The 67115-nt window shown below is 39.2% G+C and overlaps 1 protein-coding gene across 1 annotated transcript; it reads right to left on the reverse strand.

Moving 5' to 3' along the window:
* Window positions 1–1538: 1538 nt before the first annotated feature.
* Window positions 1539–42104, reverse strand: RPS6KA6 (ribosomal protein S6 kinase A6). The gene is made up of 22 exons (XM_082488431.1): window positions 41899–42104; window positions 32212–32271; window positions 28539–28655; window positions 24790–24871; window positions 23861–23941; window positions 23293–23372; window positions 20365–20471; window positions 20062–20099; window positions 18152–18294; window positions 17257–17327; window positions 15876–15964; window positions 15375–15439; window positions 13362–13464; window positions 11964–12088; window positions 11551–11673; window positions 10899–10988; window positions 10112–10270; window positions 9505–9666; window positions 9028–9104; window positions 7254–7371; window positions 5166–5306; window positions 1539–4288 (listed from the first exon to the last, which is right to left on the reverse strand). The coding sequence occupies exons 1-22, from the start codon at window positions 41977–41979 to the stop codon at window positions 4163–4165; spliced, it is 2238 nt and encodes a 745-aa protein (XP_082344557.1). The 5' UTR covers window positions 41980–42104; the 3' UTR covers window positions 1539–4162.
* Between the last annotated feature and the right edge of the window lie 25011 nt (window positions 42105–67115).

Genomic DNA, 67115 nt, shown 5'->3' on the forward strand with positions numbered 1-67115 from the left:
CCCACAAATATTTGCAAACTTCTAATTCTGGGTAAGACTGAAAAACTTAAGTGCTACAGAAGTACATAAAACCCCATGTCTACATCGATGTTTAGCCTAATTTCACGGATCTGATACAAAGCAGGATAATTACTATAGTATCGTGTAATTCATTTAACTCAATTCTTACAAGCTATCTCAACTTTTTAATTGTAACATTTGAGGGCAGGGCACCAAGTACCAGATGCAGCAATCTGTCACTGCACATGACCAGTTTATAACTATATTGCCAGGAACTTAGAATTGTTGAAGTTTGCTAGATGTAACTTTAACTATTGGACATATTAAGATTAGCTTTGGAAAATGAATTAAAACATGGAAGACGGAATTCAAGTGCAATATGACTGACGTGGGTGAGGTTTTGGATGCCTTCTCTGAATGCAAGGAGAACATTTAAACCATACTACAACACAGGCCTCAGCTGGACAGTACGCTTAGACCACCTACACCTCGGGCTCTTCACACGGTCAAAGAGAATGTATGAGTTTTAAGCATAATGGGAAAAAAAAAACCCAACCACACAACACGCTAACAACAGCACTGAGACCACACAAGCCACAAACCAGTGGCTTAAATGAATCCATGCATGGTAATGCTCTCTGGTATGGGCACTTTCCATTATGCACCACTGGCTGATATTGATGCGTAGTTTTTGGATATGTAACAGGAATACAATAGAGTTCCTTGCTTTTTACCAAAAGGATAACTCAAGATCGAAATGGTGATATCAAAGGGGTGAAAGAACAGCAAACCGTGAGGAGCCTGCTCCAGCTACAGCTGATGCCTGTGGGAACCTACTCTCCTTAGGAAGAATCTATCAGGCTCTATGTGCACTTGATAACTAGGACTTATTTATAATTGCCTTCACCAAACATCAGAGTAGGAGCTATTTTGCTGGCAGTAACAGAAGCCATATCCAAAATATGTATCATTTAAGATATTGATTAGTTATCTGGAAATTCCTCTAACAATATAGTATGTATGCCTATTTTTTTGTAATTATAAGCCTTTGTAAAAAATTTCATTTTTACTTTTTGTTTAAAAAGGAAATCAGTAAGATCATAACTAGTTGTAATCTTGAACTATGCAGAGATGATATGAAAGTGAAACAATTCACACTAACCTTTCACTCCAGCCAAGAGCACATTCAAACCAAGCGTACTTCCACTTCAAACATTTAACTGGTTACTCATGAGCAGACCATGCTACTTTTATGTAATTGCTTAACTGAAGAAAACCCAAATTTGAAAAAAAGGATGAGAAGTATGCAAGAAATTATAAAAGTATCAAAGATGATCATTAGCTACTATATAGTAAAAGTAAACTGCAAGTGAACTCTTTTGTATCCCTGCATATCCAAAATGTTTCAAAGACTGATATGCTGAAATATTCATCGCAAGTGAACTTTCCCCCCAAATTAATGATTAAAATTGGCACACCAGGGTACGCTGGCCAGCCTGTCAGATATAACAAAGGGGTTTGTCCATATGTTTTCCTTGTGATAATACAACTTTGTAATGTTCTGGTCACTGAAGCCTTGCTTTCAGCCCAGGAGTACCACTTGCACTAGAGGCTAGTGACGATATAAAACCAGCAGCGTTACCTTTATAGAAGGCGTTTTACATTATTTGCTAAGAACCAGAATATCCATCTTGTTTGTGTACTTATTTCTCTTACCACCTTTGTGCTGCACACCAAGAAGAACTTAAGTACCTTCAGCTGCTTACAACTGCTTTTGTGCAAAATGCTTTTAAGGTGCCTATAATGGGGTGCTTCTAAGCAAGCTAAAACAAAATACCAATATAAACACCGTTAAATGATTCATGAATAAAGCCATTTAAGACCAGCTGCTGCCTTACGGGAAAGCTGAAGACAATTCAAGTTTGACATTTTAGTTGTGTTCCACACCTTGCATTACCCTCTATCTCCAACACAGTTCTTACTAGTCTGTTTCAACCCACATTACACCTTGACCTTAGCTAAGGTGGCTTTATTTCCACCGCTTTGGGTTTTTCTTCTTCTTAGAGTGAGTTCAAATTCTTCTGGAAGTCATGTGTAAATTTAAAAAAATTAAATAAAAAATAAAATTACTGTCTTCAGTAATGAAAAGAAGGATGAACCAGCTTTTTAAGGGGCAGATTTTATACCAAACCATAAGCTTTCCAGGAAGCAGTTGTGTTCTTTGATAAGCATTCAAGCATTTCAAACGGGCACCTCAAAACTAGGCACAAATTGCCCCTAAAGCTTCCAACATCTATCAAACACTCAAGAAATTTAGTATGGGGTATGTTCTGTGTGATACAAATAGCACACCTATGTTTGCTATATTAATTAAGTCTCAAATCTACATATATTCATATCTAACTATTTGGCCAGATAATTTCCATCTTCCCCCACCACAACAGAAGAAAGCAGCTTATCTAATAGTACTTCCAACGCCACCAAGTACTTCGCAGGCATAAGCAAAAACCAGCCAGCACCCTCTGCCTTTTAAGATCTGGGTTACTACTGCCACTCTTGGCAGGTGGGCCAGAATTCTCCTGAAAGCTTTTTTTCCTGTCTCAAAATGCCGAGTTCCGCCCTCACTGGTGTCTTGTAATTGGCTACCAAATGTACCTGGAACAGGAAATTCAATGATGGCAAATCAGTCTGAACAACATTTGATTTTTGGTCACTTGGATTCTCTAACCGTTCAGTCTGACTGTTGGTCACTAATATACTTAATATACAAAATGGATATCATCCTACTATGACAGTGCAATTGCACAGTAATGTCTACAACTTTTCAAAATACTTTTAAGCTCATCATCTCTGAATGCATTAGTTCCCAGTCTACTAGTGGTTAGCACTGGTTTTGAGTCAGAAAACCCCAAGATAATTCCGGCCCTGAAATTAACTTCCTCTCCATCGCAGCAGTTAGAAACAGCTGAAGTCCTAACACGAAGACAGAGAGGGCAAGTGGATATTGTCAGTAACTTGTCCGTAACCGAAGTTTCTTGGTCAGAATTCCCTTATCTGGGCACACTGCAAGGCTTATTTATTTTCCCAAGCTACCCCTACAGTTAGGCAAATAGAGTTTTGCATTTATGTTCTGTAATATTTGTACATGCGGCAAGAGATTCAGATAGAAGCAACGTTCTATAAAAATCAAATAAATAAAATATAAACTCCACTTGCCAAGTTTGTTATCATAAAGTGTCAGTTTGTCTTATATGCCAAACAAACTTCATATTGGGTATATTCAGTGGAAACGACTGCCGAGGAAACATAGCCATTGTACAAATGAATAGACAATATAAATAACAAAAATTGAATTGCATGATGTTGTCTTAAAGTGGTACCAATGTTATTTAGATCCTTAATTTTGACTGCTTATACACATACTTACTTTCTCCAGCTCGGTGCAGGACATGATACCATTTGTGGCAACAACTAGAAATATTCATTTTCCTGTAAGAGGCCATTTGTTAATCAGCATTTCTTTTGGGTCACAAGTGATCAAATAAAGTTTATGGGTAAAGTGCAGAATCTTACACATCCCTTTTGTTTGTATTTTCACATAAACTTATCAGTTACTGGCACCATGCAAACATAGACCTTCCAAATTAGCACTAATGCATTTAACGCCGGCACGATACATTAGTCAGCTTTTCATAATAGTAATGAGCAAGTTAAATGAATTAAGTTGAATGAATTAAGTGCCCAATTACAAAATTAAGAATTTGTCCTTCACAACAGGGTCTAAAGGTGTGCAGAAAAGAAAACTTACACTGACACTTTATGTACAACTTGGTCATTGGCAACGGTCCCCTAAACCATTTTTTAAATGAACCCAGCAAAACTATACAGAATGTGAAATAATATTTGCAACAGATCTCTTAAAGGACAGTGTAGAGAAATTCATTGTGTTGTACCTGATGTTTAAATTAACTTAACAGATACGGCCTGTAAAACAACACAGTATGAACCTGTGGATTTTTTTTTCTTTTTAAAAAAAGGACTTTTACAGAATTCAAGTAGTGTAGCAGGAAACCATAGATGCCTTTTGATCGCAGGTCAGGCAAAATAGAGCCACTTATTGGATTTTCCCCTTGCTTCTGTTTGCTAAGGTGTCCCAGTGGATCTATAAGTCTGTTGATGTTAGCTTTTTCATGCTCCGTCGCTGAGCTAAACTTGAGGCTGCAACAGGCTCTAACACTGGCTGAAATGTCTTGTGATTCAGTGCAGAATATGTAGCAGCCATGGCTCCCTAGAGAACAATGAAACATATAAAAGGCTGTAAAGGTCATTTTTATCAGAAAGTAGAGCAATTGAATATTAAGTTCTTAACTAACTATAAAGAAAACAGGATTTATGGCAGGTCATGCACGTTCTCTGAAGTTTGTTTTGAAAACAACATTTATTGCTGAATCCTGCAGGTTTCTAAGCATGGGTGTCTGACATTTCTTTTTCTTTCACATACCTTAGATGCAGGAGTAACCCTTTAATGTGGGTCAGAATCAGTATCTTCCAAGTACCATTTGCATCAATTTATCAAATACAGCCACATAAGTGGCTATTCAGGTCCTGACTTATGAAGACAACACAATTAAGACTGGCTATCACAGGTCCTTGTTTTTTGAATCCTACAATACTAATGAAGTCAACTTAAAAGCTGTCTGCATACAGTAGAATGTTTTTGTGTCACAAGTCAGAAAGAGATACAGAACAAACAGATAAAATACCAACAGAAGAAGCGTAACGTAGTTTATTAATTTATGTTAGGAAGCACAGTATGAGCCAGTCACAGAAACAAATCTCAAAAGAATTCTTGAATAAGAATGCTAGGAGACCTGTGGAAGGCTCAGTCTCAGAAAACTGTTTTATCAGGTTTCTATATGGCCTTAATCTTTAAGAAGGAAACACCCAGAAAAATGTCTTCCTTTACACATAGGTTAAAGGAATTAGTTTACCAATATTTGTCTTATGTAACTTTCATATGTACATTCTAGGAAAAACAAGAGACCTGATTTCTTTTCTAAAGAAAAAAAAAAAAAAAAAAAGAGTTCTGCCTGTAGCTCTAAAAGTGACCCAATTCACTGCATGTCCACCAGCTCAAGCAACACTCAGCCTTCAGGTTGTTTTACCTTTACTAGATGTGGTGCATCTTGCCTGTTTAGTTGATAATGCGGCAACTGGTCCCTACAGGCTATCCACGAATGTTTTAATACTTGCTCTGCTGTATACCGCTGATGTGGATCTACATGAAGCATATGCGATAACAAGTCCTAGATAAAAATGAAACCCACACATATTATTCAGTTAAAATAATCTTATATAGACTTTAAAGCATTAATTATGGAAGCAATGAAAAAAGTACCCTATGTGGCAGGGATTAACACAATTGAAACACACACACAAAAACCAGCAGATAAATTGGATCATTCTGTGCCTTGACACCATGGAAGTCTGAAAACAATGTGTTGTACTATTTAATCAGTTTAACAGAGCAAGCCTTTATTGTAAAGAAACTTACTGCTGTTTGTGTGTTTCATATTTCAGTTTGTTTATTATTTACATAATCTTTAAAAGACTAGAAATCCTATTAAAATTTATCAGACATTTTATGGAAGAAAGCTATTATTTGCAAATGTCTCATTCATACTATACATTTGGGGTCTGCTGAGTACCTATTACAATTGAATTCACGTATAGTGATATACCATCAAAGAATTTTTCCTTCAAGAAGCTATATAATGAGTAAAGCCAACAGAAATGGACACTTGTTTTTGCCTGTTTAGAAGCATTAGCAATAAGCTACTAATTACAACGTTGGTCAAAAGAAGAGCTGGGTGGGAAGGGCGCAAAACAGAGACAGGAATAGCTTGAAAGAAAACAAAATATGAACAAGCTGACAGAATGTTCCCTTTGTTTTAGGTACAAAATGTTAAGCATTCTTAAATATACAGAAGTGAATTACTTGTGCTAAGACAGCATCAGCCAACAAGTATTCTGAATCACTCCTACTGAAATGAACAAATAGTGCAGTTCCAAATGATCAGGAAAAGATTTAATATTAATGCCAAGCTTTATAAAAGGTAACAGTGGTGACTAAGATACCTACAGACCAGGCCAACACCAAACCCAGAAAACACATACAGTAATCCATGAGAGATGCAGTCTTTAAATAAAAGGACAGCTGCATAATCAAGCTGATCAAAATTTTTGGCAAAGTATCCAGATATATTTGGTGGTTCAAGTACTAGTTTAATTGCTGAAAGTACTAACAAAGATAAAAGACCTGATAATTTCAGCATTGAACATTTAAGAAATTCCACCACACAAAAGAAGTTAACCTATTTATGCAAGACTAGTTAACCACTAGCACTAACAGATAATTGCAAAAAGTCATCCTTCCATTTAAGGAAGGAATCACATAAAACACATAGTTTTGGTCCAATAAAAACAAGGAATAAAAAAATACTGATGATTAGAAAAGCCTACACGGGGACCTACCTTATTTAAAATCTTTATCAGTGACCTGCAGGGAGCAAGAGAGCGCACTCTTGCTAAGGCTGCACTGGGGCACCAAAGTGGAGGCATGGGGAAAGAGCTAATGAGTTCAAGGGGAGGGCAGCCATCCAAAGGGACCTAAGCAGGATGGAGCAATGGGCTAACCGGAGCCATACAAAATTCAGCAAGAACAAATGCGAAGTCCTGCACTTGGAAAGGAAGAAATTGTCACTAAGGTACAGGGTAGGGACTGACTGGCTGGGGATGAGCTTTGCTAAGAAGGATGGAGACATTTTCATAGACAGCAAACAACCTGAACTGCCAGTGTGACCTGGCATCCAAGAAGACTGACATTCCCGTAGTCAGCATGGTCAAAGGAATTGAGACAGAACACAAAGTAAAACAAGAGATGTTCTTGCTTGGAATTAGGAGAAGCTTTTTCCTCATTACAGCAGTCAAGCAGCAGAAAAGGCTGCCTGGGCAAGCTGTTCAGTCTCCACCCTTGGAGGTTTCTAAAGTCAGACTGAATAAAGCCCTGAGCTACCTGGTCAGACCTTATAGCTGACCCTGCTTTGAGCAGGAGGTAGGACTAGGTGACCTTCACTGCAATAAAGTTTGAGGGTAATAATGCTAGTCTACAGCGTTAGACTAGTCTACTTTATAAAGTTCAGTAAATGTTCATTTCAATTCTACAAAAATATAATAACAAAACACATTTACACCTTTGCTGCATCTGAAACAGTGTCCCAGTTGCCTCCACTTAAAGAGAATTTCCCACTGCCTATCCGTACCAGGATCTCCTCTGGAGTATCATTAGGACCATTGGCAAATGGAGTATAGCTGTGGAAAGAAAAAACAAAACGACACCTTGTTATAGGTAAGAAGCTGCAAAAAATTGGGAAAATCTTGTGAGTCTTTGAGTAGATATCCCACTGCCGACAGAAACACACTATATACTCTTACATACTACTTACATCAGCATTTCATGTTTGAAACTATATTATTTTATTTTCCCCATGATTGTGGTTAATCAACTAGAATAAACAGGAACCGCAGACTAAAAAGATGTCTGAATTTAATATCTCAATAATGCATTCTAATCAGTGCAGACTTTCAAGTTAAATAGAAGTGATTCATAAACACAAATTATGCTAGATTACCAGAGCATGTAAAGTAACCCAAACCTGGACAGTACTCTAGCAGAATGGCCCAATAATGCTGGAGTAACATCGTGTTTAGGGTACGTGCATTTAATTACAGAGAATGAGCACAACATACACGTATTATCATTTGGGAAAAAGCTACAAGAAAATTTTCATGATAGTTCCTTACTCATTAAATGACAAAATCATTGGGTTTGGAGGCTTGTAACAGTTTACAGGGTTTCCTGTAAATTTGGCTTACTTTCTACAAATCCTACTGCAATGAACTCAAAAGATCTAAATTTGCAAATCTGAAAAAATCAATCTGAATCACTTCAGCGCACCTTCTAGCCACATCAAGTGTTCTGGTATCTCCTATGGTCATTGGCTAGTATGAAGTTAGTTTTAACTACAAAACCCAAATCTTAACTCAGATTAAGTAGTTACGCCATAATACCCCTTAGATTTCAAATTAGCTTGCAAACAAGAATAATTTAGTTTCATGCATCCTATCTTAGTACTCTGAAAGCTCTAGATAGAAGAAAGATCAACCAGCATCATCAACAGAGGTTTAAGAACCTAGTTAGTTCTATCTTTCAGTTGATGAGCTTGAGAGGAACAAAATGGAAAGACAGGAATTAATGCTGGACCATTCCTCCCTCATACTTTTGACCTGCCATACCTTTTGTTCAGACAATGTTTCTTAAGTGTGCAGGCAGTATACTGCCCAATATCTGCATACTTGCACTTAAACCATACAGCAATCTGAGTGCTGGTGGTGATTTTACATGTAGAGGTACAAATTTATCACGAACAGTTTCCAATAGATAGTATTTATCTATAAGACAAAAAAAATCTGATATTTTTCTGTTAGGGCAGAATTCAGAAAACATTTTGTCATTCGGCCATGAAGTGCTTCATCGTGCTTAATGAAATTTCAGAGGTTTAGAAAACTTAAGAGATTACAAAGCCAGTGTGTTCTACAAAAGGGCCAGGAGTCAAGCCTGCGGCAGGAAATACAAGAAGGTGGACTACAAAGGTACTAGGATTGCGAGGACAAGAGGCAGAAGGAGAAGACAGAAAACTGCCACATACTTTCACAGACTAAATTCTCTCCTGGAAACCGGGGAGAGTCTTTGGCATCCCCCAGTCATGCACTATAGAAGAGAGAAGCCTTGAACCTATCCATAAGATAAGCCTAGTTTATGCACGCATTTACTTATAGCTTCCTGTTCCACTTCAGTGTCTTTGCCACTCGTCATTCAAATCAGTGAGGCAATATCTTACAATTTTAACGAAAGCATGCAGCGTGCTGGAATTTTAGGTAAACAAAAAGCTAAGAAGTATTTCTCACCCTGCCAACATTGTGTAAAGAAGAACACCCAAGCTCCATATGTCACAAGCAGCATCATATCCCTGTCTCATGAGAACCTATAAAACAAAGAGTGTTAAAGACTTCATGTATTAAAAAAACACCCCAAATCAAAACCACTACACAGCCTATGGAAGGGTAAGTCAATCCCCAGATAATTTCAGAGGTTTGATTATTTATTTTTCAATACGCAAGTTACAGTAACTATCAACAATCTTTCTTGTTCCTAGAACACCACCTCTTAAGATTCTCAAAAGGCTTACATCTTATTTTTGTGAGTGGATTCTACTATTTTTAAAGCAGGTTATAATAAACATATGCACCAGTGTTTATAAAGTATGTATAATTATATTTATGGAAAACTAGCAGAATTATTCTTTTTTTTAAGCACTGCTAAAAAGTTTAAGTACTTGATGCATCAAAAACAGCATAGAGAAAACACATGGCAGCTTAAGATACCTCTGGTGCCACAAAGTTTGCGGTGTAGCACGGAGTTAGAAGTAGACCATTTTCTCCTCGAAGTTGTTTTGCAAATCCGAAATCACAAATCCTGATAGAATCAGCATTATTTGAATCATCCGTATATAAAATATTACTAGGTTTAAGGTCTCGATGCACTACCTGTAAACAGAAAAATTTTAAAATCTATCATTTAGAAGTTGCATGCACTTTTGTTTGTATATAATTTGCAATTTATAAAAACTATTCTTTAGATTATTATACTTATTAACAGTTCTACAATTATGTAACTTTCAAGTAACAAAAAAATCTAGTTCAAGTAGCATCATATGAGCCAGTAGGCTTTTTTCATGCAACTGGAACTAACAACCATTTGCCAACAAGCATAAGAACAAATATCTGCTGTTTCATAAACTGTAAAAGTAGAGTCAAAAGGGCCTGCCAGAATAACAGGATGACTTGTTTATATTATTCACTTTTGTCATAAAATACTCAGAAATCTTCTTCTCTCCAGCCATAAAAATAAGCTAACCAAAGCACATAACAAAAGGCATTTGTTAATTCTACGAAATGTGAAGGAAGCTACGTTATAGAAGAAATCACTCACTCCTTGGCAGTGCAGGTAGTCCACAGTCTTGGCTATAGTGTATAACACAGCACTAGCCTCTCGTTCTGAGAAGAACTTCTGCCTGAGAATTCGATCAAGCAGCTCTCCTCCTTTCATCAGTTCAGTGACAAGGTATATGAATCTACCATCATCGTATACCTGATGAGAAGTTAACAGTGCATATGTATATAAAAAAACCCACGTATATATTAAAAAAGGTCATCTATAATTATACCTCCTGATAAATGTGAAAAGTACAGACTAGATTGTTCACCTATTCACACATGAATGTAAAGCACAAATAGCAGGGACTGAAAAATTTAATTCTGCAAAGCATGAAGTATAAGAAAGCTTATGTGTCATTCTGTGAGACACTGAGGTAATCAAATTAAATTTTTCAGTCTAGGAACTTCCGTTGTAAGAGGAGAGTAGCCCTACCACTCCCCATTGCTCTTGCCCTCCATTGACAATTTTTAGCTGCTGGCACTTTGCATATGCAGGACAACATGCAACTGCTTTTTCAGATCACCAACACATCAGCTACTAATTTAAAATAAAAGGAAATATGACATTTCTAACCTTTACATCATTTCTCACTTCAAGATCACTAAACAGCATTTTGAAAAAAAATAATATCAGGACAATGTTACATTTTGAAACACTCAACACTTTGCTATATGTACTGCTCTATTTTACTAAGAAATGTAATAAACTCCAATAATCTCCCTACATCTATATTTATTGACTACCGTGTAATAAGAGGTAGTGGAGAAAAAGAGGTACATACATCCTTTAAAGTAATAATATTTGGATGTTGTCCATAACGCATGAGAATCTCAATTTCTTCTGAGGGATCCCTCTTACTTTTATCAATTATCTGCAAAATATAGCAACAGGAAAAACAACATCTATTTAATAAAGATTTTTTTGTATTTATAGTCTCACTTCAACAACAGAATAAGGAGTTTTCTAGAGTTCATTACTTCTTACTAATCACAACTAATTCATCTTCATCTTCCAGCTCCACATCCCACTGTTTACTCATTTCTTGCTCTATCCTTGCTACCAGTTAAAACTGTATCATTAATGCAGTCTATTCTGCTCCAATGGACAAGGAAATGCAATGGACTGTCTGAAGCATCACTACTTCCCTGCAGCCCAGTTCCACCCTTGTGGCTCTTATTTCAGGTGTGCTCATCATCATACAGTATTTTCAAGCTTCAAGACCGTAATTGCACAGCCAGTTCTTCAAGGCCACGCTTTATCCACAAAAAGAGCAGCTACAGAAGCCAATACACAATTTAAACAAATGAAGAAAACATTTTTCATTTCTCACAGCACGTAAACAGCTACAGTAATTGGAAAACTCATGCATTTAAGTTTACAAATCTACTACACAATAATTTCAGAACTGTCACAGTGACATTTATTCAAAGTACCTTTACAGCAAACTCCATATTTGTAGCTATGTGTATACATCGCTTGCAAACAGAGTAGGAACCAACACCAATATCTTCCTTCAGTTCGTACACATCAGTAAACTGTGCGCTGTTTCCATGAAGCTGCTTTAAAACAGATACACATACAAGCCGTCATCTAAAGCAACAAGATTCTCCTTGACATAATATTGTTTCCAACATCAAAAGGTTCTTCTGCTTGCCCGTGTTCTCTTTTGCGCTGTCTCCAGAAATACAGCAACTCACTTTTAAAATTTAAGAATATCCCATGGAAGCATTTTAGTAACGCACATTTTATAGTAGTCTCCCCAGCCAAAAAAAGAACAGACTGTAAACACTAAATACTGGTCAATCTTTGGCATGTCAAAAAAGTTTCCCCAAAAATAAGATGTTACCTGTACTATTGGCAGTATATTGGTGAGTGGTGATATTTTATGATCTTCTACAGTAGTAGTTGCAACGAAACTAAATCCTTTGAAGAGCTGATGTGCATTGGCGCTAGGCGGGACTCCCGGAGAATCTAGTGGCATACACATTTGATTAGCATGGCTAAATCCTAGCACAGCTAATTTTTCATATTCAGGAGATATGTGGGAAGAAACATTTTGAGGGAAGAAAAGCAAACACGGGCAACGCTAGGTGTTGAATAAGACTTCTAGTCACTTATCTGTTTTCAATAACATACAAAGCAAGTATTCCTGGGTATTAGCTAAAACTCCAAAACACTGCAGTAACTAACGTACAAATACATGTTTTTAGGAAGAACTTTATTGGACAACACTACTCCTGAGAAAGAAATAAAGATCATAGTCTTATGTTCAAGGACTGCACCACAAAGCAGAGTGCCCACAGTTTTTAATGCTTCGGTGGTATATGTGCTGCTGGCACAGCAGAAGTGAGGCGATACAAGCATATTCAGTTAGTAATACTACTGAATAATTGGAACCAAAATTTTCCTCAGATTATATTATGTGCACCTCTGAATTCACTGTTTGAAGTTTCACAATAAGTACAGCTTGATAATTCTGTGTAGCCTATTAGAACTATAGACAACCTCCAGACAAACATGACAAGTGGTTTTAAAAGTTGGATGCAGCAGTAAAGAAAAAAATTCACAAAAGAAAAACCTGAAGTTAAACTTGAAGTGTAGTAAGCGATAAATGTGTTTGCACTTAACTGTCTTTGTTTCCAAGTTCAGTTACTTGGAAATTTTCATACCGCAATAATGTAAGGGTGATTTTAAAGATAAATTTTCATAAGCTTCCTGAAACTATTTGAGATGTCTTTACAACTGACCTAGTAGTACAGATCCCCAGTCCACTCCATATTTTCCCCACCCTTCTCTACCTTTGAATCACTGTTTTCTCAAAAGTAAAGTCAAATCCAGCACGGGGAGTGAGGGGAACACCTCAATTAAAAAATTATTGTAACACTAGTTTTAGAATTTAGTACTAATAATGATAATAATCACTGCTGGAATCAAATTTAGTTTACTTTTAGTATTAAACACCCCCCCCCTTCCCCCCAAGCATGTCTGACTTTAATCCATAACTAGAAAACATAATTCAGCTGTTATTTTTTTGTTGTTGTGAGTGAATCAAAGTTTAGCAGAATATTTCAAAGAACAGAAGCCCACTGAGGACAACATACTCCTTCAAAGTACTGGAACCCTGTTGCACGCTTTCCTTTTAATTTTGTTATTGCCTTTTTCTCTTTGTAAGCTTCTTGTTGTAACATTAATTTGACCCCTCTCGTCCCATGAGCCTCACCAATTTATAACCATGCACAATTACCTTTTGGGGTTTTTGCTGTGAATTCTGGATCAAAACAAAAGGTATCTTCTGGCTTTCCAGAAGCAGGTTTAAATGGGGGTTGAATTTCTCTTCTGAACAGTTTCTGAAGTAGAAGGACAAAGCCAGATAATTAAGAGTGAATGAAACTTCCACGGTTTTCTGAAAGACTGAATAATATATAGCAAGTAGAAACCCACAAATATATACAGAAGACTGTTACTTTCATGTACCTTTGATTTGAAACGCTACAGGAAATGTTACCAAATAAATCGCGTAATAGCCAGCTCTTTCCTTATCCTCCTGAATCTGCCTCACCTACAGATCTGCACTTTTACAAGTACCACAGCAGACTGCTACTTATTACTAGTTCATCTTTGGCTTACTCAGAAGAACATGGAACAGCCATAGTGCATCATACCTTCTATCATCATCAGACCTGGTACACTGCTATTTTGCCACCACCCTGAAAAACCCACCCCAAAGGGAAGATATGGAATACAGGCTTTACCTTTCTAGTCTGGGTCCCAGACAAAGACCTCTAATGAGTGACAGGCATGTCCCTCTTGGCAAGGAACTGCCAATTCTCAAAACTCTATTCCAGGTTTTTCCTAATCTACTAAACCAAGTCCAGGGGAGGGAAGGGAAAGCAGACCAATGGCTCCTCCTTTTTTTCCTCCTTTATTCAACGTGCTTTAGAAAAACGCATTGCCCAAGTGATCTCAAATCAGCAGTAAGTCCCATTTACAGTTATGGAAGAAAAAATTTCGTGTCAAGTGATGTCGAAGTCCCATGCAAAGTTCATAAAGTTCTGAGAACATGTTCTTGGCGTTTCTCTCATCCTTTCAGACCACTTTTTTCCCCCCTCAGTTCTTTTCATTTAATCTTCCTTCACAAAAAGGGGAGAGGGACCTGAATTCATCCCAAAGAAATAATGAAACACAATACAGAAGTGCTCATCAACACCACCACAGTGAAATAAACACAAAGCACTGTCAAATAAAAAAAAAATTGTGAACAAAAAAAAAAAAAAAAAAGAGTTAGAACTGCAGATCTTTCAAACTTCCTTGCTGGTATTTATCTCAATATCAGTCTCTTAAAAAAAAGTAGATAATCAAGCCATAAACAACACTGCCTTCTCTTATGAAGTATACTCACATAAACCAGCGAAGTTTTGCTGTTACTGAAAACTCTACTTGCTAATCAGCACTCTATGGTAGATGCTGCATAAACACAGCTAGAAAATCACCTTCTCAGAAGTAAATAGAAGAGATAGAGAAGGATAATGACAACAGGCTTGAAAGAAACAATTGAGCACAGTATTGGCTAGCAGCACAGGTATTCCTGTCAGCACAGCAACAACTTCTTTATTGTGTCTATCCATTTGTAGGCATTATAGCAAAGAAGTGTTTTCAGAGTAGATTTAATATAGAACATCTTAGTTTTGTGAATGTTTCAGAAACATGTCTCAAATGCTTAGAGAACTGCAGAGTAAAAGCATCAAGGTGCTTGTTAAAAATTTAAGCAAGCAATCATGAAATCATACAGACTTCTGATCATCTTGGAGCACCAGAGTCAATATTTCAACTGTGAACGGAATACAACTGATAAAATAGGAATGTGCAGCAGCTAACTAGAGAGAAGTCAAAGCAAATTACAGTCACAGTGAGTTTTTGTGCCCTGCATGGAAGCACTAGACAGACACTGAAGAGAAGGATTCTTGTACACAAGGAATGCCAGCATCCTCTCCCAACTTCAGATGCTCTAACAGACAATTAAAGCTTTTAAATAATCGAGTTGCAGTATTCTAAAAGTAAATACACAATATATAATTAATACTCTCTATACCATAGATACTACAGTTCCAGATGCCAAGTAAGATTATAGCAGAAGCCAGAACGTAAGAGTCAGCAGTATTGCAGTGTTTATTGTGCCCTATTCAGATGCAAATACCTACGGCTACACAACACAGAAAAATTAAGAACAGCTTTATCATTCAGATCATTTTGTACTTACATTCCAGTCAACAGTAGAAAAAAAAGGATGTCTCTTGATTTCTTCAACTCCATCCGAACCAGCTCCTGAACAAAGAAAATACTGTATCATAAACAATTTTGTGTAGCCTTTGAAGATTACACTAAAAAATTGCATAGACAGGGTTATTTGAGAGAATTATAAATACAGAAATATTCCAAGGATGTAAAATACTCAAATAAGTAGCGTACACCTCATCAGGGAGGCAAACAGAGTACGAGAAGCCCATAAATACAGAGAATCAATATTCTTTGCTCTGACACTGTCAAAGCTTTGGCTCACTGCTAAGAGTCATGGGGTCCAAGAAAGTAACCATTCATTAGTGAAATCCAGGAAAGTCACAATCCAAGCTAACAAGAAATGGTATCTAAACCCAAATCTTACTGACCACCTGGAGCTAGAGGGTCTCTAGCAACTACTTTCTTTAAATAATCAGCTCAACCAAACTACTTTTATTTCAAAAATCCAAATAAATGAACCAACCTAGTCTATTTGATGGATTTCTTTTAAACAACATCCTCAGAAGACTCTGTGCTTCAGGGCTGAGGAACTGAGGCATTCCAAGTTTTGCTCTAAAGGAAAACAGAGAACAAGTAAGAGGAAGAAATGTATCTTACTAAAAATTGTCTACATAGACTTCATTGCACAATTTGATGTATCAAAGAGCTATTCCAAAGTCTTGCAGAATGTAAACATTTAACTCATCAGCTTTTAAGACATGCATTATACGAGTGGTTTTCAAAAAAAAAAAAAACCAACCAAACAAAAAACCCAACCAAACAAAAAAAAAAAAAAAACAAAACCAACACCACACCAGACCAAAACACCCAAACCTCACCAAGCCCCCCAAACAAGCTTTAGGTTAAAATAGGTTAAAACAATTATCTCAGGAATAGGTATTTTCAAAGATATCTTCATGTGACCAGTACATTATCACCAAGATACCTCTACCAGAATCAACACCAGAAGAGACTCACCAAATCCCAAGCTACTTGCCCCTGAATATTGCTAATATTCCTCTTGAAGCAAGAGCCTCAAGAAGTATCTCATTAAGCCATCATATAAAAGCTTACTGACTTTACCAATCTTATCTTATGAAAACAATTACGTTAAGGAAAGAAATTCTTCTCTGCAGGACTGTAGTATAACTTAAGAGCTCCAAGTGAAGCTAGTGATCTAGTTCCACTTTCACAGGTAATATCATTATAAAGTCATACTCAGGGTAAGTTCAAACTGCCATATGTTGGTAAGAACAGAGCTTCTCTCTCATCCCCTTCCCTATCACCCCCTCCCCTATCACCCCCTCCAAAGGCCCAAGGCTCTGCACGTGGTCTAAAGGAAATTCTCTGTTAGCTAAGCACAAATGAAGATGACAACATGTTTGCCCAACAACTTCACTTACTAATCACCAGTTTACCCAGTTTGTCTTGTTAGACAGCTTCTGTTGTAACTGAGGTAACTTAATATGAAAAATGCGAGCGTGTAAGTGCACTCTCCATATATACATACACAAAGCAACACCTGATTAACTACAGCTTACAAAATAAGGTATGCCGTAACAGTAGCAAGACAGCATAACCACGAGTGGTAAATAATGCTGTTCTAATTCACTGTACTGTTTTTAATCTTTATTATATGCCTACAATGAAAATACAAGTTCATCCCTAAGATTATACTCCTGCAGATACTTAACAGTATTTGCACAGTCTGTGATCTAAACCTTGGGGGGGGGGGGGGGGGCTTGGCTTTCTTTGTTCCTGTTCTAGGTTAATTCTTTTCAAGCGCAAGAAGTTATAACAAGCTGTTAAAACATGTTTAAAAGTTACATTTTCTGACTTTCCAAAAAGTAAGAAGATATACTTACTTCAGTATCATATTCATAGTTTCATTTCGATCTTTACCTTGAAATGGTAGTGTACCAGTAAGCATTTCAAACTGAAAAGAACAAATGTTAATCTAAATCAACACTTCTTCCCCCAATTGCTCAAAGTGTTAAGTACTGTATTCTTCCTTATTGCTACATTAGACATACTAGCTTGATCTTATAAAAGAGTATCGAAAAACTTCACAAATGTGAAATTTTGTTTTCATTGCCAGATTACATGATAACAACAGTGGTGAGTGTAATGTAATGATGACGTAGGACTATTTTACACCCATAAGCTACTTTAATTAAAGTAATAAAAATCCCCTCTGTAACCTAGTTTTTGGCGTTGCTGTACTATGAAAACAGCAAGAAGAATAAATTCTAAAACAGTACTTTACTTTTAATGTCAATGTGCATATTTCAGCCTGATGCTCTAACACATCACAGGCATAAGTGCTAGCAGTTAGTGGCTTATTTCACTACTCCACTCCAGTATTCATTCAACAGGCTTATAAAATAAAACATAAAAATGCAACTAATATTCCATCAAACCAAGTCTTCAGGTTTTTTTCTTTAACTATTAAGTACCACATGAAATAAATATACAAACTGAAGTTTTACCCTGACCACAACTGTTCTAAACTACTAACTACACATATATGATTTTTGTAGTTCCTGATAAGCACTCCTTACAGGGCTAAACAGATGAAATTTTATTCAAATTAGTTGCTATTTCAGTAGCAATTCACCTATTGAATTCTGTCTTCCCCTTACCCAAGCATTTGTAATTAGATCTGGACAAGCTTATTCTAACTACATTATTTCACATTCACTTAGACTTATGCAGTGTATTTGTGACCTTAAGCAAGGTAAGCAAGGAAGCATACAGTACCATGAGAACACCAAAGGACCACCAGTCAGCACTCTGGTTGTGCCCTCGCCTGTTTACTACTTCAGGTGCCATGTATTCTACAGTACCACAGAAAGAATACGCCTTCTTCTCTTGATCTACTGATTCTTTGCTGAGTCCAAAGTCTACAACAACAGCATTACAAGAATACAGCAAGTAAAGAACTTTAAAAAAAAAAACAAAAACAAAACAACAAAACAACCAATACTGCACACAGTATTTCAAAATCAAAGTGTTGACATGTTTTCTTTGTTTGCTTTCGGGAATATTACGTGGCAATCCTAGCTCTACAAGAAACTGCAGGTATCGAGAGATACTGCAGACATTTAGTTTATTACGTACCATCAAAACCATTCTAATGGCTTATTCATATTAAATTGATGATTAGCCATCAATATTGCTACTAAAAATAACTCAATATTTTAAATACTACACACTTAGAGCCTTACAATAATAAGTTCTCATATTCTGTTTACTGCCTGCTTTAGTTGCACAAAAAAATGAATACAAGTAAAAATGAGTTTCAGAGAGAACACAGTCCGCATGGTCTAGTATTACTGAATGATGAATAAATAAAATCACACCAAAAATAGTGTTGTTATATAAGACAACATGGTTCTGCACCCTGACTCAAGTTCTGTAAAGTCTTGCATATCTGTTCACTTTACTCCCAGAATACTTTTTCCCCCCTGTTTGAACATGCCATTGAATACATAAGCCCCTGATATTAGCCCAGTTCTCAAGATGGGGCTCTCAAATGTCCCTTTTTTCAAAGGGTAAATGATTGATAATCAATAATCCCATCAATTATTCTTTCCACTGTCTTTTCAGAAGGAAATGAGAATGTTAAGATTGAACTGGATTTAAATGTATCATACAGAATTTTAAGAATCATGCATTGCATAAACATGATTTCCATCATTCCATCAAATGTTTGACAGTTTAAAAAACTTCTTGTTCTCTTGGAATCTATCAGCAATATCTAAAGATCAAAATATAAAATGAAATTTATAATACAAGAGTATGACCTTAAGTGTAATTTAAAGCTTTCAGAAATTCATTGTAATTTGTTTTCCAAATAGTCATGGTCTTTCGTATATATAATTTCCTAGAAAATATATATATTTTTTAGTTGCCCCTCATAGAACATTTTTCTGCAATTTTATATTCATTTAAAACTGATAATCCAGAACACACAAAAAAAAAAGTAGTATTTCAGAAATCTTACTGTGCACTAAGGTCTTTTTATACCAAAAGCACCTCTGCTCCCTTTTAAAAGGCTTACAGTCAGCAACTTTTACCCCGGGTCTATGACCCCTTTATCTTCACCTAAAAGGCATTTGACATTAAGTGTTGATACAGCTCACTTTCTAACCCAAATAGTGGATAGTTTTAGTTCAGGTGGTGTGTAAGTAACTAAAGTTCTTTAAAAAAAAAACAAACAACAACAAAACCAAACCACATTCTCAATGTCTGGTTTTGAATTTTCAACTACATTTCTTCTATTTTAACCACAGTAATTAGGATCTGCACTTTACAGTAATACTGCTGCAACTTGATCTACGCAAATATTAGCCAACATGAAAACTAACTTCAGTGGAACCTGCATGGACATCAGGATCTGGTAAAAGACCAAAACCATCAGATACAGTCTCTGATTACCTAAATACTTCAATAAAAGTACTTAATACTACATAAAGAATCATTATATAGGGAAGGGATACAGATTTTTTTAATAAAAAGTCTCTCAAAAAAAAATATCTCTAAATAGCTAAGTACCAGCTTACACATACCCCATTCATCACTATATATATATAATCTCTCTTAGGCTTACAACTAGAAGCTTATACAGAAATATGTTCAAAAGTGCTATACTAATAAATGTTACCTACCTGTTAACTTGATATGTCCTGCTTCATCAAGCAAAATGCTGAAAATTAAAATTCACATTCACCAATACACATAAAGAGGAATGTTTACATAACATATAAAATATAATAGTTAACAGTTTTGATCTCCAACTTCCATCATTAATTTAACAAGCCAGTATTATTTCACTTAGATTTTTTTTTTCCATTTTATGTTTGTTTACATAGTGTAACAAAAATATTTTTATTTTTTTACATCACTATAGTGGAAAATGCAAAGCAACAAGCAGAATACACGTAATAGTGGTAAAATACATTTTACTTTACTTTTCTGGCTTCAGGTCCCTGTATACAATTCCCAAGCTGTGAAGGTGATCCAAAGCAAGGGCCAGTTCTGCGAGGTAGAATTTCACATCTTCCTCTGTAAACATAACCTAATAAGAACTGTATAGATTTACCTTCTGATCTTGTCTTCAGTTTTTAAAACTGCAATCTAAAAAAAATACTCCTGTCTGCCTGAATTTCAAAGTAAGTTTTAGAAGTATCTTATGAACTCTTCATTACTGAATTCACCTAACAGAAATGATATACTAATATAAGCTAATCATCAAGTACACAAAAGAACTTGCAAAACAAACAAAACCATCAGCAGTTACTGCAGAGCATTAGCTAACTTTTAAGGCAATGAATTTAACTGTTATATTTGATGTTATTGACCACCAACACTCCTTCTGCCACAATCCTATACAGATCGTTTTCTACTGCATTATAAAATTTAGTATAGGACTGCTGTATTGTCTCTATTAATTCATATTGCCTATATTTAGAAAAAAAAAAAGGTAGATACAATTTAGAAAAAAGTATGCAAAATACAACACTTTGGTGAAAATAACAATTGTGTGAAAATCTGCAGTGGGAGTTGAAGAACCTACTCTGCTCCTCGTAGGAAAATAAATCCGAAGAACCCTAGTGAGATACTGAGAAACTGACTGATGTTGCATATAGAGCATCTGAGAGATGCATTTCTATTCTAAATACTCAACAGGTTGTTCCTAACTTCATATACAAGAATCATACCTGCTTTGGCTCTTGTCACATTCTACAAGCTGGTAATCTTTCAATTACTGGAATTGAATTTGAGGTTTAAGTGAACTATTCCTTTATTTGTTGAAAACACCAGAAACTAGAACAGCCATCTCAACTGCACAGTAGAAAGCTAACAAGACTTAAATTAAGGTAACTGGCCTTACCAATTTAGTAGTACTCTGACCTGTACTTTGAATTGCACATATATAATCTGTTCTACTGGCAACAGAAATATTCCTAATTTCCATAATGATAGGTATGAACAATAAAGCTGTTACGCTACAAAGTTTCACCTTGATTTTATAGAGAACAGTGTTGATACTGTTTTTCATCTATATCCAAAAGAGCAAGAGGAAACCTTGGGTATTGCTACTCCTTGGAGTAGCCAAAATGCACATCTCAGAATACAGTGATGCTAAATGGTAATCTACAATGTCTCAATAATAATTTCATTTAAAACTGCTTTCTGTGCCAAATTAAACATGATGCAAGTCAACTTCATTAAATGTTACCACTGAAAACTTCATTATATACTCATTTCACTTCCACAGCTGAAACTCTCATACCCACACTACAATTCAAAGACCAGCAAAAGTGTTTTAATAACCTCATACTAAACCCAATTAATTTAAAGTAATCCTTGTGTGGAAAGTATGAAATGCCATAGGGAGTTTACCCTCATGTGTATTGCCCGTTGTCTTTGTTTTGCCGTGTACTTTTAAAAATACCTTGTCTTCCCACCAGAAAATAAAAAGGCCTGATTTTTTTTCTTGTCTATATATACAGTAAGTGTTTAAAAGCCATCAGAGAAGGTAACTTAAGTCTTCCAAAAAACATGTAGACACTTAACAGGAAGAAAACTTGACAATTATCAGTTCTTTATTCCCAAAGGGAAGGCATACCTCTTTCACCACCTAGCTGCTCTTATTACAGATAGACTTGCATCCCTTATTTAAGAAGGTTGCATACTCAGTAATCCCAGCTGTGTTAGTGCAAAAGAATAGTTATTCCTGCTGGACCAGAATTTCCTCTATAATTAGACATCCTATATCAAAGCAGATATTGACCTCTTTCCTACCTACTGTTCCAATAACCCTTTACAATTCGGTCAGATTGTTTAAGCTTTTAACCTTCCTTTTAGCCTCCAGATTAATTAATTTTGACCTCAATTCTTAGACATGATCACTGCTTTACCAAGGTCAGCTTTTTATAAAAAAGGAAAACAAAAACCCCTTTAAATTCTTCCTTCTCTTTTGCTGGTTCCTAAAGTAAAGCTTTATTTTTACAAAAATTATATGGGGGAAACAAAAAAACCCAACTCTCACGGTCTTACATACTGGGGATACAGGCACCTCCACGTCACGAAAAATCAATCAGATACCCAGTATTCTCATTTAAGAAAGTGGCTTTTCCTGTGCATTAGCAATAAAAATGTATTTACACTGGTGAAAACACCGAAAAAGCTCTCTTACTGTGAAGTTGTTGAGAAATCGCCATTAAAAATTTAGATCTTTATTTTCTGTCTGCAAACCTTTCATAAAGTCTTATAAACATGATCATAATACTTAAGGTAATATAATAAATATATGCCAACAATTTATTTTTTTAAATAGTAACAGGTGCATCATATTGCCTCCTCTGAAACTCCCTCCAGAAAACAAAAATAGAAATTAAAAGTTGAAGTTCCAGTTGCGTGCCAATGTTAGATGAAGGGGAGCAGTCTCAAAAATACTCAGTGTTCACACTGTGTGAGATTAAGCATTAGGATTTGCATTACAGCATTATGAAATTTTACAATGCAGCAGAAACCTCTTATAGATTAGGCTTCCAGGAGCACCTAAGCTGACTGTGAGCATGAGAACTATACATCCCCTTTCCTTATTCCTAAATCTTAATTTACTTCAGTTAGGTTTCCAAGCAACAAAACATTTTTAGAGAAAAGAACTGTCCTTTGCAGATAACAAAGAAAAACTTAAGCTACTAGTCAACACACATTCTTGTTTCTTAAGGTTATAGAATATATTCTAGAATATGTAAGGGAAGCCCAACTAAATTAAAAACTTGACTATGACAAGAATTATGAGGGAGACAGCTATAGGAGACAACCTTATACTGACAAAAAAGCCCACCTGCCTAACACTGAGTGGAGATAAAATTTTAGGTACTTACCTCTTTGGATAATCGCGTGAATACATCTCCTCCCCTGAGAAAATCCAATATTAAATATAGCTTCCCTTCAGTCTGAAAGGCTTTAAAAAAATAAAAATATCAATAGTTGTGTGACAAAGATGATCTACAGAACAGATCTGAATGCTTTTACAACTTGGGAATTTCAGTGAAAGACAATACTTTTGTTATGGGACTGAAACAATTCAGTAGCACATGAGGTAATGTACTGAAAGATTACTTGCTTCTTCACAGAAGACAATCTTACTCATAAGAGATCATTAAAGTATTGTTCTTTTATTTCTCCTTTGTCAAACAGGGAACAGCAAGTATGTGAAAAAGAAAATCTCTGCAGAACTTGTAAGAATTTTCCAGGAAATCTTTAATCAAAAGGACTTAACCTAGAACTTTTATACACATGCATATTTACATTCTTTTTTTAGTCTTGTGATTTTAACTTGCAAGAACCTAATTTGAGCACTAAAATGGACACTAGTTTCATAGTGAGAAAGAACAACATCAGCTATGCCTTCAAGTATTGAAAGAAACTGTAACAGAAAAAAATACCAACCATAGTGCAGTTTGACGATAAATGGATGATTTACTTCTACTAATATATCTCTCTCCATTTTTGTACGAACTCTATCCCGAACTGAGGGAAAAAAAAAAAAGAAAAGAGACTATTATGAAACAAACGTATTTGGTATAATACAAATGGAGCAGAAATTTGGATATGGAAAGTCCTTGCTGTCTAAAGAAATACTTTTCCTTGTTACGTTGTTTTTAAATTTGAAGTCTCCCACAAAACACATGCTTTCAGACAGCAAAACTCTAATTTGTTTCTTATCTGCTCCAGCTTCCTTAATGTCTACTTTTTTCCCCCCCAAACACATCCCAATATTTTGTGATTAACCATATTACTTTCAAGAAAAGACTCACATCTACACTTCCAGGCAGCTAACTTTAACCTCTGAATTAACTATCTGTACCAGATATATATTTTCTTTCTTTTATGATTACTTTTTCCTCTTCAACTAGTAACAGCCCCTATTTACACACAGTGAAAATGCATCCACTAAAGTGTGTTCTGAAAGCCAAAACAGTAAGTCAGCTTCCTATGGCACCTATAACAAGAGGGAATAACTTAATTTTAACCACAGTAGAGTTCTAACTTAACAAAAGACAAAAGGAAAACTGTTTATGAAATTAATGTTTTAATATAATGAAAAGACTAAGCAGAATTAAATAATACAATTTTAAACTTTGAAAGGGTACTCTTTACCACATAATTAAAGCTATCTGGCCAGATTTAAAATAATTCTTAAATGTGAACTTACAAGTTACTCTACAGAAAAGCTACTTTCAGAGAAGCGTTATAAACTCACTGAAAAAAATTTAAGATTAAAAAAGATTTTAAAAAAGTATTTACAAGACTCATTTAAGAGATACAGGTGCACTGAAAAACATTTTCTGAAGCTCTAATACAAGAGATACGCATACCTTTTAAAGAAGCTTTTTTCAATACTTTCATTGCATAAAGTTGCCCAGCATCAGGACCAATTATTTTCCGTACGAGGAAGACCTGGGAATATAAACATAACTTTTAAAATTACTACAAAAAATATTTTATGTAAACCTGACTATAAACCATTACTATGTCTTTACTTTTAACTTCATTAATATAGACAAGGAGATAGTATATCCCTAGTCCCATCCCATTCCTCAAAAACTCTGAGAAATTAAAAGATGCCAAATATTCATAGTAAGTCTTTTTGCATAAGCAAGCCTTGTAATCCAATAAGCAACTATCACAAAGCATTTACAAACTGCCTATTAATTTCAGACAGCTTTCAGTGTTCTTTCCTAAGTACACATCTTTAAAGGAAGATTGATTGTTTGTTCCTTAATCAGAGTAGAGGTACATTTACCACCAGGCTCTCTGAAGTATTCAGACTGGTCATAAACTATACATTCTCTCCTAGAGCAAGCTGTTTAAATAAGTACTTATCAAATAAGTACTTACATAAATGTGTTTCTTTATATTACTTTCTTGGAGAATGACAATTCTGCCTGGTCTGCCTCGTCCTAAGAGATTTTTGATGTTTAAGACTCAAGTCTCAAATACGTAACAGCCTCTATTAATGAATTCTGCAAGACTGGCACGATGAAAGCAAGGAAATATCACCACCTAAGATCAAAGCACCCCTTCCCTCTGGAATAGCAACTCCAACAGGTTTTTCTACTCTTTTTCTTTCCAGAGGAGTTTTGACGATAGATGTTATATAACTTGACACTAAGAAAGGCATAATATTAACTAAAATAATGCAGTACAAATAGGTGTATCTCCCCTGACTAATATTCTAACTACTATGTCTTTCAATTTACAAAACGGTTTGGTATGTGCTCCTGTTTCTAAGTTATTCTTCTTATAATAGCAATTATTAGTTATGAGGAATGTTTGTACTGTAAAAAAAAAAAATAAGTAAGTGTATAAGTCCCATGAGAATGCCAAGAGCTACACAAAATTGCCTCTTGGATCTTACCTTATTCAGATTTTCATTAACACTAGATTTATGTACATATATTCTTTGTTAGAAATTATTAAATACTTCGAAATTATTTTTTAAGAGAAATAATCAAATAGGCTTGTCAAATTTCCCATTCTAGTATCAAAAATTCATACACTGTCACTGACTAAGCTGAACAGGGTTGGGAGAGGGTTTGTTTTTATTTTAAGCTCCAGTTAGAAGGAAAATGTCGTCATGTTTCAAGGTTATCAGGAGTTTTGTTTAAGTTTTGCCCAATGATTGACCTACAGCATTGCTCTCATATGATGTTGATACTCATAAAGGGGGCAATTCAAACACCAGCAAATAAGAAAACATCTGTAGATTAATACATCCACAATCATAAAAGTAAAAATATTAATAAACATGTACAAATATTTTAGTACTTAATAACTAGCAGCTTGTGAGAATGTAAAGAATCCACGTACAAGTTACAAATTCTAGCCAGTAAGGACCAAAATAGCAGCCACTGAAAACTACTCAAGCACCACCTATTGAATTTGCAGACAAAGTCTCCATAATCCCACACCTTGCGGAGGAGATACAATGGTCAGCTGTTCAGTTGTAAAGCAAAACCAAGATGGGCGCATGTTGCACAAAGTGATTCACCTAAGTGAATGGAAGACCATTTTCAGCAGACTGAGTGCTGAAACCTCAGAAGGTTATCAAAGCCTGAAGAAACTCAGTACCAGCCATGAGATTTCACCCTTTATTTCTGTGAAGTAGTGTTAAATCTTGCACAGATAGCAAAAAAGACAGGTAGAGGATGGGCTGTAGCACTATACTAGCCAAAGCAAACAAACCTTGTGTTTGCTAAACCCAAAGGGAGATCCCTGGGAAATACCAACTGGAGAGAGAAAACAAACACCAGGAAGGCAACAGCCATTGATCTTCACTGTTTGTTTTTTTTTTTTTTTTTTTTTTTTTTTTTTTTTCTTTTCAATAGAAAGCAACAAATACTAGATAAAAAGAGCTCTGTCCAGATGGGCAACAGTTGCTGTCCAATTCTTAAAGCTGGCTCCTGAACCAAGTACTGCCAGGTTTCAAAAGTTCTAAAACAGACATCTCACCAAGTTGGTGGGATTCTGAGCCAGAACGTTCCTCAGGCTGTCGGAAGTCTGAACTCTGTAAGTAAGAACCTGTCTGAGTATGATGTCCATACCAGATGTGCTGAACAGTAAGATAGCTTAAGACATCTCAAGTCAAGAGTAATAAATGCATGGAGCCTTTTAGTCTCTGAAGACAAGAGGCATATGAGAGAATTGGCAACCAACACTACCTGATAAAGAAATGTTTCTTAGGCTGCAAAATATCAAGAAATATTTTAAAGTCTTTTTTCTAAATTATCACTTATTCACAGAACGCCTTCTTAACGTGTCCCCAGGAGCAGAGGTTTGGTCCTGCCACAAGACAGACAAAACCAGCAGAAGAATAGGAAAATAGAAACATATGTAAATTTGATTGTCTGTTTTTTATGTGTTGCAAAAGGTCTAGTTTGAGAGTCTGGTCTTAAAAAATAAATTAGCTTCTTATACACTAGGATTAATATTTTAATAAATGTGTTTCAAAGCAGTCACTAAGACATTTGATTTTTAATTTAGTTTCTGCAGTGTGACACTAAGCGGCACATTACAAAAAAATTATTTTAACAAACAAATTGCCGTATTTCTTCTATAACCTATTTGATTAATTGTTCACTTAGCATCTTTTAGCTGTAGATCACTTGAGAAATACAGCAAAATGAAAAAACTGAAACACATTTCCCAGGTTATTTACTTTATTGTTACTTTGGTTCAAGTTCCAAACTACCACAATCATTCTTTCGTACCTACATCACAGATTTCATATATTGAAAAGTCAAACATTCACAGCGTGTCAAGTATCCTCATTAACAGACAAATCACCATCTCCGCCAGAAGTGTCTATTGATGTCTATTACACAGGTGATGCCTCCCAAGCATCAACCTAAACTACAGATGATGTGAGGCAACCTATATGGAACAGAGATATTGTTCATTCTGTTTCCTCACTAGATTCTGCAATAAAGTCTTGAGGCAGTCAAAACCACCATAATTTTATTTCAAATAGCCATGGCATAAGGCAAACAGAGCTTGACAACAGCAGAGCTGCTGCATAAAAACCACCCCTAACTCTATAACCCAACCAGTAATAAAATCCCTTGCTGTGGGTGCCATTGCTCCAATGAAGTTACAGGTCCCAGTCCAGGTGAACCATAAACATGCTCAGTTAAAGCAAACCATAACTTTCCATAGCAGACCTCCTAAAATTTGCTACTGACTCACCCTTCTGCCTAGAAACTGAGGCTGTTGCCTCTCTGGCTCCGATATGATTTTGTGTCCCGCTATAAACACTGCTCCCTTGGCACCAAACCAAGATCGGGAAAAAAATGAAATTTGTCAATAACATTCGCAGCAACTCTGCTACGGCACTGCCTTTCTTATAGTAAAAACAACAACAAAAAATCCACATAAACCGACTGCAAAACAGGATGGATAGCTTCCTCCAAAACAGGATAATTTCCACAAGCATATCTGCCTGTACTCAGATTTGTTAGGTTTATACCCAACCTCATAGCATTATAGAAATAGGGGAAGTAAAACATTAATAAAACAAAGCAGGTTCAAAGTGGACATCAGATGAAAACAAAATTTGTTACCTTACCTTTCCAAATGATCCCTGTCCAAGAACCTTTAGTAGTTCAAACTGTGCTGGATCTGCTTTCTCACACCCTTCTTTCACATGGTGTGTAATAGGAATTTCTTTCACACTTCCTTCATCCTATTATTTCAAGGCAAACAAAAATATAACAGTGAACAGGCCTGAATTAAGCACCTCTCATTAAAAGTACATGTAAATGCCTGCTCTTTTATTTCATTTTTTTTTAATAAAATATTTGAAATTCTAATAAGGCATAAAAAAGCTGTTCAAATGAAGTTTTCCCACCCATCCTTTCCTAAATAAATGCACTTAGATTTTCTAAACTGAAGCAAAATTATCAAAGAATGCTCATTTATTTCCTTTTGTCACAAATATTACAACTACAGCAAAGACAGATTTTGTTACATGAAAGGAATAAATACACAGATTTTTAAACCAAGTCTAAGATGATCCTTGTGTGCTTCACCTCTGTTTTAGCAGCCTTTCATTTTCGCAGTGATTACTCTTCCCGTCTTTCCCTTTCCTGAAATAGTCTTAATGAAAGCTAAAAGGAATTTCATCATTTTAGGTAATTACTGCTTTTCACAGAAAGTAATAAATATGGTCATCCTGTTGTAGCTAAAGAAATATGCATCGTTTGAAGAGCATAAATAAGATATGAGTCATCTTAAGAACTCTGCAAATTCTTGCATCCAACAGAAGAAACAAAGCTCTGGGGTGCAGAGCTCATGGGAAGACTACCCTGTGTGGAGACCTCCTTCAGAGTGCTGAGGGCAATTGTGAGGTAGGTAAGAGATCTACTGTTCTGTTGACTTTTTCCTGTTACTGTCATCTTTACCAAAGCAGGGCACAGCAGCTACAATTGTGAAAAGACAAACATTCATGATAAAAAACAAATCAGATGATGTATTGCAGCTTTTATGGTGCAAGAGAAGTTTCTGTGAGCCAAAACAACATGTCAAAATAAGCACCCGTACAACTACACACTACGCGCCAAGACCTACAACAGCAACCTCAGCTTGCATGTAGAAGAGGAGCGGCCACCCTCAGCCCTATCAAGAATACCAATGAACTTCTTGTACACAGCAAACAACCCGGTCACAACAGAAAATCCCATCTGATTTGGACTACTTTGCTTTTAGAGTATCCAGTGATTAACTGTCTTCCTTATCCTCTCTTTAGATCTTCATCTTGAAAGCTTCTCTTTACTAAGAGAGACCAAGCAAACATGGTACCAACCTACAGTGCATTGGCTCTCACTCAATGACAAGTACAACCACCACCAGAAAAAGACCTGATCACTTGATGAAACAGCTCAGTTTAGGAAAGAATATCATTCTATAGTCAGGTTGACTACAGAAAGTCTTGCTGCCCAAGACCATGCATGAAAACTTATAATCAGCGTTATCAGATTTGATACAGAAGCATGAAGATGAAATTCTCTAGGTGGGTTTGCACAGAAATTCAGGGCAGAAATCTGATCATTTCAATGTGTACATACTTACTGCAATAATTGAAAAGAAGGGGGGGGGGGGACGGACACGGCCATCATCATACTGCATTAACTGTCTATGCCTTCATTGCTTGCTTTGTCCAGAGGGGGAAAGAAAGGGTTCAAACATCTTACTACGTTCACAAACTGTATTCCAGAGGTTATCGCACAAGTCTCTTCCCCTCCCCTACATCTCTTATTTAATATTCTTTCCGGAAAAGGCCTGTTTGTTGTGCCTGCTTCCCATGCAAAGGTAGGTATTAACACCAGACGCTGCTGGATAACAAAGTTAATTCTTTAATTCACACTCTAAGCTACTCTATTTCCCCCGTGTTCACAAAAAACCAGCTGATATACACTGATGATACAGTGTATACATCCCAACTTCATTTCATCCTTCCTGTTGACTATGCACATACATATTGATATGAAAAATACACACATCTTAATTTTTATTTATTTTCTTAAACACATGCCTGGAATTTAAGGCAGGTAAGAACACTAGCATTTCAAGTCATCTGACGACAGATGAAAGCAGAGTCGTCTAGTTATACACCAAGTTGCACAACAGGCTTAATGGCTGGTTCTTTCTAAATTCTCTATTTAGAAGCCTTTTTGCTTCACCATCCTAATTTGTATTCCTTAACACTGTGAACCTTTGTGTGAGAAAAGATCTTTAAGAGTTCACCTGCTCTTCTGTTTATCACCCACCTTGAGTCATTAGCCCATGACATCACATGTGGTTGCTGAGGAGACGGAGCATTTTTAAGTGTGAACTGAGGAGAAAAATGTTTTCTATGCAAATAGAGATGTATGAAACAAGTTATTTTTTTATGAAGTGTTTTACCTTCATAAAAGACGTATATATAATTTCACCTACTTAACTATCATTAAAGTACTAAAAATTGGCATGTCTGAAGTATAAGGCGACCTCTGCATCATCAACAAGAAATGAGCAGGTAAAGAGTTGAACAGGTATATAAGCCAGTTTCATTTTCATTTCTAGTTTGGCTTCCATGAACTGCAAATTTGGTTATCTGATTTTGTGCTCTGTTGCTTGAGCAACAAATCTATTTCAAGGCTCAGGTACCGGCTCCCACTGAGCTGCCTTCCACAAGAGGTAACTATTCCCAGCAGGTTCAGCAGAAGACAAAGCACTGAAAGAAACACCACAATCAGTTATGGCTTTGTGCCATCTTACTTCGTTACAGCTTGGCTGGTGCGTAGCTCCAAGCACCTAACGAACAAGCTCAGCAACATCCTTCTGGTTCAAGTGCAGTGAAAAGATTGAGACAACCCATTGCTCATCTTTCTTTCCTACCCATAAGATGACAATGACACTGATGGCTTATTTACTTACTCCACACCGGGAAATGTACAAGCACCACACGTTTCTGCCCCCAAAACTTAATTCTGCAAATCACTTAAAGAGTTATTATTGCAACACAAAACAGTGGTTGCATGCAGCTGGCAATAAGATCTACTTGATAGCTTCTTCCATGATCCTGTTCAAAAATACACGGATGGGTGCGTTGAAAAAACATGGCCAATTTTTCCATGCAAAGTCAAGCATTTCACCACATACAGAATGAACCTGAAGCTTAATCCAAGATTTAGCCAGCATATAGAACGTTGATCTTCAGCATCTCCGAAATATGCACATCATCAAGGCACTGGACAAAAATCACACTCAGTAGGGTTTATCTGGGATATTTCTACATAGAAGTCAAACTAACATGCCAGTGTAAAAGTTGATTCTGCTCTAAAATAGCAGGAATTAAGTACCTTCTAGATGAATGTACAGCAACTACATTAAAAAAATGCAAAGGAAGAACAAATGACAGTGTAATGACAGCAACACTAAACACATGACGCATAAAGGGTTCAAGGTTGGACTGAGCACTTTCTGAGGTTGAGGGATCTGTAAACGCTCTCTCCATCACACAGAATCGGTCTTCCATGAAGCACTACCTCATGCGGCAAACTTTCCCAAACAAAGCACTTACATACCCTACCAAGGTACTAATTTTCAAAATCATCTGTGAGACTTAGAGCCTCTTCAGATCTGGTCAAATAAAATGATAGGTTCAAAAGTTAATAAAGAGCAGGGAATGCATAAGTTTTGCTTCAAAAGGAAGTCATGCTAACAAGTATCTAAAGCGAACATCTATCAAATATACTTACATGGTAGGAATATGGTTCACCTTCTTCCATAGGCTCATCTGCCATTTTAAGGCCATTTAGCTGGAAAGGGAAAGGAAAGGGAATGCAGAAGAAAAAAAAAAAAAAAGGCACAAAAGAAAACAACATTAAGACCTAATGATTTCAAATAAGCAGAGTTCATAATTTGACCAATTTAAATTTCAGAGCACACAACTGAAAACTGGTGTTCTTGTTGCTCTAATGTAAAACCGTAGTTTCAAACAAATGCTACTGCTTAGTAGTTACATTTAGCATCTCCCTTATGTATTATGTAGCTTATCCCTTTGTGAATGCCATTCCATGCTTATTTAATTGGAATTAATTTAAACTTCCTTCTTTAAATGCTATAGATACCATCCATACAAGATAACACTAATGTAAAATTCTTCCGTTATGCACAAAAATTATGTTGCAGATGGATTTTATGATTTCAAGTTTGTAAAACACATGGCTGAAAATTAGTTTGCAGTTTAAGGAGAAAAGATTCAAAAGTGATTTCAAGTCTTTTTGGGGCAAGAGGGAGAAGTGCAAGACCAGGTAGAATGGAGAACACACACCATAGAATTCTTATGCACAAAAATAATTACCTATTTCCTTAAAAAATGAGACTCCTGAAAATTTGCTTGCATCAAGTTATTTAAACATCTAGCAAATAGAATACTCACGCTTTAATGAAATACTTTAGAAACTGTAGATCTGTATATTAAAATATTTGTGGCTCAATTTCAAAAATAACACCTTTCAGAGGCAAAAAAGTATGATATATGCATCTGGACAGAAGCAAATAAATGACATACTCTTAAACGAGCACAATACTTGCCAGCATTTGCCTACCTCCCCTTCACACACATGAAACAAAAACAGATATCAAGCCCATAGTCACAGTAAAAAAAAGTTTAATTTATAAAGTTATTTAGCTTAAGCTCTCCTTAAGTAACAAATAATTCAATGCTTTTAAGTAACTGAAATGAAAAAAAAAAAAAAAAAAAACCAGAAATATAAAATACATGCTCTGTTTCAACATGCAAAGCATTAATTAAAAACTGGAAATACCTGACAAAATAGGTGAAGCCAATTATGGATTTTGCTAGCGATAATTGCTAATTTATTTATATGTTAATTGTTCAGAATCCCTACCTTTATGTGGCATAGATCTCACACACCAAAGTACTAACTAGAAATAGCACAAGGAAACTCAAACTATTTTTTTCCTGAAAACAGAAGTTGAACCAATTAAGTTCTTGGAGCAGGCAATGATATTTTTTTCCTCATACTTCTGAATTTATCTAAAATACATACCTAAGATACCACAATATGGTATGATTATTGGTACGTGAACTGGTAAAACGCAGGACTACAAAGAATCTTGAAATGCCATCTAGACCATACCCCCATTTAAAAACAAAACAGAAAACTCGGCAAACGGGTAGGGCTGAAGGGACAGGTTTATACCACCACGACTGTGTCATCTAAGCAACCCTCAACCACTTCCACTGCTTCTTCTATGGCTCTTGAACTCAAGGAGAGTTTTTAAGAGCCAAGTCCTAAACTAATGACTTTAAAATTAACTCTCCAATTTTTGTATCAAGATACGGGCACTTATTTTCGGACAATATCCTCAATGAAAAAAAAAAAAAAAAAGCCAAGGAAAGTAGCGAAAGTTATTTTCGCTCTTTACATTTCTATTTATCTTAACCACAGTTTACACACATACTTTTCACTTTAACTATAAACTGTCAGTTTAACCCAGTGCTGGCATATTCAACACATGTCCATCATTCACATATATCATGCATTGCCACACTAATTTCTCAAGGCCAAAAATCACTAACCTATTAACGTGAATTCAGAAACCTCACACACACTACAGAAACCAACACTACCAACTAATTTGCTACACAACTTTTTTTTTTTTGCATAGCTATTTTTTCCAAATAAGGTACTGGGAGAGACAAGACACCCACTATACTTGTTATTGTATGAATTAATTTGGTACATCAAGAAATAATGCCAAAGTTCAGATCAGATATGAACTCCAACCTCATTTCAGACAATTCACTGCCACATGATTTCTTTTCACAATATCATTAGATTACATTCAAGTGCAAACTAATGTGAGGCCCACTCAAGTCCAAAAAACTTATTTAAACCCAGTAAGAAAACAGGTGCCCACTCCAGATACTCAGAAATACGATACAATTCCTCACTCATGGGCTTTAATTTGAAGTGAACTTAGTGTGCATTTCACCTTTTCTTTCTTTAAGTATTGTCAACATTTTCCAAGGTATTTTACTTAAATTTAAGCTCTGGAAGCTTAAATTAGCCAGAAGAACTGCAGATACACTGAAAACAGTAGCTTAACTCCAGGCAATCAGATACAGAAAGTTGTCACTGCTGGAATAGGATTTGAACCAAAAATCAGAATGTTATTTGATCTACATAATTCCTAAGCACGCCATGTAAGCATACTTTCAGCTTTCCAGCAAATCAAATACAGTAAGTTATTGGATTTTTATGGCAGGTAATCAAATGTCATCTTAATTAACAATTTCCTACTGTACACTTTACGTTGTTGCTCATGGTTTGGTTTTTTTTTTTTTTGCCTGTCCAGTCTCTCTGTAACTACAAAGTCTGGGATGCCTGCCAATTTTTAGTCCAAAGAATTTTATGTTCTAGTGGATGAATCAACTTTTATTGCCCGATATACATTACTATACTTTTGCCTTATTTGTTTGTGAACTCTAGTCACTGTCCATTAACAAAACAACAAGCCTGTTGGATTGCAACCCAAAGTCTAGTAGTTTGTTAGTTATTCAGGTAAAAAATTCAATGACAGAAATCAAATCATTACTATTCTGTACAGCTACTTATACTGGCCAAGTTTCAGTAACTAGAGGTTTCCATCATCCCCCATATTAGGCAAAAAAGAGAAGTTACAATTAATACTTAATTCCCACCTCTATGGAAACCAAATACAAAATTCTGCTTCCACAGCCAAGTGGGACCCTTTTAATGATTTAATCATTAATATTTATGCACAAACATATATAGAACAGAACTATGTTAACCTCTAAGTCATTACTTACTAAATATCTATGAGCACACAAATTTATTGAGAATTAGAAAGCACACATGTCTATACAGAGAACAGATGAAAAGAAGCAAGTACGATTATTCTGAAGGAGATTCTTTCATCCTCGAATCATTTTGTTCGGTGCTGCTAAAGTCCTACAACTAACTGAACATTTTAAATATTAACTTTCATTAAAACACAAACTACACTCAGACATTTAGGCAAACAGTGCCAATACTTTCCAAATAAAAAAAAAAAAATAAAGTTAGAGAAAGTATTCTGCATTGTTGATGAGTATAAAAATAACTAAAACCACTACATAAAGAGATGAAAACAAAGCTCGGGTCAGACAACCTGGCAGGTAAGAAACTTACTTTTCCAGAGGTGCAGGCTAAGAGACTCAATCCTCTGACGCCAAACTGCCTCTGAGGTAACACAGCGCAAACTGCCTTCTGATTTAAATAGCTGCAATGGATCCCATGACTAGCTGGGACTATACCCTATTACCTTGGGAGAATATCCAAAGGGCTTTTGTGGGCTGGTAAAAAGCTTAACTACTATTGCACATGTTTTTCCTCTGATAATTACAGTAGAGCAGAGCAATACCAGTATTACCAAAGATTAGAACCATCTTCCCCCATATTAAGGATGCTTTAACAGTTAACATGGTAAATGCGTTATGGTTTGGTGGCTCTATAGGTTTTGGCCAAAAGAAGCTAGAGAAATGGTCAGCAAAAAATGCCTAACTACAGGGAAAAACAGTAGAAGATGTATAGCTGCCCTGTTTTTATATGTCTTCATTTAGGCAATCAAACAGAATTAAAAATTTTATAGAAAAAAACAGAACGTGGAATTTTATAATCATAATATTACTAGAAAGTGTTATTCATCAGCACTCATGGATAATCTAGTCTGGCTTCAAATAGGTAAAATTCTACATAAATTCAATAAAGGCTTCTGCATCCTCCACAGTTTCTCCTTCACTGCACCCAGTTTGCTAAGTTACTGCAGCTACAGTCACCAGATCTACACCTCTCAAACACAAGACAAACCAGTTTGCTTCCCCACATAAAAAAAGTATTACTTCAAATACTTATTTCAAAATGTTAGAGTGGAAGCTTACACATTAGAAACCCCAATTATTTTGAAGACTTTGAAAAAAAAAAAAAAACCCTTTGAAACAAAATTTTGTTAGGACAACCACATTTGTTCCTCATTTATTTTGAATTACATCTGCAGAGAGTTTGCATCGTTAATTTAATTAGCAACACATTGGCCTACTGAATCTTACTGACTGAGAAAAGTTTGAGAAATCTGGGGGTTCTATGCACAGGCAAACAGGTGAGGGGTTTTACTATTCTTTAAAAAATGTCTAAAAGTCACTGTGAACAAAACTGAAGCTTCAAGGCACCCGTTCTTTTTATAAAACATCCACAACTTTTCTCCATGCAACAGTTTTTTCGGTTTGGGTTATTTTTTTTTTAATGTAGATTTTGTTGTTGCATGTTGTGCCCAAGCTGGACGCAGTGCTCCTTACTGCCTGGCTTAGGGTAGGAACAATTTCCCCCAGTACAGCAACCAACCCCATGATGCGGAAGATGAAGCCGTGTTATTAGGGTTACCCATCATAGAGTTACACCAGCTACAGCAGAGTCCCAGCCTACCACGATGTGACCAGAGGAAGGATGTCCCACTGACAGCAGTGCTCACGTGAGACTCCACAGGCCTGTGCTGAATTTTCTTCTCGAACTCCCTGCTAGTCTCAGTCCCTCAGCTCCTCCCACAAAAGGAAGAGGCCAGGTGACTCACTCACACTCTCTTTAAACACACCAAGTAAAAGAGGAAGATAAAGCCATCTACCTTAAAAAAAAAACAAACAAAAAACCAAAAACCACCACCAACATAAAATACTTCAGCTCATAATCAGTTACAAGGGAAAGTTATAAAGTTCTTTTCCTGTGGCAAATAAATCATACGTTCAGACAGGATAACAAATCATCGGCCATATATAATTACTAATTTTAAGAGAATATTTTGATCCTTCCCATTATCAGAGATCGGGGAGAATTACGCGTGTCTCAGACTAGTCACAGCTATGACAAGACACAAACCTAACCATAAGCACAGGGATCACTGAACTAGGGAAGGAGTTGAGATCTTTTCACTACTGCCTGTCTGGGAGATGACTGTAACTCCACAATCAAAGGGCATAAAGCAGCCACTCTGGAAATTGTGTTTCATGGCAGATTAGAGAATACTGGAAAAGGGTGAGATTTAAACTTGATGAAAACAACATATTGCAAATCTTATTCTTAATGCAGTAAAGTAGTAAGTACATCTCTAAATATTAGAATTCTATGTATTATGAGTTAACAAATCATACCTTTCTTCTGATGTAGGGTTATTGCAAAGTCTCTCCAAAACTATTCTGTGGGAACTGAGGTGAGCTACCTTGAACAGAACTCCCGCTCCATTTAGAGACTCAGAATACCATAGCAGATTTCCAAAATGATCTTCAAAAGTGGTATACCAAAGCAGAATTATTATTATATTGCAGCACTTCTCAATGCATAAAGACATTCATTGTTTTCCATTTAAGAGTACTAATGTGATTGCTGGGTTGGTTTTTTTATTTATTTTTTTTTAAAGGCAGTTTATTCTCATAAGTCCTTATAAAAACTGTACATGGTTGCAAAGGCTGAGGGTACTTGGTTCAAGTTACCTGCAATACTATTACTTTTTTTCTTCGCATAACACCACCTAATTGCGGAGACTTTCAGAGATGCACAAAACTAGGTAGCTGAGTCATCCACGTCACTGCCAGTAATTACTCACAAAAGAGTTATGCAACTCTGAACCCTGACAAAATTCAGTGGCCTTTGACAGACCAGGCTCAGAACATGCTCAAGACAATGGACTAAAAACACTGGCCAAAATCAAAGATGTATTTATTTAAATTGACATGGGCAACAGACTACGTCCAACAGCAGCAGAGCTCAACTCATGAATATGCCTTTTGGAAGGCGGCAACTTCCATGCAGCCCACTTTTCCAGCAGAATACTTTAATTTCCAGTCACTTTGTTGTTCCAGCCTTGTCTTCTCAGCCTGTCACTCTCAGCCAATTAAGCAACTGGCTTCTGAAGTACTTATTTCAAAAATAAATATCTGATTATGAGGTTGCATTTATGCAATTCACAATATTCCTGTATTGCAAACAGCATGCACTTCAGTCAATTACGCTTCTCCTTTTAAATGCAAGATCACTTCTCCTTTTAAATGCAAGAAAATTCCAAAATTACCATATTCTGCCCAATTCCAAGTATTTCTGCATTTCATTCAGCTTGGTCAATAAAATAACATTTACTTACCTGTTTCTTTGTAGACTGCAATCATATTTTAATAATTTACAAGAGTTGATTATAATCAACACCTTTGTACCTATTTTTTTTACCATGAAAATACTTATTAATCCTACATTTAGGAGGAAACAAATTCACTCAATATTTGAAGCTTGTACTGCATAACACTGACCCTTTCTACTTATGCTTAAGGAATTCCCACAGTCACAAAACTGCTTCACAAGTTACGCTGTTATAAGAATATGAGACCAGACAGCAATAGCACAGTGTAAGGTCCAAAATGGAATCCTTGGCACTTCAAAGACCATCAACATGAAAAAGGGCAAAATAATTCAATCCTAAATTTCTTCCAAAAGTTCATGTTGCTTTTATGCCTTGAAGCATGAAAGTTTGTCTCCTACCTCCAAGATCGCATCTTTCCCTTGCCAACTGTTTTTACTTTGTCAACATGAGCGCTACTTCACTGGCGATGCACTTATTTCTAATAACATAATCCTAAATTTAGTCAACAAGCAGACTCCTCAGAGAACTGTTTCTCAAGTTTTTCCTCCTATGCTACAACTGATGGATGAGAGCACCAGTAAGCGCAAGTAAGTCAGTCTTCAGAACAGAGAAAAATTTCACAGTAATTCTGTTGACTGTAGCTGCAGTGAAGCCAAGGTCACCGCCATCTATCAGATTGCCAACACAAGGTTATAGTAAGTACTATAGGCTATAATTAATTCTATAAAATTTAAGTGAAGTATCCAAACCAAAATTCCTTTTAACATAAAATAAATCTTCGTTAAATCCCCAAATGACGCAAATGTAGAATTCCAGCAAGTGAAAAGCACTACAAATCCCTAAGATGCACTTAATATAAAGTGTTACGACAATAGTAAGTATTTGTTAATGTAATTTGGGAACTTCATACGCAACTTAAAGAAACTGGTTGTGGTATAAAGGGAATCTCAAGCGCTGCAAGCCAAATGTAACATGGACGTAACAAACGTGATGTCTCATTTTAATCAGAGCACAATTGAAACAGTTTTACGCAGACCCTGTTTAGTAAGTTCATGTACAGGCTTGAGGAAAATACAATTTAAAGAACAACTGTTGCAAACAGTTGCCTTCAGATGTTAGGAACACAGAGTTGCTTCAGTTACACATTCGCCACCCTGTGCTCAGTTAGCTAGACCAGCGTGACTTCAGAACCAGGCTCCTACGGCACTGCGTTGCCAGAATCACGTCTCTTCATTAGCCCAAGCCCAGAAAAGTATTTGAAGATACCTTAAACATCATCACCAGCAGCAGAACTACCTGTCTGAGCTTTGCTGTGCTGGAGCTAGGGCTGGTTCTCCAGCCTCTTGCTAATTGCCAATACAATATTTACGGGAAAATCTGTACACAAGAACAGGAATCAGCACAATACTCTGAAGTTACACCAGCCTCAGTGGAGGGGTGTTTGTCCAGCCAAAAATTACTGAGAGATGCACAATAACTATAAGTGTTCACATTTCAGCTGCACTACTCTAAGTTTTATTATTTTAATACTAATGTGTCGCAATATTCTTAAAGAACAGATCAACAGGGCCAAGAAAGTTCTCAGACCTTCAATAAGCTTCATACCTTAACTAGAGCATACTATTTTTACAAACCATGGGATTAACAAATGAGCTTTAATACTTCTGCTGACTTTTTAATCCTTACCTGTAGGTTCTCTAGCATAATTAGGATTTCTCTAATATTGAGGTACAGGGATTGCAACAAGTATTATTAGATCATTAGAATATTCTAAAGTGTTAAAGTGTAGCAGCCATGGTATAGAAATGACCAGTAATTATAGTACTTGGAAACGGCACTCTGTAGACACAGAAAATAAAAATAAAAAAAAAACTAAGAAATTTAAACCTCATGGCTTTATTCCTACTGTGAATTACGTGGCTTTTTATTTTACCCGTTTACATGTATAAATTTTTATTAGAGAATAAAATTTAACCAAGATCCTTTAAAGGATATCCTTTCACTCTTCCCCAAACTTTAATCTACGTCTGTTTTGCGCACTTGGCACTTAGAGATGAATTTGCTACAGACTTTTTTACTTACGATAAGAAAAGCCTACTGTATCATGGAAAGCAAGTCTGACCAGTTGTAAGAAGCTTTATTTAGATAACATCTTTTGTGTGTATAATACACCTAGGTGTAATCTTTTATTTCTCATACTTGATGATACTTGATACGCAATCCTACGCTTCTGATTTAAAAGTGCAAAAGTTTTAATACTTGATTGTCACATTCTGCTGAGATACATGCATTATTACAGCATAACCACTTTTACTATTTAATTGGGGTTTTTAAAATAGCATTTGGTACTTGCTTATGGATGCACCTAGAGTGCTGAGCTTGAAGACACTCTCGAAGTCACTTCTTGTTCTTCACAACATTTCACACCCAAACCTCAGTCACACACTCCTGGTTCTTTCTGTTAGTTGTGTGTATGATAATTACTGTATAGCTATTCGATGCGAAAGCAAAGGGCCACAACCTACCTGGATGGGCATCCGGATTAGTACAATCAAATTTTCAGAAGTTAAAGCAACTTTCCACAGGAGCTACGGCCACAAAACTGAGTTTACAAACCCCTTCCAGAGCTGTAGCCTAACGGGGCACCGACAGCTGTACACCACCATCGCCAGGCAGGCGGCACCGAGCACGCCGGCCCTCCGGGCTCCGTAACGGGCGTCCTGCCCCCTCGCCCCGCCGGCCCTCCTCTACCCCCGCACGTGTCACTGCCGCACCCACGCGGCCCCGCGCCCCCCACCGCCCCCCGAGACCGGGGGCCGCGGCCTCGGTGCCCGCCCTGCGCCCGCCGGGCCGGGAGGCGGCGGCGGGCCCCGGGGGAGGCCCGCGGGGACGGGCTGCGGGTGGCGCCCCGGGGGGCCGCCGCCTTGCCGGGACGGGCCGAGCTCCCGGGTAGGCGGCTGCGGGGGAGGAGGCGGGCGCAGGCCAGGTGCCCGGGCGGCGGGGGCCGGGCGGCAGCGCCGGGGGAGGCGCGGGGGGGGGCTGTCCCGGGGGAGGCGGGGAAGCGGCGGGGGAGGGCGGCGGGCAGAGCGGGGGCAGCGAGGCGAGAGACCCGCGAAGCCGGGGCGGGGCGGGGGCCGGCGGGGAGAGGCCGGGGGCGTTGCGGTCTGCGGGTGCCGGGGAGCGGGGAGGCAGGTGCCCGCGGGGAACCCTGCCCGCCCCGGCCCCACACTGACCTCGCCGCCGCTCACGTACAGCTCCATTTTGTGGCAGGGCTCCGGCTCCTCCGCGTCCTCCAGCGGAGCGAACGGCACCATGTCCCGGCTCTCCTCCCAGCCGGGCAGCCGCTGCGCATTCCCCTCCTCAGAGGCGACGGGCGGCCGCGGCGGGCTCCCTCCTCCTGCCCATAGAGCGCGGCGGCGGCGGCGCTGGGGCTACTGCTGCTGCCGGCCGGCGGGAGCGGCTCCGCTCTACGCTCCCCCGCGCACACCCCCCAACATGGCGGCCGGTGGGGGCGGAGCCTGCGCGGCATGGGGATGACGTCAGGGAGGGCCGGAGAATCCCCTGCATGGGGTGGGGGGGCGGTGACGCGCCGTGACGCACGGCGCCGTTAACGTTGTCCCGGCTGTGCGGCGCCTCGTTCAGGGGGCCGGGGCCGGGGCCGGGGCCGGGGCCGGGGAGGCTGCCGGCCTGCGGCACGGGGAGGGCTGCGGTGAGGGCGGCCACGCCGCGCTGCCCTCCCCTCCTCTCCCCTCCCGCCCGAGGGGCCGCGGTGAAGAGCCGTGAGGGCAGGCGGCCGGCGGCACCTGAGACTGAGGGGAAACTGAGGCGGGGGGGTCTCGGAGAGCGGCTCGGGGGGCGTTTAAATCAAAACAAAAGAGGGGGAAAGAGCGATGGTGTGAGGGCAGTGGCGTCCCCCCGGCTGGGAGCGCCCTCGGCCCGCAGGGAGCTGCCCGGCCCTGCCCCGGGGGCCGTGAGTTCCCTCAGGGGCGCAGGGGGGCCCGCCGGGGGGGCAGCGGCCGAGGGGGACTCCCACCCGATGAACTGCGTCAGGGAAAAAAAATCCCCACGAAGTTTAGTTTTGTTTTTCAAGGTTTAGAGGTGTCGGGATGCGAAGCGCAGGCGGCTGGAAAGCGGGGAGAGCATAGCCTGGTTCCTCCGGGGTTCTGGGCGAGAGGAAAAGCGAGAGAGACTACGCCGTGAGCGGAGCAGCTTCACCCCGGTGACAGACGCCACGGGGATGGACGCCTTTGTTTCCAAGCGTGTGTTCAGAGAGAAACACTACAATGTTTCCAAAACTGGGGGGGGGGGGGGGGGGGAACATGGATGAAAAAATAATATTCCTCCATCACTGATCTTAGGAGCTGGAAAACACTAGATGCTACAGTCAAAAATACATATTCTTAAAGATAGAAAACTACCTCAAAGACAGAGAGGTTTTTATTTAAACACTCTGCATGACTTATTAGTAAGGCCTGCCCTTTAGTTAAAGCTACCAAAGGAAGTCTCAAACCGTTCTTAATTACCAAATAATTTTGATGAAATTAGCACGACCGAGGGAACAAGCTGGTATGGCCCATCGTCCAGCATGCTTTCCCGTGCTGATTTTTTTTTTACGCAGAAGTCAATCATCGTACAAACGAATCTATAGTATAAGACACTGTGCTGCTGTGGTCCTTGATTAAATGAGAGTGACCCGTTTGACAAAGCTAACCATGACTGGTTCCCTGTCACTGAGCCTGCTGAGCAGAGTCGCCTGTTGTGGAAGTGTCATTGCAGCAGCAGCCGGCATGCATGGCAGCATTTCCATTGCAAACCTATTTTTAAAGGTCTGTAACTCAACCATGGAAGACAAATGTTTTGGACTGGAAGGGGGAGTGTGTACCAGGATGTTCATCCTTCAGAAAATAAAAAGTATGCAAGAAAATGTAGCACCAAAGCTACCAGTACTCAATATTGAGAGAGTCTACATTTTAAATATAGAAGTGTTTAGGCTAGGTCACTTGCAGTTATGATTTGGGAAACCCATAACAGTTTATTGTCGTTTAGACAATCATTCTATCACCCGATGACCCCTCCCCACCTGGGAGGGGGAATTGGGAAAAAACAAGGAAACCTAGGGGTTGAAATATAAACAGATTTAACAGAATAAGATTAGATAATTAACATTAATAGCACTAAAGAACCAATATTGATTCTGATACCAATACAAAATACACAAAGATTATACTCAGCCAACTATATCAGTAGGAAGCTGTGCACTCCCAGCAGTGGACAGTAAATGTGGGACACTGCGGGCACTACGGCTTCGGGAGGAAGGGAAAGCCTCAGGAGTCTGGCACCGAGGCATGACGTTCTCAGGATGGCAGCCATCAAGGAAGAGAGAGAGAACTTCGCAGCAAACTTTCTAAATTATATTGAATGTGATGTACATGGTATGAAATAATCCTGTTGGCCAGCTTGGGTCAAGTGCCCCGGTCTTGCTCCTCCTCATCCCTGCACCTGGCAAGCTCAAAAACACCGAGACCTTGAAACCCCCACACTGTAGCTGGCTGTAAAGTAAATATTTTCACAAATTCTGACACTAGAGCGTTCTAAAAGCGCAGTCTTCCCAATATTAGAAGAGAAATTAGTCCCGTGTTGCTGAAACCAGGACAGTTGTAAAGATTATTTTTGTTATGGTAGGATTGTGCAAACATGGAGCTTTTAGAGCAATTAAGTGACAGGAGATGAAGGGACAAGCCCCAGCTTCATGAGCCTTTGGTTCACACACAGCTACCTACCCCAGTGTCTCTGTTCGTATAACTGGTGTGCATCCACAAGAAGCCAAATGGCCAAATCTTTTCTGTGAGATTAAATACGTATGTACTTCAGTAGTGCCAGGAGGCAGATCTTAATTTAAATATAAAGGAAATCAGGTGAGAATTTTTTGAATGTGCTTCAGTGCATAGCAAGAACTTTTATCTAAAACTTGTGTGCAGATGCAGTTTCCCTGCATCTGACTTTTCTTATTGCCTCAAACAATAAGAGATTGCAAACAAGTGTTCTGCATCCCCAAAGTCTTAACACTATCATATTTGAGAAGTTGGGAGAAAAACAGTAATCAAAGAAATTAGGATTGTTATTCATAGAATTATGGAATGGTTTAAGTTGGAAGTGACAAAGATCACCCAGTTCCACCCCCCCTCCCACCAGACCAAGTTGCTCAAAGCCCCATCCGGCCTGGCCTTGAACACCTCCAGGGATGGGGCAGCCACAGCTTCCCTGGGCAACCTGGGCCAGTGTCTCATCAGCCTCATAGTGAAAAATTTCTTCATGATATCTAATATAAATCTAACCTCTTCCAGTTTGAAGCCATTCCTCCTTGTCCCATCACTACATGCCCTTGTAAAAAGCCCCCCCCCCCCCCCCCCCCCATCTTTCCTGTAGCCTCTTTAGGTACTGGAAGGGGCTCTAAGGTCTCCCCGGAGCCTTCTCTTCTCCAGGCTGAACAACCCCAACTCTCTCAGCCTGTCCTCATTGGAGAGGTGCTCCAGCCCTCTGATAACCTTTGTGGCCTCCTCTGGTCCCGCTCCAACAGGTCCATGTCCTTCTTATGCTGGGGGCCCTCATGTCAAAGACTGTAAAAGGGAAATTATGATATATGTAGATATAATAATCACCAAATAAGAAAAAATAAATTCAGAATTTCTTTTACTTTAGGTCTCACAACCACAGAAGCAAAAGGTATTCAATAAAAAGTCAACAACGTGTCACAGAAATTAAAAACTTAGCAAGATATCCCCCCCCCCCCCAATGGCCTTTTATAGAAAAAATATAATAGCAAGTCATTAATTTAAGAAGACCAAGGCCTCATGTCTTGGGTTTCAAATGAGTTTTTAAATATTATATATGTGGATATTTTTTGTACCTTTTCCTAGAGCATCTAATCTGCCCTGTGTCCATGACTGTATGGATATCAGATCTCATTTGGTGTGCAGTTTTCAGATGAGGATATCAGATCTTATTTCAGTTTTCAGCTGAATATTTTTTACATTCCAAACCCTTAATTTGTTCAGCAGGTTCTGCCCATTATGTTCCTCACCAGGTCCTTGTATGATCAGCAGGACATTATAACCACTTTTTCCACTGTCAAGTGCTTTTATTAGAAGAAGGTTTCAAAGTAACCAGTTTCTAAATATTTATTCACTTTAAAATTAATTCTATGACATGGCAAAGTTGCTGACAATGCTCTTTTACCAAGCTTAATAGGAAAGAAATAATAATAATAATAATAATCATCATCATCACCATCATCATCATCATCATCAACGGGATCTGCAGCCAAAATTCAGCTTGTTCAGCGTCAGTAAGATGAACTCCAACCACTCAGTTGTCTCTTTTACAGACCTCAGGGCTGTGGCCAACTGACAACATCCATGCTTAGTTTGCTTATTCAATTTCCCTGAAAGTATCAGTCATACACTTGAAAATAAAAGCAACAGATTATTTATGAGGTGAAAAAAAAATCCCTGAAAATTTCCTGCATATGATTCCTAGCAGGACATTTCTGAGAGAACTGTTTAGTTGTTTAGTTTTCTGTCAATTTGTATCAACATTGTACTTCAGACAAATCCTGCAAACTTTGTGTTCATTCACCCAGAATGTTTTTCAAGAAAGGAAAAATAAGAATATTATCATCAGGCCAGTGCCTTTTGTGCCTCCTCCCCCCAGTTAATGATACTGGAATCTGAACCACGCTAACCATGGCAAGTACAGCACAGCTCCACCCTGGAAAGCAAAGCAGAAAAAACAGCGTGAACACAGGAATATGTGAACAGTATCTAGTTCAGCAAGATCCCAGGAAGGAAACTACACAAAAAGCAAAGTTTGAGGAAACTGCCCAAGCTGTGACTGATGTTTTTATTCCGTGTTTACTATAATGGTAAAGCCCCTGAACAGGTACAAATTTGGGTTTTGTAGATTCAGTTCAAAGCAGACTCTGAACTCTAGTGTTGATTGTGAAGGTGGTTTTGGGGGAGATACAGTTAATTTCTCAGGGCAAGTTTATTCAAGTTCATCATCATTTCACCTTTAATCTTTTGTACAATACCGTTTAACAACACTTGCACAGTCAGAGCAGTACAACTCTTTCCTATTGTGTGGATGAATTTACGTGGGTACAAAGCATGCTCTGTTAGCATGACTCGGTCTCATACGAGAAGGAAAAAGAACTGTCCTGATGCATCGAAACTGTATAGTTGCATGCCTGTGTCTACACCACAATTGTTCCAGAGGAGGAACTCATCTGTATGTATTTGCATTAAATTATGGAAGAGTACCACGACAAAATCTTTAGTCAATGCTATGTTAGTCTGAAGATGAAATAGAAACATGGGAATCCACATCTCATTCTGTATATACTGTTATTTAAAAAATGCAAATAGAGCCAAGCTCCTGTATGTGTGTGTATTTACAGAAATGTGGTATGAAATGTACTATAAACAGTTTGATGTCGTTTAACAATTCATTGTGTACTTTGCCCCACCCTACAGAGGCAAGAGAATTTATTTATGTGAGGAAACAGCAAGAATTGCTGTAATACTCAGTTATGGTAATGCTGAACGTATGACGCATGAGTGAAGAGGCCCTTACTGAATCCCTGGTTGTTTTTTTTCCATCTACATCTTTTGTACTTTTATAGCAAGTTTTTAAAAACCTCACAGATAAAAAAGGAAGCCAATTCGAGATGATGCTTCTAGACCAAGACCTTAAGAAAGATCCTTGATACTCACTATTTCACTCTCGCTGTCAAAGCAAACACTCTTCTTTCAGGCTATTTCATGACCACAGGACAAACTGAGCAGTGAATTTTGCCACATTTGTCCAAAAGGAGCTAAAGAAAGATCTCAGCCATATTGAAAATCCAATGAATTTATCTCTGCTGACCATAATGCTTTAGGTAGGGAATGAAAACTGCAGATAGGCGCTAGATTTTTTGACGCTTATCTAATTTTTTTTCGCTCAAAACTCTTCAGTAGTTCTTCATTTCAAAATGAATTTTGAATTCTAATGTCCCACAATATTTTTTTTCCCCAAAAATTGAGTGAATGCTGCAAGCCAGCCAGCTGACACATCTCAGAAGTTCTATAGGTCAAACGAAAAGCTACATACAGTCAAATTAAAAATCCAGTACCCTGTCTCCAACACTGGCCAAGACAGCAGATGCCAGACAAAAAATACAAACAGGGTATGCGATAGCTAAGAATACTTCTCCAAAATTTGTTTTCAGCCTCCAGCAATTTGGGTTTCATGAGCCAGGGCTGGTATCTCACACAGATTAGTCTTGATGGATATTTCTTCCTTCAATTTGCCCAAGTCTTCTTGAATGTCTAAATTTTCAGCAACCATAATATCTCACAAGCTCCACAACTATACCTTACGTCAAGAGTATCTCACTCTGAGCCTACTGCTTAGTTTCATCTGACGTTCCCTAGCCTTACATTGTAAGGGAGAGTGATTAATTACCCTCTCCGCATCGTTCATGATTTTATGCATGGTATATATCCCACCTCCACCATCCTGCCCTGCTCTGCTGTTTCCCAGGCTGAAGATTCCTGAGCTGTTTAGTCACTCGTAAATGAAGGGTGGGAAAATGATGGTTTCTCTGTACACATTTTCACTAGTGATTTGGAAATAAATATAAAATAACTTAGCATGTACAAATTACAAAGAGAAAGGAAAGTAATGAGCAGTCATTCACTATCTAAGTCCTTTGGGAAATGACAAGCGACTCAAAGTATATTACAGGGCTACCACGAGGACCGGATACACAAGCAGTGATCGCCGAAGGAGGGAGGTTCTTTTACATGCACCAGCAACACTGCGGAGATGGATACATGGGCTTTGCGTACAGGTTTGGAGTCTGTGCTTAGAAAAGCCCAGCAGAGAACCACAGACATACTCCAGCCTCATTTCACGTAATGAGTTACAGTGAAAAACCCAAAGACCCAGCTTTATCAAACCTCATTCTAAGTCCTCATCCCCATCTGTGAGAGCAGAGGGTGTTACTTCTGCAACGATACAGAGCCAAAGATGTTGCCAGTTCCTAATTTCAGCTAGGAGCCCACATATTATGCCTCAAACCAGTATCCTAATCATCTCAGGTGAAAATTCTTCCCATTTTGAAAGATTATAATTAACTTCCTACTGAGCCATGCTTAGAAAAATGTCTCAACCTGGAAGATGAAATAGGGACTTAGTATCTGTCAGAAATAATTCAGCAGGAGCTGTTTGTGTCTTGCAGTGTAAAGATACTGATTTAAAATAATATATTTAGAAATTGTTTTCTCCTTATTGTGGAACAAAAGGACTTGACTGCATGAGTAATAGAGACATTACTGGGAACAGAGAGTAGGTCGCTGAATACCACTTCAGTAGTATTAGTTTAGGCCTTCAGATAATTGCTGCAGCAGTAGTACTTAAAGGATCCCTACTCCTGGAGGATGAGAAATCGGTGTGCCTTCCCAACCCACAGTTATTCTTGTAGCTTTTGGGGGTCAGCGTAAGTTGAACTGCTTGCTATTTCTTCTCCACTATTATCAAGGTTATTTTCAAGCTGTCTTGACTTTGCTTCTGTTCCAATTGGGGCACAACTTGACTCATCAGTTCTTTATTTGGAATGCACATCACATTTCTTCACTTCATCAGTTCTCCTCCCAGTGAGGTCACTTGTTTGTGGCCATTCAATACTTCCTGCAAGGGCCCATTTCTCTGTTTAACTCATTTTCATACTGTCCTGTGCAAAGAGTCTTGCTTAAAGCCACTGTTCAGCCAAGTAACTGTCTTGCACAAGGGTGACTTAGGGCTCAGCAGGACATAGGTACATGGTAAAAGCTGAGGACGGTCTGAAATACATTTCAAAACCAGTATCTGAAGCCAAACTTCTTTTTCCATTAAAAATGGTGACAATATTCATAACAATTTCAATGGGAGCTTGATCATTCTGTAAGTAATTGCTATCAGGAATTTAATTTAAACCTCATTTGACTGACATTTCTTGTTTGCAAGATACCTATTTTCGGAACAATGTCTTGCTAGTATCTCTCTCTTCATCTTAGTCATGACTGATAACAGAATAATCATCTCAACTACTTTCCTTTTCTTTTCCTGCATAATGGCTTTACTGCATTTTTACATGCCAAACATACAAGAATAGAAACAATTAGACAAATAACGGTATTATATGCAGATGAGCAGGTAAGTGACTAGAACTTACCTGAAACTCTATACTAGGCTGGATGGCAGGCGGAGGAGCCTTTACAGTCACATACTGGTTTGTTCAAAAGACCAAGGAGAGATGCAGGTCTGTCTTTGAAGCGTGCCTCTAGCTCACCTTACACACCGTTAGCATTACACAGGTGTCTTAAATACAGAATCTCTACGTACCCTAACTCCAGACTGCTCATTACTTCTCTTTCTAATTTAACTGCTGCTCTGCAGGAGTTAACTGCTCGGTCCGGTCCATGCTATCTGATAACACTGCTCTGCCAGCAAAGTCAAAACTATTTATCCTGGTCACATTGTACTTTCCCAGGACAAATCTGAAGCAGCAATTATGCTGGCAATTTATCTTTAAACAGTATCTTTCATAAAGGGAAATGCCACAAAACGCTTCGCAGTTCATTTCATTATCTTGTTTCTTCTACTGCTTTAATAAAAGGCAGTGGTCACGGGGCAGCTGAATGCTAAGTTAAGAAAGGACATTGCTTGCGACTGTTCCCAGTTCTTTGTAATATTTTCTCATTTGCCATAGATCTATGAGGACAAGCGATTACGAAGAGTTTTCAACAAGTTGACTTTGACACTGAAAGAGCTGCTTCTCCTTTTAATGATGAGCTGTCACAGGCATCGATCAGTAGCCATGGCAGAACAGATGAAAGCAGTAAAAAACGACAGACGAACAGACTTCTTAATGATAAGGAAAAAATACAGTCCACGCCATCTGAGAGGCAGATTCTCACCGCCTTTAATGGGAGTTTTTTTTAGTAAATGTTGTGTAGTGGCTTCAGTGAGAAATGGGAGCACTCAGCGGAGGAAGCGTCTAATAGAATGAGGTCAGACTTTTAAAGAATGGCTATTACCCAGCAAACCAGAACATCAGCAGACCACTGCAGAGTAAACAATAAATAATCTTCTGTTAACGGGAAGAATAATGCTGGTAGGGGGTATCTTAAATGAAGCTACAAAAGTCAGCTCCAGCCTGGTACAAGTTTACAATCTTTCACCAGTTAGTGATGTTTCACTGAATTTAAGCAAATTAGAACTGAGCCCTACAGCTGCTATGACAGGACTTTAAAGACTAAGCAGAAAGGAGCCACATCTAGAGCCTTGCTGCGGAAACGCTGCTGTCACCCGGGCAGTCTGCACAGGGAAGGGGAAAAGGCAAAGGCTGCATCAAGATGAAATTCTATGGCAACGATTTGGCACTGCTGTTTCTCTTTAAAGTTTGGGTAACTTCATAAACAGGCTCGCTGCTATTCTAGCACTGTAGGCAATACATAATGAAATTATTCTCTCACCAATAAACCCCTCAGTGTAAGACTGTGCTGCACCCCTGTACAGTGCTGTAGGGCTGGCTTCGCACCTTCCTTCCCTCTTTGCAGCTACAGATGTACCTCAGCTGATCCTCACCCCATCCGTAAACGGCGGGATGCTGAATGCCTGAGAGTTTGGAACCACCAGCGTGTCTTATGGTTGGGGAAATAAAGTTCTACTTCTATTAAATGCTGTGGGGTTTTTTTTAAACATGTAATTCTGAGCATCAACCTTTATCTCATAAAATGAAGAGGAGGAGCCCTTGACATTTTTTCCTGCAACCAACACAATCTAGTACCATCTTTGGAAGGACAGCAAAAAGCACCAGGGCAGGACTCTTAAAAAGAGGAGGATCTGATTTCTTAATATAAAAAAAATAATAAGACTCACTTTTAAAATATGCTAACAGTAATATAAAGAAAAAACGAAATAATGCTGGGTTTGTGTGGGAAGGAAGCATATTTAAATCTCAAATGAATGACGTACCTTGTAATTACAGGAACCATTGAAAGAGATAGTCAGAATTAAAATACTTTAAATATTCACATTGCAATATTAATCTGAAAATTTTAAAGTATGTATAAATGCACATAAACAGAGGCAGATGATGAAGGGCTGAAGTTCAAATCAACTCAAAGAAAGAAGTCATCCTTGTTAAATGAAAGCTAAAATTGCCCCTGAGCTCAGCAGTGAGGGCTCTGTGCGGCACGTGGCTGGGCGAGCAGCTCTGCAACTTCAGACTCGGGGCTAAATTGTGTAGTTTTGAGTACCACAACTGCCTTCCAGTGATGCTTTTCTAAAGCACATGAACTCTGAGAACTCGTAAAAAATTTAAATCAAAACACCCTTCTAAATTTTGAATCACCAAACAATGAGTGATTAAGCACAATTATTAAGCTTGCAGCAACAGAAGTAACATATTTCTCCTGTTATGACATAGTCCTCATTGCTTAATGCATTTTTATAAGACAGTTATAAAGTATTTTATGGTTTTACAGACATTTTACACCCAGCTATTAATATTGCTTATTTAGCTTACTAGATGGAAGGTACTTTCACTCGGAGACAATTCTATCTGCATTAACAGCTACAAATAAACCTATGTACCCACTTAATAGTGAGAGGTGGCCTTTTTCTTGAGCAAAGGTGGTGTTTATCTGAGTGCAGAACCTGCACAACACTCCTGCAGCGCCCAAGTCCCATTACAAAGTTAGATACGATTTCAGTGGGGTAAACAGGTTGCACATAGAAGAACATTTTGCCATAAATATTTTCTTCATAAAAGATTTTCCCTCCATAAAATACGGCATTGGGTGTTCAGCATTTCCTTCTGACCGCCCTCGTGTCACACTGATAGATCTGCTTAACCCACCAACAGCTGCAGAAAGCTCAGGGGAGATGAAAATTGTCATTCCGTGTTTGTCTGCTTGTTTGTTTAACTTCAGCCCCGCAGTTCTGGCTTCTTCCAAAGTTGTTTTGAGACTCTGGGAGTGCTTTTTTAATGCTATTGGCATGTCAAAGTGACACCTACATTTCATTATACTCCATACAGTTGGAAAAAACAGAGAGCTCACCTAGGAAACACCTTGGCTGCTGAGCACAACCAAACAGCTCTTTACCGAAGCCCGGCCTCAAAAGCGGGTGATTAATCTGCATGGGTTGGTGGCTCATTTTGAAAAGCACCTGCCAAAACAACTGCTAATGCATTTTTGTTTCAACTTTATTGAAACATTCACGGGTACCGAGCTATTTTCTATCGACCTCAGTCCTTCCTCCCTCAAAATGTTTTTGAGCAGGAAATCATGATTTGAGCTTCTACAGGAGTCCTTAACCCCGCGACCGACAAGCAGGTTGATCAGCCCTAATGCAGCCCCAAAGCCCTTCTTTGTTTTCACCCTCATCCCACTCTCTATGTAAAAACATTGTCCTTCTGTTTTATCTCCATAGGGGTCCGGTGCTTCTCAGTTTGTGTTTTAATTTCTTCTTGAGTCTGCTGAAAATCATTAAGCACATTGAATGCTACGGAACCGGCTGTTTTGCCTCCAGACTGTCCATCTTTCAGCTGGCATCCATTTCATACAGAGCTGTGAAAGTCTTTTTGCGTCGTCCTTCAGATTTCCAGGGAGATTCAAACTCCTCGGGGAGCTCCAGTCTTACACGCGGGTTATCGTAATCCTGGCGCAGCACATTCAGAAATCTCTCAGAAACAGCATCTGAGAAAGGTCTGCTTCAGCCAGGGCCTCAGCTGGGAACGGTGGGCATTGCTTCCCACCAGCACAGCACAACGCCGGCTCCACCGGTGCCGGACGGTTCTTGCAAGACTCCCTTTATGGATACAATCCCTCCGTTTACTACAAATAAGAAATACACATTTATAAGCCTGTAGTTATATTTTAAATGACTATCCAGTTGAAGGAGTCACTGAAAAAAAGGTAAATTAAAGTTATCGGGTCAGATCTTGGATAGAGAAAGCTGGAGCGACTCAGGTTATTCTGGGCATGAGTTGAATCAGTTCAAGATCCCTTTCCTTGAACTAAGAAATACTTTTAGAAAAAATACTCATCATTGTAAAATTTTTAGAATATGGAAAATAATACGTAACCCAATGTTATTACTAGATAAGGGTAAAAACAGCCTTTAAAACCCCTTGAGCAGGAGATTTTCTAATAGACTGTATTTGAATTTTTGCTTATAATTACAATACTTTTAATACAAATTATTATTTTGTGCACAGATTTTATTTTTTGCCTGCAATACGTCCTAAAATGTTTCAATGAAAAAATGCACAATATGTAGCTTTTAGTGAGGATATAACCAAACAAGAAAAGGTTGGATTTTATTTTTTCCTTATTGAGCCAAAAATCAACCGTCATTTCATCCCACTGATACACCTACAGGCAGCATCGTCAATGCGGCGTGCAGCACACATCCCGCACTGGGGCTTGTACCGAGAAGTCTGTTCCTCCTGAGCCTGGGCCAAACCGAATCAGTGCAGTCCTGGATGACACACTCGTCTTCGGGTGACTTCTCCGGTCTTATTTCTGATTAAAAACCGCCAAGATCAACCCCCCTTATACTGCAACAAGGGGGCTCTTGTGGTTTGGTCCCTACTCCCCGCCACTCCTCCTTTCTCCCCTGAGATCTGTACGTCCGTCCCCGGCATCGGGTGCGTTTGCAGCCTGTCTCCGCTTCTAGTGCCGGAGAGCACACACTCCACTGCCTCCACGGTGCTCCGTCTTTTCTGTCAATAAATTGCTTTCTCTTCTCTTGCTCTGCCTGCCACTAGCCCATCCTTATGCTGCATTTGCCTGTCTCCCCGGGCTGTCCTTTATTTACAGGCTTATCTTCACGAGGTACTTGCACTGACATTTTGTCTAGCAGTTTAATCTGTCCTTATTACCCGCAGTTTCAAGTTGTTTCAGTTCTGCACCCTTATAGTTCCTCTGCGGTCTCCTGCTGCTACCTATGCCCAAGAGACGGATGAAATGAGGATTTGGGGGATATTGGATCCAGGCTTTAAAGTCAAATGCAAATTGTGATGGCCACAAACCTGGGAGGACAGAAATCCGAGCCTTCGTTTTATCCCCATTCTTAACACCTTTTCTTGGCCTCAAAACAAGGCAAAAGTCTGCATTGCCTAAGTTTGGCTCATGCCAGACCTCAGGATTTAAATAAGCGTTGCTTTTGCTCTAGAAGCCCCAAGCAGGGAGTTTGGGAACTCTGCCTTTCTGGGCACTGCCCCTTGTTCCTGCCCAGCGCTGCGCTGCACCTGCAGAGCCAGTCCAAGATGGGGTGGCCCATCTGTTCCCGTCCACATCCACCTTCCAGGGTATCCCCTCTCCTCCTGCCTGCTTCAGAGCTTTCCCCGCTTCCGCTGCGTACACAAATTCTCTTTTCATGCATTGGAAAACAGAGCTCACAAAGATGCGTGTGCAGCTCTGGGGGGTCATAACGTTCAACCAATTTAACCAATATTTAAACAATTTTTTTTTTGTTGGAAAGCCAGAGGGAGATCACGGCAGAGCTTCCTCTATCTTCTTCGCTTCTTGTTCTGTTCAGTGCTGACAGGCAGCGATCCCTGCGTGAGGCATGGCAGCTGCTCAGTAACACAGAGATCGGGTGGTGATGGTGAGGAACCGCAGAAACAGCAAACAAACCATACCGCGCCGAACTGGAACTGGTCACTGCCCCTGTAGTTTTAAGAAAAAATCAGAAATTGTTCTTTAATAACTGCATGTGATCAGGATATTACTTTGAGCGATACTGGAAAGCCCAGGGCAGCAGAGCCAGCGGGAGCCTCTAAGGCCGTGCCGAGGTACTGACTGGGCGGCGACGCAGCGCGGGGCCACCCACCGAACCAGCCGCCAGCAGCCTCTTCGGGCGAGATGCAACAGCTACACACGCCTCCCTGCCCATCTATACATTTCCAATTCTCATAGAGACCTATAAGTGTGTATATATATATACACACACATTATACATCGACATTTAAATATAATATACTGCCAGAGTTATGATTTTTTAAATATCTGAAGGATGTGGTATCTTGGAAACCAATTGCCTCGAGTTGCCCAAATCAATTACAGAGTGAATCAACACATCGCTTCAGCGTGGGAGCAGCGAGCAGTCAGCGATGCTGGCCGTCCCCGTCCCTGTCCCCATCCCCATCCTGGGTGGGAGCACGGTGGGGGAATGGCTCCGTCAGCCCCAGCCGCTCCTGCTCCCCCCTACGGCAGGACGCCCGAGCAAGCAGCGGCAGGGAATGATTTAATATCTCTTATCTTACATGGCTTCTTCAGCTGAAAATTCATTTAAAGTGGGGAAAAATAATTGAAGTGTAATATAAAAAGGTACTATGACTCTTCATTACGAATGTTCGCACAGAATTAGGGGCTTTTGTTAGCTGATTGTTAAGCAAGGATTATTTTCTCACTGTTTTTTCTACATGTCATTCAGACAATAAGCAACACTGAAAATTAAGTCATGTCTGTTCATCCTGTTTCTTGAGGAGGAAACAGATCATCGTGGGCATGGAGTGAGCTCATAGCCCACTGACAGCAGCAAGAAATGGCATTTTCAGCCATGTACTTAGGGTTTTTATAAGAGGAATTTTAGATAAATTAACATTTTAAAGAAATGAAATTCAGAAAATTCTGAAATGCGATCACAGGGCATGCAAAAGTGTATCCATCCTCTTCTCGCGGCCTTGAGCTCAACGTGGGGGCAAAAGACACACCCAGAGGGGATTCACCCCACAAAGGGTTAAAACACGGCCCCTGTGCCACGGGTCTGTGGAGCCAGGGAAGGAGGGCCCGGGCTCCCTCCGGTTTAGTGGTGGGGTTCAAGCCCGGCTGCTTGGCAGTCCAGATTTCATGCGAGGAACGAACAACCTGATCCACAAACAAGAGCTGAACATGTTCATTTGTTTCAGTCCCCTCAGATCAGTTTTGCTTCTTTGGCCAGCTCTGTGAAAATGCTGAAATTTTAAATAATGGTCCAAAAATGGGATTATGTAGCTAGGAGAGTGTGGGTTGCTGAGAGAAGAGATTGCTGAGCTAAATATTTGGCAGAATTAAGAAAACCAGGAAAGACATGTGGGCATAAAGAAATAATTAAATATTAAATTTCTGGCAGAATTCGTAAAATCTGTTTATAGTTCAGATCACAGTGAGCCACTTACTTACTATTATTGGAAATACGGTCTAAGGGATTTTGGTTGCAATGGTTTTGCAACTATTACGGAGTGAAGGTATTAACAGCATATTCAACACAGGCAAATTAACCTGCGGTCTTCCTTAGGGCTACCTGTAAGGCACAGCGCTCTGCTGTGCACAGCGCCGGACGGCGAATATCTGCTCTCAGGTGCCACTTCAGTGGCTTGGCCCGTCCCACGGTGTGGCCTCCTGGTGCGGTTGCTACTCTCCTGCTACAGGCTCTGTTCATCTTTGAGGGGGGTGTCCCTGATGGTTGTCTGTTTTTTAATTCACTTTCAATTCCCCTCTGTGCCAAGTGCTTCCGTGGGGTTTTTGTTCCTCTCCCCCCTCCCTTGATCCTCCCACTTCCTCCTCTCACCAGCTTTGTCATCTTTCACACTTTGTTCCATTTCACCTTTTTTTCCCCTCATTCAATCTATATTCCCTTTCTGTATAGCCTTCGCTACCTTTTCCCCTCTGGCCTCGCTCTCACCCCTCTCTCCTCCCCCGGAGGGAGCCCTGGGAGCAGCCGCTGCTCCAGGCATGGTCTGGGAGCTCATCTGCACCCAGGGCTACCTGGAAAACCAACACCAGCCAGAGGGAGGAAAGATGCTCCTGGGGAAGAACCTGTGTGTCAGCCTCACACCAGCATCTCTTGTTAGGTAATGAGGGGAGAGAAGCACCAGTTACACAGGCACAGCGTTGGTTTTCTGAACTGAGTGGTCACCAGGGAAGAGGAGACAAGTCCACAGGAGACACGGCTACTTGTCTAGACTGGTCTGGTTTGTAAGCCTTAAACCAGCAAGAAAGTGTTTAAATAGGGCTTCAGCTATTCACAAGCGATATTAGCTTGAGGAGAAAAGAAAACATCCTCTGATTTGACATTAAGAAGCTGTTTTGGGAGGGTTCCCCCCTGCAAGCTCCCCTTCCCCATCTCCCTCTCGGGTTAGTGCCCCGGACCCATCCCAGACCTGCGGAGAGGCTCAGCCTTGGCAGAGGCTCCCGCTGTGCGCACAAGAAGTAACGAGGCTGCCACGCTGCCCCGCGGCAGGGATTTCCGTTTGTAGTTTCAAAGGGCACAGGGTAGCTCTGCCCTTGCATCGCTCCCTGCCTTAGCAGGGCTGGAAAACATCTCCGAGTGGTGAGGGGCTGCTGGGGGCTGCAAAGCCCGGCTGCTGCGGGGACAGAGGCAGGGAAACATAGAGACACCCAGCAAATAGCAAATGCACGCTCTCTGCGTGGTGTACGCAGCGTGTCGGAGGGGTTTGCTGGGTAGTTATTTAATTAAGTGATATAGGAGAAACAAGGGACCAGCAGAGCGGAGAGAAAGATCACCTTATGTTTGATGCACATGGATACAGTAGGTGGAATCCAGCGCGTCCCTCCAGAACCCGGGCGATGCTATTGTCTGGGACGGGGCGTTACACCCAGCTCCCGCGTTCGCCCTGTGGGCTGCCTCCCCTCGGGAGCGGGCAGATGATACAGCTGGCCTCATGCCCAAGCAATAACACTGCAGTCTTGTTTTTAAGGCTTTCCAGACCAAAAGGCAGGGCTGGTTCAAGCGAGTGTCAGTACATGATCCTTTCCTCTCCCCCATCACCACAGTGTGAGGTCAGGTGTACCCCAAACCCATCTAAAGAAAGAGATAACAGATCATTAATTGAAAATTCGCCTTAAACGGAAAAGGAGGAGGAGACCGTTATGGGAAGATTGGGGCTAGTGAGAATTTTTTCTTTCACAAAAATTTCAAATGAGCTTGTTCTTCGTGAAAAATTTTATGCAATCCATTATTATTCCAGATTTCCAGCAAAAGAGAGGAATAACCAAAAAACCAAATAAAATATTAAAGTCTGAAAATTTTCAAATCTCCTTGGCAAGAATAACAGAACCTCTCCTTTCCTCCTCCTTTCTTCCACACTAAAATAAAACAAACCACAAGTAAATAGGACCATGACCATTGCCCCTCACGCTCGCTCTTCGCGGAGAACCGCTCCTGCATAGCCCAAGAGCTGGTCAGATCACCCGCTATGAAAGATCTGTTTCTCTTTCTGTGTCCCCAGCTCGTGTGCGCTGTGGAACACACTCGCGCCAGCCTGGGTGGCACTGGCTCACATAGACTGAGGTACGCCGGCTACGGGGAGCTGGGGCTGGGGAAGGTCCAGCGGGGAATATTTTGGCTGTGGATGCAGTTGCTGCACAAGAAGAACCAACAATTCTGTAGAAAACTCTCTCTGCCCTCAACCTGTGTCTCTCTCAGCTCAGACGCCCTAACAACCAGCAGAGCCGCGTACGCTCTGTTCAGCCACATTAGGAAGAACCAGTCCAGCCTTACCTGTAGCCACATGAGCGTTTTCATTTGCAGCAGGAGCACAGAGATGGAGTGGCCGCCCCAGCTTGCCACGTGTCACCTTGTCTGACGGAGCAGCTTTGGTACCCCCAAACCTAACTCCTTGCAGAGGAAACTAAACAGGAATATGCACCAGCTGGTGATTTTCAGCCACCAGCAGGCGTTCAGTCCGCAGGGTCAGAGCAGAGGTGGTGCAGCCTAAAGCCCCGCGAACCCCAAAAAAACCCCTCCCTCTGGCCGAAGCCAACAGTTATGGAATACTTTTAGCCCTTTACACACCTCAGCAGGACTCCTCAGGTGACTGCAGACAATGTTACATCTTCTTTTTGATGGCATTTCTTTTACAGGCATTTCTTGTAGAAACACAATGTTCAGTCAGGAGAGATACAAAAAGGCTGTAAGGCTCCGTGTCGGGCTGCAACTCCCTGGGCGCTTCACTTTAATTTCTTGAAAGACTTTCCTTCAGGTTTGAAGAGATCCAGGCAATTCTGTGTACCTGATCGCGATTGCTTGCTCGTCCTTGGCTTAGCAAAAAACACTAGTGTCAAGTCTCTTTAGATATTTTCCCCCAAATCCTACTTAGTTATTACTTCTGCACACCACCGAATTAACAAAAAAGAAAGTTTGCGACTGATCTGGTTACTTTAATGCACTGGTTCAGCTTCTGCGGGTGATCTTATCAAAACTGAAAGCCAAAGTCAAATCTGAAAGTATGGTTAAGGATACAGAACTCCGTATCACACCTTTCTCTCCTCACACCTTTACGCACACTCATTAGTATAATTTTCATTACAAAAAAGGCAGAGTTAAGGCTGTGCATTCAGCTTGATCTCACTCTCCCCATTACTAAATGCCAAATTCCTTATTTCAATATTAGATTTATTTTTCATTTAGATGAAAATGGTTGCTCATTCTGAAATAGGAAGTGTGGGGACAGTTTAAGGCATTTTTTTCCCCCAATTACTGAGGTTTTTTCGCCACCAGGTGGCGATGCAGCTACAGCCACCGTCCCCGCCGGGACCGGGCTTTTCCCAAAAACATCCAAGTTCAGCGTCACCTGTAAATTTGCTACTAAATCTTTAGTGTCAGACAGACTGACTTCCTTCTTCATTCCTCTGCTTCTCTCCCTCTCTGTTTAACCGCCTCCTCCGCAGCCATCTTTTCAGGAGCTGGATGTGGTCTTCGCTCCAAGTTTTGGGTGGGTTCAGTTGACTTCAGAGCACTGAGGATTTTATTAGTGCTCGGGTTTATGCGGAGCTGCAGTTTGAGAAGGAAGAGTCAGGTGAGCGCCCGTGCGCCCACGGGGCGGGTGTGGATGTAGCTACACCGCCATCCGCCAGCGTTTGGGAACAGAGGCACTCTCGGATGAAAGTGCCGGGGCTGAAACCTCTCTTGGGGCTCCTGGTCCCGGCGGGCCGGGCAGGGACCCGTCCTGGCGCTGGCCCTGGCCCTGGCCTCCTGCCCACCCCGCGGGGCCACAGCCCGGCCCCAAAGCCGCTTCACCCGGGATTCCTCCGGCTATTTTCCCCTGGCTAGACCTGGCCTTGAAATAATTTTAAATTGTTGCCCCTAGTCACGATACCACGCTGCAAGCTCTTCGGGACAGCTGTGGGATTATTTTCATCACCTGCATTTGCTCAAAAAGCCAAGAGTAATCGGCGCTGTCGGTTTTTGCCAGATTCCCATCAGCAGCAGCGCCATGGCTCGCGTGGGCAGCCGAAGTCAGGGGCCACGGTAGTGCTGGAGATTTTCAAGGTAGTAGGTGCTGAGAAACATTATCATTATTAACAGCATCGTAGAAAGCTCATATTTACCTTTAAAATAACTTTAAAAAGCCCCACAACATGAAACACTTAAGCATTAATGGTTCACCTAAACTAGTCTGAGCACCTGTCAGTGTTGTACGTTTTTTCTTTAGACATAAACTCATGTTATGGGAGAACATTTCAGAAGCGTTTCTGGGACAGAAGGTTGCAAGTTCTTCATACAATGCTGAAACGCCTCTCCATAAAGTAATAACAAATTCATTTCAGATATTCCTGACTCCTCCCAATAATCAGTCAATCACTGACAGTATCTATTCCCCCTCCAGCGATCCCCACTGACGAGAGCACAGCGCGGGGTCCCTCCCCGGCACAGCACGGCTCTACTCCAAACGAGCAGAAACTCGTTACAAGGACTGGCTGAAGTCAATGCAGGGTCTCTCTGACAGGTTGTTACAAAACTACAGTAGAGGTTATGTTTTTTCCCTGACTTCTATTTTGGTTTTATAACCACAGCAAACTGCGTAAGCTGCCGAGAACTGTCCTTTGGTAAAAATGAAGTATTTCCCTTGTGTCAAGCCCTCGCCCTGGATGGCAAATGACTCTGCAGCCCAGCACGAGGGAGCTCCCCATGGCCGACGGTCCCCCACCTGCCATTCAGCTTGCACATCGCTGCCATAAATACTACCACCTCTTCTTAAATTCTACCTAGAGAACTGGAAAATGGTTTTATTTCTGTTTGATGGAGATTCCTATTGCCTAGTGATAGAGGGAAAACTGAAGAATTAGGGAAGCAGAACGTGCAGGTGCCTCACTGAGCCCTGAAGTTAACTCAATTTTTCATACTTTGAACAGGACTGAATTTTTACAAGACAATAATAAATACAGAAACTGAAAACTTCATCTAGGAAAAGCAGTTAGTTAACCTTTATTTCATTTCTCCATAGTCCCAAACTCGACAGATGTAGAAAAATATCCTTGAGTCTAGTAGACAAATTTACCAATGCTAAATAGCCCTTTACTCTGACCGTTTGGGCCATTCTAGATACATTTGTACAAGCATTACTTCATTTTTTTGTTTGTTTGTTTTTCACTGAAAGGTTTTGCTAAACTAGAAACAATAAACTACAGAGAAAAAACTTGATCTACCAAAGCATGCACATGAAGGTATCTTCCAAAACCTTAAAAAAAAAAATTAAGAAAACAAAACAACCTTGACACACATTTGGAGGAAAAAAAAAATTAGACCAGTTTAAGGAAAAAATAATTAACTAAAGACAAGTTAAAGCAAATTCTGTAAACTATCTGTGGATAAGTTAAAATATCTATGGCACAACTTTTCACACAAAAAAAATTAAGGCAAAGACCAACATTTTATATAAAAATAGCTGAGCAGGCTTCTAAAGAAGGAAATAAGCATTTCTCATGATGACTCTGTTAATACAAGATTATAAATACCCTTATATATACAGAAAAAAAACCCAATACAAATGTATGGAATATTTCACTAGGCATCTATCTTTCAAATAAGCCAAGATCGTACGTCCTGGACAATAGTGGAGGTACTTCAGTTTAAGATTTTAGTATTTTCTTTGCTACACATACTGATACAAATAATAAAAATGCAATATAAATATTGATTTTCACAGAGAAACTCAGTAATACACTCAGGATACAAAGCTTAACTAATTGGCCCAGAGAGAAATGATAAAAGTTTTAGGATCGTCAATTATCTTATGTTTTGGAGGCTAAGGAAAACATCCAAGGTATACAATAATATTTAAACTTTCAGAATATATATTTTTTTTAAGTCAAACTGATACTTTTAATGAAACTAAAGGATAAATTATCACGGCAGATTTGTTATCTCTTCATAAATACAGCAGTTTGTTTACTTGCCAAGATCTCTTAGAAATACCATTATTATGGGCATTTTAATAAATTTCCAAACTTAAAAGTTATCAGTTTGTAAGGATTTAAACTATAAACAATATTTGTCTGGATGTATTTGAGTAAATTTCAAAACTATGTAATCAATATATAGCAAGACATAAAAATGAGAGCAAATAAAATGTATTTTCACTTAAAACATTAACGTAATTCTTCTAAAATATATTTTTAGATGCTAATATGACCAAGTTCAGTATATCTGTGCACATTACAAATATGCATGTGTGTATTCATACACACTTAGTAATTCTAGAAATAATCATAAAAATGATATCATTTCAATTGGAGAGTACAATTTTTCTGCAACACAACTCAGTGGATTTGCCAATGACTTTTTGAACTGTATTTCACAAAAATTTGCAGATAAAGTGGAAGCTCTTGTCTTCCAAGGTATAGAAACTTTTTAGTTTATTGTCTTTTTTTTTTTTTTTTTTTTGACTTAAAACCCCAGCATCTTAATTTTTGCTACTCAACCAAAATGCCTCCTCATGTCTCATTCCCTCCCGCATCCCCAGGCTGAAGAGGCTTGAACATTCTGACAGCCTTCCCTCTGTCTTTCAGGGAGATAGGTGGGATGGGTGAAATTATAGGGACTCTTTTAAAATGAAACTTTACTACAAAACACGGTCTACCTTTAAACCTTAGCTTGCTACTGATTCATTTCAACTTAGAACTTGCTTACAAGCAAATCAAAATTGTTTCTACAAGGTTTTTGTACATATTTTTATGCAAAACCCCCCCAAACCAATAGCTGAAATAAAAATATGAGGACATATTTACAAAACTATGCCTCAGAAAATGTAAAATCCCATTCCTTTTCATTACATTGCTGAGACTCATTACTTGACTGTTCTGATAAATTAATTTATGATGTATTGAGAAATGTTACAACAATTATTTAGTACCAGAATAAAGGATAATATCCATTCCTTACAGTAACTGTACCCAAAATAGCACAGCTAGCCCATTTACTACATCATCCTTCAGCTTTGATAGAAATATTTACTACCATTAACATATGCTAATCTTGTCTCCCTAAATCACATCCTTATTATTTCCTTCTCCATAGATTGTGTTTAAGACAAATACATAAAAATAGTACTAAAATAAAATCCATACTGATCGTCTCACACTCAACTGAAAAACAAGCACAAAATGGAAGGATGCGTGTTGGAAATAATTTATTGCCTATAAAACGTTAAAAAAATGTTTAAGTTCACATTTTCTGTGTGGTTTTAAAGGTGGTGTCACGTTTCAGAGGTAGTGTGTGTAAAATGAAATACAGAATTTGAAAAGAATTATTTACTTAGTTCAGTAATACAGTAAAATGTTCCCCAGAACCAAAGCACTGACCTGAAACCATTTTCCTTACAGGAACATTCTCAAGCGTCTCTTTGATCGAAGAGGATTGCTCGTTTGTTTAAAAACAACCACCACCACCACAAGCCCAAGTTTCTGCCCCATTTGTGTCTGTCGTCTCCTGACCAAAATGTCAGCTGCTGCCTTTCAGAGACAAATAAATACTCTTTAGTTGGAATAAAACCCTATTCTACCATGGAAAAAGCAATTTTTTTAGTACCGCTTCTTCTTTTTTTTTTTTTTTTTGCTCATAACTTTTAAGTTTTCTCATTTGGCCAATGTGCTAAAAACATTAATTGGGTAAAGAAATCAAACACCATAAACCAGCTTCTGATTTTTCTAATAACTAGCCGGCGTTTTCTCACTATCAGTCCTCTAACTTTGATCAGGCATCTCGACTGAGAAACTTATTCAACCTTATGGTGATTTGGGGCAGAAAAGGCAGACTCTTGAAACACAAGTTGAAGGTTAGACAGCTGCCAGCCTTTCTAGCGCGTAAAGCAGCCTTGAAGTTCACTGGCTGACCTGAAGGATCTGGGCAGCGGGACTGGAGGTAGTAAATCAAACTTTTGGTTGTAACATTGTAAGTTACAAAGCCTTCATGTTTCAGATATTCTGTGCTATTCCATTTATGCATATTATCTTCTTTCCTTATGCTATCAGTATCCTGAGACCAACAGTCAGCTACGACTAGAGTACCTAGGGAAAAGTTAGTGCTGTGCATTAGCTTCCTTTTAATGTTACTACTACTGTAGTGCAACAGAGATCCCAAATTGGATAGCTGATCGATTTTAAGCAGTAATTTCCATTTCCACAATAAGGATGTTCATGGTACTGTTGATTTCTCCTATCATTTCAACTGCGTAACCACAGCAGTAGATACAGCTGGCTCCACCTGGCGAATGGAATTGGTAAGCTGCTTCCCAATTTAAGAAGATGAAGATACAACCGGTACATTCCTTTTTTCACTTAGAGGACTGCGAAGCGTACGATCTGCTTGTCATTTTCAGACTTTTTATTGCCTTAGCGAAAAAGAAATACTTGGAAAGATTAAAGTGCAGTGCCGCTTCAAGAACCAAGCACTCAAGAAAACTGACACTTGTATGGTACATCTGTTCGTGTACTTTTAAATCTGCCAAAAATTCACCTATTAGAATATTTACTCACTCCTGTTAGACTTACAGACTTGACAGAAGCATCATCTGCAGGAAAATGAAAAGAGGCATAGCTTCAGGAAACAGCTTTCTTAACTATAAGCAAGCTTGCTAGCATCAAAGACTTTCATTGCTCCCTAAGGAGAGCGAGCATCCTGTCTCTGTTTTAAAGTGTCTGCTCTGAACTACCTTTTGCCACTTTGGTTTCTTCAGAAAGACATACTTCATCATTCGTGTTCCGACAGATACATTAGGAATAAGCAATGCCAGGGAAGTCATCTTTCACAGAAAAAGCAAATGAGAACCTTCACAGAAAGACTATAAAAATACCAATACGTGGCACTTCCGATGTAGCGGTTATTCAAATTACAGAGCCAAACCAGCAAAAGAGTAAGGGGGAGCTTATTTCTGTCATCGTAACACAACACAATGTTAGCTTTTTCTGTCATGGAAAGTCTATGCAAATGATGAACTAGCACTTAATGTGGGCTTTCGTTATCAGCCTATGAACAGAGGAAATAACCATAAACCAAATCCTAACATGCCATGGGCCCAGAGAGCCATCGCCATAGTTTTCCATCATCTGAAGAACTTTCAGAATTTCAACTGGAAACGAGTGTCCCGGTGACTGCGTATCAGACTGCGATGCCTGTCAGTACAATGACTAGGACGAAGTTGGAAAGGAATATGCCCAATTCTCTCATGCTGTTCTAAGGTCCAGCTGAACAAGCTACACAGATCGGGATGCAATCTGCAAGCTCGATTAGCACATTACATTGCCTGTTAGGGACACAAGCAAACTAAAAAAAACCCCAAATTACAAAGCACATGTGCAGTGCTACTCTGAAGTGCCATACTTGGATATGTGTTTTCATAACTCCCAAAGATGGTTAAGTGTTATGTTATAGGACCTCATAAGCTGCTCTTCAGCCACTGTACTGCAGAAATATTGTTGCTGCAATGATTTAAAATACCAGTAATGGTAATATATCATTAAAATTTTTGTTTTACATATGACAGGAAATAAAAACTGATACTAGAAAAAAAAAAAAAAACACAAACCACTGCAGAACAACTGTACACTATTATCCTATAGCTTTTCGTTATACAGGAATATAATTTATACCTTTTCTTCCCAAATATCCTGTAATATTGTCAAGCGTTCCAGGGTATGAAAACATGACTACTTTGCTATGTTTTGTCTTATCACGCTACAGGAGAAAAGGACCAAAGAACAACATGCCCACAGGGATGACGTGGGTGTTGACTGCAGCTAGTTTCAGCTGCATATCCTAAAGAGGATTCCAGCTTCCTTGAGAAAAGGAACTTACATAATTGCTTGAATCTGGTAGTACTTCATTCAAAATTAATTCCCTCAATTTGTTTTGCATATGAAATAAAAGACATAGCAAAATATTAATCATCAATGAAGGTTTTTCTTGTATAAAGGTGGATGACTTAACTGACCATGAAATCAAGAACTCTCATTAAGAGTATCCTGCTTCTTGTCATGGGAATTTAAGTCGAAGCAGCAGGAAAATAGGGTTCAAATAGTGGCAAATTGCAGTACTTTTTTTTTTTTTTTTTTTTCCAGCAAAGCCCAGAGAAAAC

This window comes from Vanellus vanellus (genome assembly GCF_965231255.1).
Source record: "Vanellus vanellus genome assembly, chromosome: 10".
NCBI classification, from domain to species: Eukaryota; Metazoa; Chordata; class Aves; order Charadriiformes; family Charadriidae; genus Vanellus; species Vanellus vanellus.

Excerpts from the sequence above, each read along its gene's own strand:
- RPS6KA6 (XM_082488431.1), bottom strand. The coding sequence starts at position 41,979 with ATGGTGCCGTTCGCTCCGCTGGAGGACGCGGAGGAGCCGGAGCCCTGC. Across the intron at positions 32,272-41,898 it reads TGTACGTGAGCGGCGGCGAG|CTAAATGGCCTTAAAATGGC; the intron begins GTCAGTGTGGGG and ends TTCCCTTTCCAG. Across the intron at positions 9,105-9,504 it reads CAAACTTTGTGGCACCAGAG|GTTCTCATGAGACAGGGATA; the intron begins GTATCTTAAGCT and ends TTTGTTTTATAG.